Consider the following 71,120-nt stretch of genomic DNA (forward strand, 5'->3'; position numbering starts at 1 on the left):
CAGATATGTACATGTTTGGATGCCTAACCCTTAGGCGACTGATTACTTTGTATGGAGTAGTTTAACTACAGTGTATGTTGCCTTTGTACTTACATGTGGTACGACAGATAGGATTTGGTCTTCAAAAGAGAGAGGTCATCGATCGATGTTCGAAGCAATACACATCGATCGCCGCCACATTCGATAAACACAAGATATCCTGAAGGAAGATCGTTATGATTAAACCCGTTAGGGGAGAAGACATCTCGAATTCAATATTATCACAGTCGTCATCGTCAACGGTTTGCTATAGTATCAACAGCTTATTACTTAAGTACAAGGAACTGAGAAAGGGGTTTAAAGAAATTCTTTTTAGACACGTTTTGTATTTGTCTTATGCGGCTAACGATTTCGACCTAACTGGTCATCTTCGAGCGTCATTTATGAAGTGAAATGAATACAACATTTTTTAACGATGTTATAAGTAGTGGTCAGGAATGACAAATTAATGTACGAAAGAGTGAGGTTGTGTATTAGTATTTTTAAAACGCTGCGTAGAAATGGTTACAATTGATTATCGAAATCAGGGCTCCGTTCGCCTAACGTTCCGTGCGGTGCGTCCAATTTATGGCTTTCATGGACATCCTGCAGAATCCACAATCCGTTGTTTAATAAAAAATTTAAGACAACGGGGTCAGTGATTGATGAAGCAGTTCCTGTACGTCAAAGAAACGCAAGATCGTTGGAGAATATTATTGCCGTTCGGAATAGTGTGCGAGAAAACCCCAGGCAGCCCATTCTGCAGAGTGCGCAAGAGATGGGTCTTTCTGGGACGTTAACTTGGGGGATTTTGCGCCGAGACTTGGATTTTTAGTTCCCTAGTCTATGCAGACCAACCACAGTCAATTGCTGCCCTAAATACCAGTATAACTCGCTTTCTTCGTGAAATTCAGCCCAGTTTAAGCGAACATGTCCAAAATTGGTCCACCACAATGCAACGTCCACAGCGGAGTCGCGGGGGCCATTTCACTGAAATTATTTTTCATAAATAATGTCTTCGAATATCATTTAAAATATTATAAAACTTGTGGTAATATCACTTAAACAGGTTGTTTTATTTCATTTCAAAGTTCGAGCGCTCTTAATGAAAAACCCTTGGAAAAACCCTTTACTTTCAATAATATTGCGCTTATATCGCGAACCCAGTTTCTGAAACGATCAAAGTCCAGTCGTATGTTTACGTTTATCGCGTTTTTAGTCTCTCTATTCAGATAAGAACCTAATATTATGTCCGACAACTGTACGCACAGGTTAATCATACCATGATGGCAGTATAAATAAATTGTAATTTCCTAATGTAATACCCGAGCGGGCGCCACTGGTGGTGGCAGTATGATCGCAATTTGCTTCACGCGCGCGCTCTCTATTACGGGTCCCCTCTCTTTCATAGTCTAAGATTTATGTCTTAAAACATAGAGAAAAATTATAATGAAACTCTAAAGAGTCTAAAGTGTGAGAGTGAAGGAACTACGTACGTTTTTCTAAACTAGATTTACGAGAACGCATTTCGTAACTAGGCGCTCCTCCACTAACTATAGCGCCATCTCAGAACGAGGGGACCACATATCGGCACGCTAATGAACGTACGATTTTCTATTTTTACGGTTAGTTACGCCCCTTTAAAAAGCAGATGACAGCATCTCCTGAGCGAAAATTAGCAATGTCAGTTTATCCTATTTATGGTCGAGGTTCATCGGCGATTGAAGTCAGCTACAATCGTGTACCATTGGTTGCCTATCGTTCAGTAAATCTTCGGCATCACAAAAACTGAGCGTTTGCGGAATCCCAACGACAGCATGGTAACGTAAAACACCTGCACGAAACGTTTCTCCCCCTTAATCTAGGCCACTTATGTCCGAAAAGAAAGGATCAAAGCCAGCCGGAGCCTGACTAATTAAAAACTATCGCCTTAAGCTCTCCTCTTTGTCCGAATCCTTCACTATGCATTTTTCGGGTCATTGCACCTTCTTCTGCTCACCGAACTATTCGAAAACGCACTTTTTTCCTTTCTTTTGTTTACATCGCAGTCGTAAGTGTCTCCGTTTGACGTCGTGATCCGCGGGTCAGGTAAAGGGGGCGAGAGCGGAGCGACAACCCCCTGCGCGCGCGAGTTACCGAAAATAGAAATTTCCGAGGCGGGAAAAGCGTTTAAAATTCGTAGAACTCGTTTTAAGGTTTATTTTACTTTTGATCTCTATCTGTATACATAATCCGCGAACTGTTTGTGTGTGTTTGGATTCATCATCGAGTGGTTTCAGTGTCAAGTGCGGTTGCGGTAAACAAACATTGAAAATTTGAAACGTAGGTAAGTCGAGCGTGCTGAATATTGAAAAGAGTGCGGCAACAACTTTGCGAAACTCGTTTTCACCTTTTCTTTTATGTGCATAAATATTAAAACGAACGCCAGCTTATTCCAATCAAATACCTTCCTATATTGGCACTTAGCGGCGCATTACGCAATTTAGAATGTGCACACATTAGTTCATCGAAATTGAAAGCGCAAATTTTCTACTTAGAGTAATGAAAATGGTCGAGAATCAAATTTACAACAGCGAAATGACGATACCGGCGGCGAACAGGCACTTTCTGCACAGGCTGAGGGGTGAGTTTTTTTCCTTTTCGCTTTTAACGCACGCTCCCGCTACTCCCGGTTTGCAGATAAAATTCCCGCGCGCCTCGTTTTGTACTTGCTATCCTGGTCGGGGTTTATGGTTTCGTTCATTATACGAAGTGACATTAATTTGACCATCCTGGCGATGGTGAAGGATCGCAAGGTCCAGGCCGTGCAGAATAAGACTGAGGAAAGTTTCTGCTACACGATAGACCCAAACGTTACCGAATCGGAGACAGTATTGGTGAGTCTTCTTGTAGAAAAGAGAGCGATTCGCAAACAGTATTTGAGATTTTTAAAAGTTCAAGGCCGTGTAACTTCCCTAAAAGTCGCATCTTAGCCAGATAAAGCAAAACCAGGTTCGCCTCCTCCTCGCACTGTTTTGGTCAGCGCAAGCGGAGCGAGCAGGAGGGTGGGCTGAATTTAGTAAACAATCGTCATCAAGTGCAAGTAAAAGGTATCGGATGGAATCCTGATTCAAAAGCCCCTGAGCTCTTTGCAAACCTGAATGGATTCATTGACTTTTAATTTTATGCATTTCTTACGCGGCATTGAAGTCTCATAATGAATTCGTAAACGTACCTACGTTTACGGTCATTCTGGTGACCAACCTGAATAGTTGATGGGTTAATTATTCAGTAAATGCACGGTTGAATTAGTGTCAAGATTCAATGTTAACATTGCGAAATTCGCTTAGTTTTTGAAAGGCTGCCACTTCAAGGTAAGGTTCTTCTGGTAAAGGAAGATCGCTTCTAATCAACATACCTATTTCAAAGATATTTTGTAGAATGGACATCCCACGGATGTTCGTGGACATGGACATGTGCTTTTTATACATATTTAATATAAATCTAAAACCTCCGATTTCAAAGATACTAACTTTCCCAAAAATTCTCAAAAATCCCAAAATTTCAAAAATCACAAATCTCGTACGCCCAAAGTTTCAAATTCCCCTACTTTAAACAATCCCAAAATCTAATTCTCGAAATTTCTAAAATCGCGAATCTCAAATTCCTAAAATCTCACATACTCAAAATTTTCAAAAATCCCTAAATCTAATCCCAGCAATCTCATATTATTTTAAATACCAACATTTAAAAAATTTCAAAACTCCCAAAATCTAGACTTGCGCATATATCGAACGTATTAAATCTCAAATTTTCGAACTTTCTATATAAACATCTGAAATTGTTAAACTTTCGAGAATTCTAAAATCGCAAAAGTCCTTGTCTAAAATTTCCAACATTCTAAAAATTTCAAATGTTAAAAAGATCTAACAATCTAAAATTCCCGATATTTCAAAGGCCCTAAAGTTTAAAACGCACCAAAAATCAAATTCCAAAATCTCAAATTCTCAAATATCCCAAAATCTCCATTCTCAAATATCCCAAAATCTCAAATAACCAAAACTTCGTCGTAAGCCCATCCATCCCAAAATTCAACTCTAAATTTCAAAAATCCCAAATTGCTAACATCTTATATACCGAAAATTTAAAAAATCCCAAAATCTCAAATTCCAAAATGTAATTTTAAAAATTTCGAATGTTAAAAAGAGCTAAAAATCTCAAATTCCAGAAATTTTCAAAGGTCCCAAAGTTTAAAATGCACTAAAAATCAAATTCTTAATACTTAAAAATTCCCAAAATCTCAAATTCTCAAATATCCCAAAATCTCCATTCTCAAATTTCAAAATCTCAAATACCCAAAACTTCAAAATTCAGACGTCGTAAGCCCAAAATTTCAAATTCTTCTACTTTAAACAATCCCAAAAACCAGCTCTAAATTTCAAAAATCTAAAATTCCTAAAATCTTATATACCCAAAATGTAAAAATCACAAAATCTCAAATTCCAAAATATAATTCTGAAACCTCTAAATCCTAAATTCCTAAAACCACAAGACCTCAAGCCCAAACTTTCAAATTCCTTTACTTTATAAACAATCCCAAAACCTAATTCCCGAAATGTCAAAAATTCAAAATCTCGAATTCCTAAAATCTCATAGACCCAAAATTTCAGAAATCCATTATCCCAATACCCCAAAATTTGTAATTTCGTTACTTTCAAAGATCCATACAACTTATTCCCGCAAATTTAAAAAATCCCAAATTTACAAAATTTCAAAATCTAAAATTTTCAAAACTGCTGGAATAATCTAGAATTCAAAATTATTATCGATAATCCTATAACCACAAATTTGCAAAACTTCAAGAATCTCAAATTATGAAAGTTTTCAGAATTCTGAAATTCCAAAAATCTTAAAAGACTGAAATTTCCACACAAAAATTCCAAACATTAAAAAGATTAAGACTCAAATTCCCCTACGTTAAACAATCCCAAAATCTATTCTCGAAATTTCTAAAATCGCTAATCTCAAATTCCTAAAATCTCACATACTCAAAATTTTCAAAAATCCCTAAATCTAATTTCAGTAATCTCAAATTCGCATTTCAAATACCAACATTTAAAAATTTGTTTAAAGCCCAAAATCTAGACTTCCGCATATATCGAAAATCTTAAATCTCAAATTTTTGAACTTTCTAAACATCTGAAATTGTTAAAATTTTGAGAATTCTAAAATCTCAAAAGTCCTTGTCTAAAATTTCCAACATTCTAAAAATTTCAAAATAATGTTAAAAAGATCTAAAAATCTCAAATTCCCGAAATTTCAAAGGCCCTAAAGTTTAAAATGCACTAAAAATCAAATTCTCAATACTTAAAAAATCCCAAAATCTAAAATTCTCAAATACCCCAAAATCTCCATTCTCAAATATCCCAAAATCTCAAATACCCAAAACTTCAAAATTCAGGAGACGTCGTAAACCCAAAATTTCAAATTCCCTTACTTGAAATAATCCCAAAACCCAAATTTAAATTTCAAAAATCCCAAATTTCTAAAATCTTATATTCCCAACACTTAAAAAATCCCAAAATCTCAAATTTCAAAATATATTTCTGAAACCTCTAGATTCCCAAAATCACAAGACCTCAAGTCCAAAATTTCAAATTCCCTTACTTTATAAGCAATCCCAAAACCTAATTCCCGAAATTTCAAAAATTCAAAATCTCGAATTCCTAAAATCTCATAGACCCAAAATTTCAGAAATCCATTATCCCAATACCCCAAAATGTGTAATTTCGTTACTTTCAAAAATCCATACAATTTAATCCCACAAATTTCAAAAATCCCAAATTTATAAAGTTCAAAATCTAAAATTTTCAAAAATGCTAGAATAATCTAGAATTCCCAATATATACATCACAAATATTCCAAACATTAAGAAAATTAAAAATCTCAAATTCCCGAAATTTCAAAGGTCCTATACTTTTAAGATTCACATAAATTAAAATTCTAAAATTTTAAAAATCCCAAAATTTGAAATTCCAGTCTTCTCATTCCCGAAATTTCAAAAACATCAAATTCACAAAATATAAAAATCTCCATATTCCCAATATATCGAAAATTGTCAACGTTTTAAGACTTCTAAAATCTCAAAAATCCTAGTCTGAAATTTCCAATTTACTAAAATGGTCGCTCGTTTAATTTGGAAGTTTTCACTTTTTTTCTGACTACCTACCCGAATGCTTTCTTTACAAGTTGTTATATCCTTTCCTTAAGATCAACTAATTAGGCATGTCCATATAAAGCAGTTGTTTTTAACAAAACAGAGTTAGAGCTTACAATATTGATCACATAAACTATAATAATTTATGACGTGGAGCATAAACAGAACTTGCTTATGAGACTAAAGCAATAAAGGCGAAAAATGTACGTTTCTAGCATGCCTCATTACTTGTTCATAATGAAATGATATAAGAACTTGTAAAGAAAGCGTTCGGCTAGGTAGTCAGAAAAAAATGTGAAAACTTGCAAATGAAACGAGCGAACTTTTTGATACTAAAAAGGTCGCTCGTTTAATTTGCAAATTTTAACATTTTTTTTCTGATATTACCTACCCGCATTTGTTATTGTTGTTGCTGGTTTATTTAGGCTGTACTCCTTAGGGGTCCTTCGACATTCGCTGCCGTAGGGGGCTATCGACCAACCCTTCTAGTTCAATCACGGTCCATCACCCCACACATGGCAACACCGTAATATTTTATAGTGTTACTAGAACTCAATTATGAAGCGATTTCCTCCAAAATTTAAGGGTCAACTCATAAATAAATATATCGGTCAAGTTCGCGGATCAACCAATTCCATTCCATATTGGAACAAAATGGCGGACACTTTGATATGTTAAATAGTTCAATGGCTTTTCGTATTATGAAGCGATTTCCTCCAACATTTATTTGGGTTGGCGTAAGTCATAAATAAATATATCGGTCAAGTTCGTGAATCAGCCAATTCCGCCTATTGGAACAAAATGGCGGATACTATTATGTTAAATAGTCCAATGGCTGTAACTTTTTGTATTAGAAGCGATTTCCTCCAAAATTCCTATGAGTGAAAAAATATGGAAGATTTTGGAAATTTTGGTGGCCCAAACCAAACATTTTGGACTTTCAGTTTATTTGGATTCTTTTGGTAAATTTACTTGTTACACCCTGTATATTATATTATGTTTAGAATTCTAGTGAAAACATCTAAGTATTGTTAATATTTTCTGTAAAATCCTTTATAAAATCACATGTTTGTTGGAATATTTATTAAGAACTGTGTGTCTGCGCGGGGAAAGGGGCGAGGGGTCTCTAAATTTACAAAATCTTGTAAATTAGATGCAAAATTCTCATGAACAGAAACGATAAAGTAGTTCAAAAAAACCACGATTTCCGACTATTGTCATTGTTTCAAAATCATTGCATGTAGGTACAATTACCGGCCGTGAGAATTCTGTCTTACATAAAAGCACTGAATAAACACACTTATTCAATGATAAAAGTAAGCAGCAATTGAAAATTCCGATTTATTCCCATGTTTTAACTTTAATACTTACCTACATTAAAGATTTATTTTTCTATTTGCGCTCCAAATTTATTAAAATATTCCTATTTACCTCATCTAAAATTGTAAAAAATTGTATAAATTTCAATATTTAATTAATTGCTGATGTGGAGGAATACTCCAATAATTCGGAGTATATTGCAATTATTATTGGTGGGATCAGAGTGCCATTTTGTTTTTTTTTTACAATGGCCAAAAATAATCAATATTGTAGTTTTGCTTTGCAAAAATTTTATTTGCAATCAATGTAAATACAACCTTAAAGAGCAAGGGTAGTTTAAAATGTTCACTTTATCACGTTACTTTCAAGAATTTTAAATGTGACCAGTGCAATTATGCAACCAATGATAAGGATAATTTTAGAAATCGTCGTCTAACGGATAATATTTCCAAAGTCTTTAATTGTGAACAGTGCAATTACACAACAAAAAGTAGGAGTACGTCATTCTTTGACACACTTTGAATAAGCTTCTGTTACTGTATCAGTGTAGCTACGCTAAAATTAAGGCGGTTTTAAATAATAATCGACGTAAGGGAATGCCGGCGAGATGTAAATTTGAACGAGTGTGCTACAATTTGAATGATAGATTGTGATCTTGTAATTAGATAATAAAGTTAATTATACCTCATTTTTTATTTAAATAATATAAGCCATCAATTTCTAATATCGTATTTAAAGTTTTTTTTTACAGTTTAAACAATGAAATTCAATTTACAAATATCTAAAAACCACTGAATAGCTTCAGAGAATCTAATGGTTATGTGGCGTTATTAAGCCCCCCCAGGATCATGAAATTAATAAAAACGGCCTTAATTAAGCGTTTTCAACAAAAAAAATTGCGGAAGAAGCCTTAAATATTCTACAATCTTAATACAAAGTTCACATAATTTCGTCAAAACGTGAGGTTATGTTACACCATATTTCATGATTACTTTTAAGTTGGTAAGAGTATGCGTAACATTCCCACTTCAATTTCTTTAGAGGTTACTTTCTGTAGAATCATTTCCCAAATTTGTTGCCGCCTCTAAAAATATTCCGCTCGATGGATCGTCGCCATTCGTTTTGTTTTTGCCAATTGGAGCCGGGATAAAGGCTTAAAGGCACTTTTTTGTCATGAAGAACGTAAAGAGACAAAAGGAGAGCTATGTCACGGTCGTAGTCGCTGAGGCTTTAAAGATTTTTTTGGGTCAAATTTACAAATTTTCCGGTATAGGAAATTTTAGAAGTGTACCGCTTCATAATCACTGAGAACAGAACTACTTTTCGAAAAAATAAAGCGCGTTAAGATAAGAAACGAGTGTTCAGGCAGATAAGAGTCGAAACCCTACAGTGTTGCCGAATATAAAAACCGTCGTGATGGGGAATGAGGGACAGTGTTTCTGCTTCGGTTGCGTTGGGGTCGCTTCGTCAAGTAAAAATTTTGAAGCGAACCTATGCAGATCGAGTGCTGCATTTTCCATTGCGTATAGAATCCTTAGCCCAGACTTTCGAGGCAAGCCTACGTAACGTAAGTGCGGAAATTTTTAGATCGCGTAAAACGAAATTTTACACCAAGGTTTCAAGGCGAGTCACGTGAGTGGCGTACGCCATTTTTTAGATCGCGTAAATGAATCGTTAGCGGCGCAACCAAAAATTGTGCCACATTATTCGACGAATTTATTGTTGCAGGTACTTTATGCATTCAGTGTGAATTGCTCGGATTTAAATAAATCTTTACCACGAAAGCGTTGAGGTTCAACGTACAAAATATTTCATTGCGCTATATTTGAGGTTAAGGCGCACGATTTTCGTAGGTAATTGCACAAGTGCATCAAAATTACCGATATTTTTTTTGAAAGCATGTTGTCTAAAAACTGCATGAGTTTATTTTCATATTTTGACTATCAACTAAAATATCTGATCAAATTAATTCAATGCAATAATTTCGCATTATCTGACCCGCACAATTAATTAAAAGGCGAACCATATGTAACGTGAATCAGCCTTTATAAAAAAACATAAAAGATTGCGCATCTGTGACACGTTTAGACAATTTAATGTTACGTACTTTCTTTCTACGCATTTAGATGCTATAGCGTATTGACATTTTAATAGCTTCCGGAAATCGTTGGCTTCAGTGTCGGAGATAGCAATTCTACCTTATTGAAGGTGTGCGAAAGGAATAGCTGGGCGGAGTTCTGACGTGATCGCCTACGTTTATAAGAAAGTAATTCGGCAGAATTTCAGTGAATGGGTTTCTTGGGGAGCAGCATAAATCTCGGACCTTTCAGAGGTTACCGCGATTCACTTAATTACTAGACGCAAATTTGAAAAAGGCCTTAATTAATTAACAAAGAATAGGTAGGGATAATTCCGGGGAGATTTTTGAAGTAATTCGGTTTCGGGCTACGGAGAGTTAACCGTGCAGCTCAAATTATAGTAAACATTATCAAGGGAGGAGTTACCAGAGTGAATCATAGAGCCAAGTCATAAATTTCGAGTAATAACTACCAAAAAATAGAAAACCTGTAACGCTGATAAAAAGTTTCTCCTTCGGAGTGGATAAAGAAAACACTGAAAACTATGTAAGAAAAAACCGTTTTACAATAAAGAAAACCTTGATTACCTGTGACCTATAAACGCAGAAGTTGCCGGTGCATTTTTGAGAACAAAGGGCATTACTTGGTAGCTCGCTCCGCCAGGTGTGAAAAACGCGATGAGAGTAGCCTAATTTCAGATCCAGAGCGTTAAACGTCTGATATCTTATACTTTTAATTTGGGTCAATTTTTATGATTGGACTAAATTTTTAATTTTAAATTGAAATTACATTCGTTGTGTGCTGTGCTTCTATACTATACAGTTATATGATCATGATCTCTTACTGTTCAATCAAATTCAATTTACAAATAAAATGCAAGCAAAGGAAAAACAACACGCTGCATTTTTTGATGACCATTAACAGATGGAAGGTGTTCAATTTATTATACTAGGTCCCAAATACTGGTTGCGGATTTCTCCGATGATAATTAGACAATAAAGTCCCTTAATAGTTCGCAGTGCCCCTTTTAAAATATAGCAAGGTAGCATTTTAGGATTACGGTGGAACGCTGGAGTGGTCCTCGGACGCGCAGAGTTACATCATCGCGTCGTTCTACTGGATGTACGTGTGCGCTCACATAGTCGGAGGTGCGGTGACGCAGCGCTTCGGCACGAAGCGAGTCTTCGGCTTCGTCCAGCTGACGTGCGCCCTGTGCAGCTTCCTACTGCCGGTCGCGGCCGAGACCCACTTCGGTTGCGTGATAGCCATCAGATCGGTGCAGGGTTTCGCTAGCGTAAGTATAAACCCATGCGAAAACCCGCAGTGCTCAAGTGGCGTTTAAGGGGTTCGTGTGGCCGGCGATGTACTCGATCGTCGGCGTTTGGATACCGACGCAGGAGCGCAGCCGATTCCTCTCCAGTTTCCAGGGTTCGAACTTCGGCACGGGAATATCGTACGCGCTTTGCGGATTTCTGATCGCGAACTTCGGCTGGCCGGCCGTCTTCTACACCTCGGGCAGCATAGGTTTGATCTGGTGCCTGATGTGGTACTTTTTGGTGTTCGACAGTCCCGAGAAGCATCCGAGGATATCGCGCGAAGAGCAGGACTACATTCGAAAAAATACGGACAGCTGTTACGCCAGCCGAAAGAAGCAGAAGGTGCCGTGGACTTCGATGCTGCGTTCGCTCCCCATGTGGGCGATTTCGATCACGTGCTTCGGTCGCGTTTGGATCCTCTACACGTTCACCATCTACGGTCCTCAGTACTTGAAGCACATCCTCGGGTTTAGTGTCGAACAGGTTTGCTCACCCCGCCAGGTTCTCAGCCTAATAATCTTCTTTTAGAACGGTTTACTCTCGGGAGCGCCGTTCATATCCTGCTACTTTTCGACGGTTCTCTTCGGTTACCTGGCCGATCAGATAATGAATCGTAAACTGCTAACGAAGACGACGACCAGAAAGCTGTTTACGTTCATCGGGCAGATCGGTGCCGGTTTACTTTGTATTTTAATGGGGTACATCGGCTGCAACATCGCTGTCATTTTGTGTTTGTATTTCCTCGCCATCAATTTACTTTCTGCTCAGTTTTCGGGAGCGATGGCTAGCATTGTAGATGTGGCACCGAACTTTAGCGGAGTTGTGGTCGGCTACTGCCAAACCGTCTACATGATCGCTGGTGTATTCAGTCCGTTAGTTGCAGGGTACATCACACGCAACGGGGTAAGTTTTTATTCCCATGTTTCAAATGAAAAAATTAAAGAACATGTTTTCAAGAAATCAAAAAACAGAAACATATTGTACTAGATTCTCATAATACTTTCCTAATTGTATATTTAGGTATACAGTTACACAATAACCATATACATGTACCAGAAACTCGATGCAACATGGCCGCCGATCTCAATAACCAATCAAAGATTCGAAACTCTATTGTCGCCACATTTGAAGTGAATGAGTAGCTCCGTTGTTCATTTAAGCAATTCAAATTGTGCAAACGTTAGCGCTTTAAATTTTTGCAGCGACATCTAATGCATAAATCCGTAAGCGTCATTTTACAACGGTATATGTTTGTACTGTTGCTCAATAGAGGGCGTTTTCAAGCATACCTAGATGTGTTAACCATGAAATACATAAGGTTGGCAGTCTGTTGTTATGATATTAATAATATCTATGACGTACGTATTTTTTTAAAATTGATAAAACTGAAATTCACTTACAATTTTCTTGAATTCTTTTGAACCTTTCGCGAAAAATGTCAGAACTTCCGATTAATGAGTTTTAAATACAAAAGATCGTCCACAAAACAGAAAGTCTTAACAGAGATTTCTTGAATTTCTGCCTCTTGAAACTGACGAAATTCTTTTGGAACTCACTTTTATCTGTTTCTTTGAAATATCTTGACTTTTATTTAAAACCCGCTAGAATTTTTCTTGAAATTCTCAAAAATTCGACAAAAACCCTTTAGATTCCCACCAAAACTATGAAATTGAAGAAACCGCCGCAGGGTTTGAAGAAGAGTATTTGAAAAAATGCGATATTTTTAAGGTTCTGGAATCTCATGAAACTTTTTTTGAAATTTTCTTTGTTGAAAGTATTTTGTTCAATTTTTCAAGAAGTTTTCTTGGAAATTGATTTCCAATAGATCTTTTTTGAATGTCTCTTCTGCTTGTAATTATCATAAATCTGACGAAATTTTTTTGGAATTCACTTTCTTTGAACTTTTTTGAATTTTTTTGTTTTTGAAACTCCTTTGTAACTCATTCTATTATGTATTTTTGAAACTTTCCTGGATTTCGCTTGGTGCTCTCTTCGTCTTTATTTAAAAACCGCTAGAATTTTTCTTGAAATTCTCAAAAATTCGACCAAAACCCTTTAGATTCCCTCAAAAACCTCAAAACTATGAAATGAAAGAAACCGTCTCGAGGTTTTAAGAAAAGTACCTATTTGAAAAAATGGCATAATTTTGCGGTTCTGGAATCTGATGAAACCTTTTGGAATTTTTCTTTGTTGAAACGGTTTTGTTCAACTTTTCAAAAAGTTTTCTTGGAAATTGAGTTCTAATAGAGCTTTTTTGAATGTCTTTTCTGCCGTCTAATTTTCATTAATCTGACGTAATTCATTTGGAATTCACTTTCTTTGAACTATTTTGAAATTTTTAAGTTTTTTGCGATGAAACTCCTCTGTAACTCATTCTATTATATATTTTTGAAATATATAAATCTTTCCTGGATTTCGCTTTGTGCTCTCTTAACTCTTATTTAAAACCCGCTAGAGTTCCACTTGAAACTCTCAAAAATTCGACCAAAACCCTTTAGATTCCCTCAAAAACCTCCAGAACTATGAAATTGAAGATACCGCCTCGGAATTTCAAGAAAATTATTTGAGAAAATGCGATATTTTTGACGTTCTGGAGTCTCATGAAACTTTTTTGAAATTTTCTTTGTTGAAACTGTTTTGTTGAATTTTTTAAAACGTTTTCTTGGAAATTGAGTTCTAATAGAGCTTTTTTAAATGTCTCTTCTGCCGTGTAATTTTCATTAATCTGACGTAATTCTTTTGGAATTCACTTTCTTTGAACTTTTTTGAAATTTTTTGAGTTTTTTTGCGATGAAACTCCTTTGCAATTCATTCTATTATATAGTTTTGAAATATATAAAATTTTCCTAGATTTCGCTTCTTACTCTCTTAACTTTTATTTAAAAACCACTAGAGTTTCACATGAAACCCCCAAAAATTCAACAAAACCCTTTAGATTCCCTAAAAAACTTCAGAACTGTGAAATTGAAGAAATCGTCTCGGGGTTTGAAGAAAAGTATTTCAAATAATGCGATATTTTTTACGTTCTGGAGTCTCATGAAACTTTTTTGAAATTTTCTTTGTTGAAACTGTTTTGTTAAATTTTTTAAAAAGTTTTCTTGGAAATTGAGTTCCAATTGAATGTCTCTTCTGTCTTGTAATTTTCATGAATGTGACGAAATTCTTTTTGAATTCACCTTCTTTGAACTTTTTTGAAATTTTTGAGTTGAAACTCCTTTATAACTTATTCTATTATAAATTTTTGAAATACATAAAACTTTCCTGGATTTCGCTTGGTGCTCTCTTCGCCTTTATTTAAAAACCGCTAGAATGTTTTCTGAAATTCTCAAAAATTCGACCAAAATCCTATAGATTCCCTCAAAAACCTCAGAACTATGAAATCGAAGATACCGTCTCGGGGCTTGAAGAAAAGTATTTGAAAATTCCGATATTTTTGACTTTCTGGAATCTCATGAAACTTTTTTGAAATTTTTTTTGTTGAAACTGTTTTGTTGAATTTTTCAAAAAGTTTTCTTGGAAATTGAATTTTAATAAAGTTTTTTTGAATGTTTCTTCTGCCTTGTAATTATCATGAATCTGACCAAATTCTTTTGGAATTCACTTTCTTTGAGCTTTTTTGAAATTTTTTGATTTTTTTGCAATGAAACTCCTCTGTAACTGATTCTATTATATATTTTTGAAATATATAAAACTTTCCTAGATTTCGCTTGGTTCTCTCTTCGCCTTTATTTAAAAACCGCTAGAATGTTTCTTGAAATTCTCAAAAATTCGACAAAAACCCTTGATTCCCACAAAAACTTCAGAGCTATGAAATTTAAGATACCGTCTCGGGGATTCAAGAAAAGTATTTGAAAAAATCCGATATTTTGACGTTCCGGAATCTCATGAAATTTTTTTGAAATTTGCTTTGTTGAAACTATTTTGTTGAACTTTTCAAAAAGTTTTCTTGGAAATTTAGTTCTAATAGATCTTTTTTGAATGTCTCTTCTGCCTTGTAAATTTCACGAATCTGACGAAATTCTTTTGGAATTCACGTTTCTTTGAACTTTTTTGAAATTTTTTGAGATTTTTGCGATGAAACTCCTTTATAACTCATTCAATTACATAATTTTGAAATATATAAAACTATCCTGGATTTCGCTTCGTACTTTCTTAACTTTTATTAAAAACCCACTAGAGTTTCACATGAAACCCCCAAAAATTCAATAAAACCCTTTAGATTCCCTCATAAACCTCAGAACTGTGAAATTGAAGATACCGCCTCGGAATTTCAAGAAAATTATTTGAGAAAATGCGATATTTTTGACGTTCTGGAGTCTCCTGAAACTTTTTTGAAATTTTCTTTGTTGAAACTGTTTTGATGAATTTTTTTAAAACGTTTTCTTTGAAATTCAGTTCTAATAGAGCTTTTTTGAATGTCTAATATATATGCCTTGTAATTTTCATTAATGTGAAAAAATTCTTTTGGAATTCACTTTCTTTGAACTTTTTTGAAATTCTTGAGTTTTTTTACGATGAAACTCCTTTGTAACTCATTCTATTATATATTTTTGAAATATATAAAACTTTCCTGGATTTGGCTTGGTGCTCTCTTCGCCTTTATTTAAAACCCGCTCAAGCTTTCTTGAAATTCTCAAAAATTCGACAAAAACCCTTGATTCCCACGAAAACTTCGGAACTATGAAATTTAAGATACCGTCTAGGGGTTTCAAGTAAAGTATTTGATGCGATATTTTTTACGTTCTGGAAACTCATGAAACTTTTTTGAAATTCTTTTGTTGAAACTGTTTTGTCGAACTTTTGAAAAAGTTTTCTTGGAAATTGAGTTCTAATAGAGCTTTTTTGAATGTCTCTTCTGCCTTGTAATTTTCATTAATCTGACGTAATTCTTTTGGAATTCACTTTTCTTTGAACTTTTTAGAAATTTTTTGGTTTTTTGCGATGAAAGTCCTTTGTCACTCATTCTATTATATACTTTTGAAATATATAAAACTTTCCTGGATTTCGCTTTGTGCTCTCGTAACTTTTATTTAAAACCCGCTAGAGTTTCACTTGAAACCCTCAAAAATTCGATAAACCCCTTTAGATTCCCTCAAAAACCTCAGAACTATGAAATTGAAGATACCGTCTCGTGGTTTGAAGAAACATATTTAAAAAAATGCCAACGTGTCATATCTTCGACGTTCTGGAATCTCATGAGACTCTTTTGAAGTTTTCTTAGTTGCACCTGTTTTCTTGGGCCTTTCAAGAACTTTTCTTCAAAATAGATTTCGCTTGGTTCTCTCTTCACCTTGATTTAAAAACCGCTAGAATGTTTCTTGAAATTCTCAAAAATTCGACAAAAACCCTTGATTCCCACAAAAACTTCAGAACTATGAAGTTTAAGATACCGTCTCGGGATTTCAAGAAAAGTATTTGAAAAAATGTTATATTTTTGACATTCTGGAATCTAAAGAAGCTTTTTTGAAATTTTTTTTGTTGAAACTGTTTTGTTGAACTTTTCAAAAAGTTTTTTTTTTAATTGAGTTCCAATAGAGCTTTTTGGAGGTTTATTGTGCCTTGTAAATTTCATGAATCTGACAAAATTCTTTTGGAACTCAGTTATGTTTTTTTTTAATGAAACGCTATTATATATTTTTGAAATACATAAAACTTTCCTGGATTTCGCTTGATGCTCTCTTCACCTTTATTTAAAAACCGCTAGAATTTTTCGTGAAACTCTCACAAATTCTGCAAAAGCTCTTTAGATTCCCACCAAAACCTCAGAACTCAGAACTCGGGATTTGGAGAAAAGTATTTGAAAAAATGTGATATTTTTGACGTTCTGGAATTTCATGAAGCTTTTTTGAAAATGTCTTTGTTGTCACTGTTTTGTCGAACTTTTCAAAATGTTTCCTTGGAAATCTCCGAATCTCCCAAAATTCTTTTGGAATTCACTTTCTTACAACTTTTTTGAAATTTTTTGAGTTTGCGACGAAACTCCTTTGTAACTCATTCTATTATATATTTATGAAATATATAAATTTTCCTGGATTTCGTTTGTTTGTCTTAGCCTCTATTTAAAATCCGCTAGAATTTTACTTGAAACCCTCAAACATTCGACAAAAACCCTTTAGATTCCCTCAAAAACCTATGAAATTGAAGATACTGCCTCGGAGTTTGAAGAAAAATGTTTGAGAAAATGTGATATTTTTGACGTTCTGGAATCTCATGAAGCTTTTTTTGATACTTTCTTTGTTAAAACTGTTTTTTTTAACTTTTCAAAATTTTCCTTCGAAATTGAGTTCCAATAGAGCTTTTTTGAATGTCTCTTCTGCCGTGTAATTTTCATGAATCTGACGTAATTCTTTTGGAATTCACTTTCTTTGAAATTTTTTGAGTTTTTTTGCTATGAAACTCCTTTGTAACTCATTCTATTATATATTGCTGAAATATATAAAACGTTCCTGTATTTCGCTTGGGGCTCTCTTAACTTTTATTTAAAACCCGTTGGAATTAGTTTTACAAGAAACCCTCAAAAATTCTACCAAACCCCTTTAGATTCCCTCAAAAACCTCAGAACTATGAAATTGAAGACACCGCCTCTGACGAAATTTTTGTTTGAATTCACTTTCTTTGAACTTTTTTGAAATTTTGAAAGTCATATTTTCGACGTTCTGGAATCTCTGGAAAGTGCTTTCTTGAACTTTTCAAAACGCTTTTTTGGAAATTGATTTTTCATAGAGCTTCTTGAAATTCTCCTTTACTCTCTTTGCTGACAGAATGTTTTTTGGAACTCACTTTTATCTATACCTATTTTTTTGAATGACCTCTTTTGTGAGTAAACTCCTTTGCAACTCATTGCGTTATACAGGGTGAATCAGACCGCCCGACCACCCGTTTCATAACTCAACGTTACTAATACTGTTGTTCTCTACCGAATGACCCAAAAATTGAATCCCCGAATCCCCCCTTAGGGTTGGGGGGGGGGGGGAATTTCAAACGAGAACCCACATTTTTTATTCCATATCTCGATTCTACCCAAAAAAATGTGCAGATTTTCTTTGAAACATTTTTTCTGCGAGTCTGTGATTACAGCGCCACCTGTTACCACGACAAAAAAATGTTTCGAATAAAATCTTCATACTTTTTTTTATTAGAATCGACATATGGAATAAATCAAATGCCAGAGGCTTTGTGAATAGCACAGCCACTCGCGTGAGTGCGACGACTTCTGAATGTCTACCGAAATTAACCGATTTATGAGTAAAGTGCATGGAACTAATAAACTCACTTATATTTCCGTTTCCTAGTATTCTGATTGCAGAACATCTCATTTGCATAACAAAAACTTTAAATTAACAGGAAATTAATTTAAATATGCAAATGCGCGATGAATTTATTTGCTGTTGTCTGTTTTAGCAAAAACATTTTTATTAGGCCAAACCATTGAGAAAAAACACGAACATTAAAAATAAGTATAATGTATTTTAATATTAACTTTCCTTGTAAATTTTAGTGTTTTTTTTTCACTTAATTTATTTATACTTTTGTTGCTAATTGGGCATTTAATTTTCCACTTACGCCGAACTCCCCTGAATCCATGGATGTTGATTACTTGACACTGCCTTTATTTTAGCACACCATCTCGGCATATCAAACGACCTTCAACATAGCGGCAGCAATTGGAATGAGCACATACTTGATGTACCAATTCTTTGGTACATCAGAGGTGAGTGCACTACTAACTAACCGGGCAATCTCTGAAGATAATCCTCCGTTTCAGATTCAGCACTGGAACTATAGGAACGACGAGGGCGCATGCAAAGAGAACGACGTCATGCTGCAAGGGAAGAAGAGAGCCGTGCGCATTGTGAGCAAAAAGGACGGCGTCGGCGAGGAAGTGTAACAACCCCAGGAATCTTAATAATTGCACTGTGATTTTAACTTTAATTATGTACAGATGTTGTTCACACTCCGTAAATACGTGTCAAGGAGTTAAATTTTGATCCAAGGCCGCTACATCTGTACTATTGTGTCATCTTGATTGATGAACAGTATATTAAAACATATGATAATTAGTTTTTTTTTAATATCGCAAAGATATTGCCAGAATAAACAGTCGAAGGCCTTCTCCCTCGCACACGCACTTCAATCTCTTCACTTTTGTTTCGATTACTATATGGTATGAGTGTGGTCTTGCTCTTGCAACACCCTGTATATCTTAACTTCAATTTTTTCCTGATTACATTGATGTATCACAACCAATATTTTTTAAATTTTAGCCATGAACCATTAATAAAAACCTTATTTTTTTATAGTTTTAAGTAGTAGGCTTGGAATTCATGGAGATTTTGTTTTCTTTATTGTATCCATGGTAACTACGGCAGCAGCTACCAATAAATGGCTACCGGTAAAAATATGATATTATATGAAAAATATAAGTTGTGAAAATCAATGTAATCAGAGAAAAAAAATTGCAAAATAATTGACGTTTAAATATACAGGATGTTAAATTTAAAAAATACCAACATGCCAAATCTCAGAAACGGTGGTCGCAACATTTTTTTCCTACACCACTGTAGTACCGGGTGACCCAATAAGACTGTTCCTCGGCCATATCTCGGGAACCGTTCGTCGTATGACTGAGGGGTAAAAAAAATTATTGGGTAAATCGGTTATGGAGAATCGCTGGAAAATATGTTTAAGTTCTAAAAATGACCACCAGAGGGCGTAACTGCTATCTTCAAACTTAAAATTGCATTTTCTTTAAATTTGGTATAATAAAGTAAACATTCTTTTTTCACATTTTTAAAGAGAACCAGTTTTTCTATCATTAAAACAAAAACTCAGTTATTTCAAAAACAAAGATGGCGTGGGGCGTTCAATTGTTTTTGCAATAACCTGTTTTAACTTATTAACCATTTGACCGATTGTAATTTGGTATCGTTGAAAAGAGCATTCCCTGGGCAACAAGAATCAACCAAAATATAGTTAATTTAGTTGAATCCTTCTCCGCCAGGGGACAGATTTGACACTATAATCCAAAATCCTAAAAAAATCAAATGGAATGATATGACTTTCTTTATGAAAAAGTAGCCAAATAACACCCAAAGAGGCCAGTGAAAACCGTTTTTCAAAATCTCGTTCCTAACCTTGGAAAATTAAACAAGTGAAACACGATACATTATAAAATAATAACCATTCTGCTGTGTTTACATTCAGAAAGTGCAGTTTTTTGAATTTGAAATCTTTTCTAAAATGCCGATTTCTAACCAAGAGGCATTTAATATGCTGGCGGCGATGGTTCGTGGTCGATTCGGATAACTCAAATAGAAGAAGTGGTCGGCGATGGTTGCATTTTGAAAATACTCAAAATATATCGCCAGTATATTAAATGCTTCTTGGTTAAAGCGGCATTTTAGAAAAGATTACAAATTCAAAAAACTGCACTTTCTGAATGTAAACACAGCAGAATAATTTACAAATTATGGCTGTTATTATTTTATAATGCATCGTGTTTCATTTGTTTAATTTTCCAAGGCCTACCTAAAAGTGTAGGGTGCTTTTCCAAACAATCTTTCGCGCCATCGACAAATACCGGAAATACGTCAAATAAGATACAATTTAAATATTTTAATTAATTAATTTCATTTTCTAAATATTTGAGGTTAGGAACGAGATTTTGAAAACTGTTTTCACTGGCTTCTTTGGATGTTATTTGGCTACTTTTTCATAAAGAAAAAGTAATATCATTCCATTTGATTTTTTTAGGATTTTGGGTCATAGTGTCAAAACTAGCCCCCTGGCGGAGAAGGATTCAACTAAACTAACTATATTTTAACTATATTTTGGTTGATTCTCATTGCCCAAGGAATGCTCTTTTTAACCATACCAAATTTATTACAATCAGTCAAACGGTTAAGAAGTTAAAACAATTGGTAGCTATCCATCTTATAACGACTCAAAACGGGGTGATATTTACTAAATGGATTGATACAGACACTAAACCTTCCCCATACTTCTTTTCTAATACCTACCTGAAATAATTAAAAGAAGTATGGGGAATAGGTTTAGTGTCTTTATCAATCCACTAAGTTAAAACAAGTTATTGCAATAACAATTGAACGCCTCACACCATCTTTGTTTTTGAATTAACTGAGTTTTTGTTTTTACGAAAATGATAGATAAATTGGTTCTCTTTAAAAATGTTTAGTTTATTATGCCAAATTTAAAGAAAATGCAATTTTAAGTTTGAAGATAGCAGTTACGCCCTCTGTTGGTCATTTTTAGAACTTGAAAATATTTTCCAGCGATTCTTCATGACCGATGTACCCAATAATTTTGTTTACCCCTAAGTCATATGACGAACGGTCCTCGAGATATGGCCGAGGAACAGTCTTATTGGGTCCCGGTACAAATATCTAAAATAGTCAGTTTATAACTTTTTTCTGTCTTACATGGGCAGTACAATATGATAACATCCCGAAAAGTCAATTTTTTACGTGCACTTAAAGTGGGAGTTTGTCAGACAAGTGCAAACAAAGAACTGTAATTATCCAACGGAAAAACTACAAGCAAGGGCTTGGGTCTTACGTTGTGTATACTGACGGATCTTTTATGTGTTGGGACGTGAGACATAGGTAATAGGGAAGCGAATTTAATAAAATGCGGAATTATGTGCGTAAGAAAAGAGAAGAACAAATAAATCTATTACGCACAAAACAAGGCGATAACAGGAAAACCTTTTATGAACAAAAAACCTGGCATAACCTACACAAATACAAGAAGAAATCAACTGTAGCAGATTGCAAATATTTAATCGTACAATTATAGGTGTCGAGCCACTTGACAAGAACGAGACACGAGAGGCGTCATAAATACAAGTCGAAAACATGATAATAAATCAAATCAAGTACAAAACACATCTACGGTTCAATTTAGATAATACAACTCGTAAAATGATAAGTTATATACAAACATTATCATGATCATTTCACTTCCGGCGTTATTGGATGTGGATAGCAACTTTGTTATTTTAAATGGAACACCCTATATTTTATTTTCAATATACGTCATTTCCCTACACCTAGCATCAAAGGTTTTCAAGTACAATACTCCTGTAGTGTACTTAACCCCAAGGTTCTACACTAACTTCACACTACAAGAACAGGGAAATAAAGTGAACCCGGCAACGTATAAAAATGGCCAATGGAATGACTATTCGCTCCAAAACTAAACAAGATCCCGCTTAAATTTGAAAAGTGGCACGTGTTCAAACATCAGGCCTTAGGTTAATTATAAACAACGCCATGACCTGAAGTGCACTAGAGAAGGAACATAAAATAAAACACTGAAATTGTGAAAAGTAGTTTAATTATGTTGTACAGGGTGGCCAAATAAGAATGCGAGGTACTGTATCTGAGAACCTATCCATCGTAGAGGCTTGCGGTAAAAAAAGTTAATACTAAAACGGCCACAAGAAAAACCTGGAAAATATTTTTAAGCTACTGAAATGGCCGCTAGGAGGCGTAACTGCAATCTGGAATCTAAAGTCACTAATATAGAAAGTACCGCAATCATCCGCCATTTTTGGGCAAATTTGCTGCCAACTTAAAAAAATTGACAAATAAAATCTGAATAGCTGTAATTTTTCATAACCTAACTTCATAGTACTGTCATGTTTTATAAAAAATCTAGAGTAAAAAATAAAAGGAGAGAACCTTGCATTAAAAGGGGACTTGACGGAAATGGACAAAAAGGAAGTGATAAAAGTGCGAAAAGAGTGGGGAGAAACGCGTCATTATTGGCAGTGGTGTAATAAAACAAAACTGACATCGTCTCTTCTGTTTTATGATAAGTCAAGTCGACATAACTGACCAGCGCAAAGGAACTGATATTTTGACGACTTCCGTCGCGTGTTATGCTATTTCCCACCATCGTTATATTCTCTCCTGTTATTTTTTACTCGTAGTAAAAAATAGACGGCTGTGATAAAAATATATGCAGATATCTCCAAACAGGTGGAACAATCCCTAACATTAAAGTTACTAGAATCTGGTAACTTCCGCCATTTTTGGGTAAAAATCATGCTTTCTCTCTCTAACACACGAGCCCAATGGATTGCGGTACTTTCTAAATTTAGTGACTGTACTGGAATCTAAAAAAGTGATGTTTCTATGAATTCCGCTGCATTAACCTAACAAAAAAATGCCCGGTCTTTCAAGCCGACGATAATCTAAACCTTTTTTGTTTGACAATTTTTGCTGTATCTCTAAAAATGAAGTGGTGGGTGGTATTCAAAGGTTTCCGTAAAGAACACCTTGTATCTTTGAAACGGCTGAGCCGATTAAAACAAACTCGGGTTAGTTCAAAAGAGCTATTCTTCAGGTACAAATATTATACTATTTTGGCGCTATATATATTATTATAGTTTCAAAGCGCGACAGAGAAAAAATTAGGTACGAGTAACGCCTGAAGCCACGCACAATCGCCCGTCAGTCAGAGAATTTTTTTTTAAATGATTTAGTCCAAGGTTGTACGGAGTAAATTCAAACTAATTCGACAAATGACGTTGGGAATTATAATTTGGGGAAGTTTCTCTGATTGAACAACACGTAATCGAGTCTCATGTCCTGAAAAAGGTCATCGCATTTTTCTTGTATTTGTATGATCAACTCATTACCGTGCTTTTAAGGGTAAAAACAAAGCTTGTGACATATAAATAGTGAAAAACTGCAATAAAGGATAAAATCTTCCATCATTCTCTCTGACGTAAGGTGTGTTGCCTAACCATGGGACTCTAATAAGCCCTTCACACCATCAATTTCTAATAGAAACTAATTAATAAAATCCTTAAGTAATATTTATTACGAGTAATATTTACATATACATTTAGTTACCTACACTTTACAAAAGCTATCACTTTACAAAAAAACAAAGATCACAGAACAAAATTTGATTTGTTTGTATTATTCTCGAGGTGATTATATGAGCTTAGGCCGACGAAAATACAAAATGGTCCCTGAACATCACTGCCTCCATCCCCTCACACATAAAACAGTCTTACTCGTGACGTGGAAATTAGCAAACCGTCATCGAAAAACTTAGTTTCAATTACGACATTACCGCTGAAAGTAGACAAATTAAACTAAATTCGCCCCCTTAAAACTTGATTATACTTTAAAATTGACGCCGGCATCATTTGCGATTCGGGTGCCGCCTCCATTATCGACTGCCACGTATTCGTGGACTCGGGCATAACGAAGCCAAAATCGAAATACCACTCCTCGAGCACGCGCCCCTTAAACAGCACTTTCTGCAAGCGAAACGCAATGAGTATGTACAAACCGAGCACTGAACGTGAGTACCTGTTCAAGTCTGAATTTTTCGATGCACTCCTTCGAACTAAAATTAAACTCTCTCGAAACCGCCCTGCATTTTAGTATCGTTTTCGGTACGTGAGCTTCGTGCTCGATGTCCGGTTGGCTGAGGTCGTCGGAGCCCTGCCAGAACACTTTGCCACCGTCGGCGTCTCGCAGGCAGATCCAATTGCTGAAAACAGGCACTCGATTTTAAAGTATCGGAATCTTGCGATCTACTTACACCTGAAAACCCTTCAAAATTTGCTCGGCCTTATTCTGATAGTCTGTGTTCACGTGTATCATCCTGGAAATGTGTAAAATTCGTTGATTTAAATCATAAAACTGATAAAACGCAAACCAAATTTGTGGACGGACTAAAATCGATTAATTGAGGTTATCGGTAATTCGGCATCTAAAATCTAAATCTAAACGTGACTCTCTTCATGGAGCATGCGTGATACCAACATGTAATTTTTAAAAAAAGTCGCTTTGATTTAATTGGTGCATTTAAGGCTGGGATTGCCTGAAAAGAGAAGTACCCATAGTAAAGGACAAAGTTTTTTTCGTTAGAATGTGCTGGTACCTAATAATGAATAGCGTAACTACAGCAGTTTTCTATACAAATATTTAAATAAATTACTCTCTTTAAGTGGGCCCCAAACAACACAGAGGGTGCTTTAAAAAAAATGCAATTTGATTTGCATAATCACACGACAAGAAGATACAAAGCACAAACGCAAGGTCGTTCACGGCTCCTTATAAACTGCTAGGTTAACAAAATTATAATTAGCTCTCTACCGCACATAACTTGAGGAGAATAATGAACCGATTGTAACGTAACGTATGAAGTAAAAATCGCGTAATTATTGGCATGGGGCACTTTCAAAATTAAGGTCGTAAAATTGGTTCACAAGTGGCGACAGGGGCTTTTTGTTTGGAAGGGCCCTCAGTAAAACTCTTGATTCCTTCACTTAACGGTAAAACGCCGACAATTCTAAGAAAACCCTTTGGAAATTCAATTCTTTTTCATTGTTACCATTGAATAAAGAGGTTTTTATTCAATGTCATTACGAAGTGTGTTGTTATACTTATAACGATCCTAGTGCCTATTCAAATAACAGGTAACGAAGACTTTGTAACTAACGAAATGTTATTACATGAAGATTTCGTTGTAACAAAATCGACCAATTCGTAGAAGAGAGCAACATTCCCCATTGCAATATCGCCTTCGTTGTTAATGGACTTCGAAACAACACGTAAGTTCCTTTGTTTACATTATCCTTCGTAACTTTACCATATTCTAGTAGCCGCCGTGCCTACGTCAACCATATTCAATAGAAATTCATTTCCTTTGTGCTTTTTATAATAAACACGTTTATTTTTGTGTCTGTATTCTTTCATTCCCAGCATTTTGACTTTTAGGACTTGGAAAAAGTTCAACCATATTTTCGTTTTTTTTGTATTTTTCTCTGAAACGGTAGGGAAATTTCGAATTAGAACAAGCAAAAGCTTTTATAGAGAATGCATTTTTGTCAAAAAGTAAGTATAGTAAAAGTTTTTCTTCTTGTAAGTCAATCCGGGGACATACGGTATACCGATTTTTTTTTAAATTTTTTAGCCGTTTACACCTAAATATACATTTGTTCCCCATGTCTTACATTCGAGGGATGTTTTTTTTGTAAATTAGTAATTGACAGGCTGATTCGAATTCGAGGGCCACCATGGGTATCTCGGGAACTGTAAAGAGTTACGTAGGTGGTAAATTTGGCAAAGTTGTGTACTTTGATGCTTAACAAAAACAGTTTTGAAACTGAAATTCTGACTACTTTCGGAGATATCCGGAAAAAACGAGATTTTGAAAATCGTATTTGTTTTTTACTGAAGTTAATAGTTATTTACAAAGATACCTACTTTTAAATTTAAAGTTTGACGTTTCGTCTCCGGTTAACTATCGTCAACTTTGTTTCTTACGGAAGTAATTTTTACTTTTTGTGTAATTTGATAGAGAATTTTTTTCTGATTTCAAAAATGTACACATTAATTTTTTTAATGCTTGTAAAATATCTTTTTTGCCTTTGTCTTAAGTAACGTACGTAAGTAGTTTCTTGCGTTTTTACGAATTAACGTTATTTCTTATTAAAAATAGATGATGTTACCATCAAGGGTAACTTTGTCAAATGTAAACTACCTATCTCTTACAGTTCCCGAGATCCCCATGGTGGCCTTTGAATTTGAATCACCCTGTATAGGTCAATTATTACACATTACACTAAACTGACTAAACTAATACTAATATGTAATAGGTACTACCATTGAATAAAGAGCTTTATTCAATGGTACTATTGAAGTTCAAAAAATTTAATTTTCAACAAGGTATGGATTATAAATTACGGTATTTTAATCTGCAAAGTGCAATAAGCAAAGATAAAGAATAAGGAAGACGGTCAAACAAATCGCATTACAAATAAACACCCACACAAGGTCGCAACTTGCCAGACATCAACAACAATATACAACGGCCCTTTGTTCTAAAAATAACGTAAAATTTTGATATTTGTTGTAAAGGAATGTTACCTATCCCCATTTCTATTATTTATTTCATAAAACGATAGGTAGAGGAGGTACCTTTTGCAATGAATAGGAAAGAGAAACCAAATAAATTTCGAAGCAAGTACCTAGTTGACAAAATAAAAATATACCAGTGAACGATCTTTTTCTTGCTGTCAGCAAATTCTATTACAAGCAGACCTTTATCGTATTTTTTACCGACTTCTCGCTCGCTCTTGGTGGCACCCTCTGTGAGAAAGAAGCTACACTGTTTACCGCGATATTAGTCACAGCTGCGTAGTTTATTTCCATTTCTCCAGTTTACATGCTCATTTTTCAGAACTTCATTCACCACTTTTTTTATGAAAACTTTTGAGCTTGACATAAATTGCCAAAATATAGATAAGTATTCACGCTACCGATCCCATACACTCGTATTGCTTAAAATGCTCCCTAATTTTTGCAATTAATTCCTAAACTATGAACTCTTTTGACACATGTTTTCTAGATTTTTTAAACATATATTAATGGACAAAATATCAGTTTATATTGTATGGAAACTATGCTCTGTACATCTATCTATCTAATGCATATTTTTCTGATCATATACACCCCTTGCTTATGGAATGGTGAATGAAGTTCAGAGGCAATGCACGCCCTATTGAATTACATGTGCATCACCAGTTGCCTATATTCTCTAAATCCAAACCTTAAATGATAAGAATGCAACCAATAATAAATAACATCGACCGCTTGGTTTTACATGTGGGCTACTTCTCCAAAAAGCCCACCTAAACTGTGCAACTTTGCTTCCAAGAGCACGATAGAATACATTTTCAAATGAACATTGTTTATCTTTCAATCCGATGGTTAAAATTAGTTGTCCGTAGTTTCGCAACGGTTGATAAATCCCGACTTTGACTAAAGCTAGGAATTAACAATCTGAGCGGTTCCACCCTGTATAGGTAGGTATACCGTGCGTCCCAGGTGAACGCACCTAAGCAAACAGAGTTAATAAATTTTTTCGCGAAGGATCCAAGAGGCCTTTGTATTGGAAGGTAGCGTTCAAGTGTTCAACGTACGTTGCCACGAACTTATAAATTAAGGACTGCTAATGCTGATTTGACAAATGACACCTACATGGGGGCAGCCATGATGTACACTTACTTGGCGCGAAATTCAAATGAACTGATAAACAAGCATTGACCTCACGTTTTCTAAATAAATTACTGTGACATGTCATTTTCTAAGGCTGCAATAGTCTCAACACTTGAGCACTAGGAAAAATTCCCTAGAAAATAACTAAAACGTGCATATCATGCCGGCGCCCATGCTAGGGCCATTTCTACCTCTATGCAACTGTTTGATCAGCAGTCCATCTTAATTTATTAGTTCGTGGTTATTGCGCTTGCCTGATACTAAAAAAAAATTGAAGTAGTACCTACGTTGACGCTAATTGCAAAGGCCTCGTGGATCCTTCCCAAAAAATACATTGCCGTTTCCCTCTGGAACACACTGCCTATACAACCTACAATAATGCACACATTTTTGAGAGCTACCAACCGGATGACTTTTCAGAAAGGAAAAGCTGTGTGGGACGTCCATAGAGTTAGAAGACTTCTAACTCAATGGAGCCGTCTTAGTGAGCACGGCCGCTTCTTACGTTCCGCCATACTAACCGAAATGTGTGGACACATGAATCATGGGTCCCGCGCTAGCTGTTGATTCGTGATCTTTGTTTTAATGATTTCGTCAGTGACCTCTATAATCTATAAGTAGGTACGCATTTTCAGCAAAATGGAAGCAATTTTAGAACATATTTTGTCCGCCATATTAGATCCGGCATTTTTAATCTTGAATTTTGTTTTCATCAATTTCACAAGTAACGACCTTCCGATATATACGTATTTTTAGAAGAATCTACGAATTTTGACATTTTTATCGGCCATATTGGGTCCGCCATTTTAATTCCTACAATTTTGACATCAAATTGGTAATTAGCTATATTTAAAAGTTGTATATACTGCGGGCCCGTGTGGAGCAGTTCAGGTGAAGCTGCACTGCGGTATCAAGGGGCCCTGGTTCGAATCCGGGTTTTAGCATAGATATTTGTAAAAGTACAGTGAGTTGGGTTCGTAGAGCAGCCTTGATTGAAACCCCGCCCACTCAAAAATAAATAAAATAAATAAAATAAATAAAATAAATAAAATAAATAAAATAAATAAAATAAATAAAATAAATAAAATAAATAAAATAAATAAAATAAATAAAATAAATAAAATAAATAAAATAAATAAAATAAATAAAATAAATAAAATAAATAAAATAAATAAAATAAATAAAATAAATAAAATAAATAAAATAAATAAAATAAAGGTCTACAGCACACACGGTGAGGAATATATCAGGGATTGGTCTGCGCAATTCAAACCTTGAGGGCAAATTTTATGTGTGTGGTTACCTTTACATTCATACCGCCTATGCTCAGAGACTTCCTAATCCAAGTCCTGTGCTGGCCAAGTTCCAGGTTTATACACTACTCGCCATTCAACTAAAATCCTCAATTGCTTTTTTTTTGGGATCCAGAGACTCCTTCTACTGGCGCTTTTACTTTCTCGCTTGCAACATGGTAGCAAAAAAACTATAGCGAAGTATTTCTACGAGTTTCCCTTGAGAAAACTTACTAATTGCGGTGCTCCATCTTGAAGTCCTTGGTACTTGAAAACGTCTACAGAATAGAGAATCGAGCGCGGAATACCCTCTTAACCTTGATTTTTCGGAACCGGATTTTCCCAAAACGGCAGGGGTTCAATGGAAACGCGTTTTGGACATTGAATTCTGAGGAAGGTACATTAAAGGTTTTGGGATTTATTCAATATGTTTCCGGTTTTTGTTTGCACAAACCGGCTCTGAATGGAATAAAATGATGCTATGTAGGTTCATTGTAATTTAAAGCAGGTCCAAATTTGGAAAACCCCTCTTTAGAAGTCATTCTATAAATTTAAGGAATCAGACAAGATGATCCCCTCCGTAGGGATCTCGTTTTCAGTTACGCCATTTAAGGCTGCAATTGATGTCAAATCTCAACTGCAGTTTGGAAATTTCCGCACGAGGGGCAAGTTACCCATCCCAGGGGCGAGATCCTTCTAATAAAAAACTGTTTGCTTTAGAATTTATGTGCGATATGAGTTCCCATTCACTGTTTTAAACTTTCGATTTCAAATTTAAGCCGGATCTGGTTTGCATTTCGACCAAATATCCATTTCGGTTACCATTTTTAAATGTTGCTCTGTTAATTTTGTTTTCTTGTACTGTAGTGCGAAGTTAGCGTAAAACCTGTACTTTTTGGACACAATAACCGCGCCGGGCAATAAAACGTCTAAACGCATCCTAACCAACATTATATGAATACCTAGTCCCACTCTCGGATATTTTCTGACCTTAGTACCTTTGTCTTCCCAATCAGATCTTGATTTCTCACACCTTTCGACTACTCGTCCCTCCCGTTTCTAATTAGTGCAATACCTTGTAGTGTACTTAACCCCCAGGTTCTACGCTAACTAACCAGAACACGGAAATAAACCCGGAAACGTTTAAAATGGCCACCCGAATGACTATTCCCTCCAAAACTAAACAAGATCCCGCTTAAATTTGAAAAATGGCACGTGATCAAAAATCTAAGGCAGGGCCCCCTTTCGTTAGTTATAGACAACGCTTTGACCTGAAGCACAGTAGGGAAGGAACGTAAAATAAAACTCAAATTGTAAAAAGTTTGTTTAATAATGATTGAAATTATTAAGATTGTGAAAGCTCGGAAATTTAAGTCGAAATAAATTACATTGCAAAAATAAACTTTGAAAATGGTAGTTCACCGAATAACAATAGAAATAGGCTGGGTAAAAAGAACTTACCAATAAAAAACCAGCCGTCAAATTAATATCAAATTGTGTTGTAAAATTAGTTGTTTGTAATGATGTGAATGCGTAACATAAAATTATAACATCACATCACATCATCTTTGGTGCAATAAAGTCATTTTGTTAAAAGCAAGATGGAAAATTTCATGACCTTGTAGGCAAATTTAATTAAAAACAAGATACGTGGAAATTATTGAATCGCCACTCATTTAACTGAAGAGCTTTGATTACCGTAATCCCGCTCCTGCAAGATAGGTAACTCGTCACTGGTTTCGGGGTTTCGAGCCTACAGTCGAATGTCGAAGACAATCACGGAATTATGTGTCGTAGCTCAATTTTGACTACAGTTTTTTTACCACCCCCGGGCCTGCTTGATTCACGGAGAAAATTGTTAGTTACAAACAACAAGTCTGTACATACATCAAACGAATCGGTAATTTCGACATATTAAAATAAAATGATCAAAACTTATATGAATGATACTTCAGGGGCAAGGCCATGTAATCAACATCAATATCAGCAAGCTTTACACCAAAAACGTAAACAATTACAAACAAAAGGATAACGGTATTAAACATGTCATTCTGCATTGCGATTAAACCAAGTAAATTTCAAAAACAAAGATTGAAACACACAAAAAATATATAAAATGTGACACACAAAACACAAATACGATATAAAGAAATGCAAAAATTACTACCTGCATTAAATAACACAAAATAACAACAAACATTTATAGAACGACGCGTTCACGACTGCGATTCAGGACAAGACGCCAAACGTCACCCCCGTTTGTGCTTTCAAGATGGCGCAGGCCGCTTTTTCCCACCTAGAAATTGCATGGTTGCCAACTCTACAAAATGTAGGTATGTATCGTCGTAAGTTGTATATACAGGGTGGAACCTCTCAACCTCCAGCAATATAATTTTTGGAAGCGTTGGAAGGTTGTGTATTTACACACGTTCTGTGATAGTGAGTTGAGGGGAGCTAATTAGTATTAGTTCCTAGTCGTTCGAAACTCGAGTTCTGTTACTAAGTTGCTTCCTAATCTTTAATCTAAATTCAAATGAAAATAGAAGTGTTACATTTTAGTTATTCCTTCAAAGAAATTATCCTTAGCACCCCAGCTGTATGTAACTATTTGTCCTGTCCCTGTATATATTCCCACTTTTTAATGTGCTGCGCATTAGCGAATTAGCAACAGTCGAAAAATACTACAAGATATGTCATTCAACCATAAACAATGAGCATGTCTGTTAAAAAGCAACATGCCATTTTCGTCGTACTTATATTTGTACAGCGCTGTGAAAGCTTTTGTCGTTAACATCACCTTCGCCAAAGATGAGTCATCTCCTTTGTCGTTAAATCAATCAACAGCCTTCGTTAACGCTACCGAAAAAAGACAGCAATCGCCAGCTGGCGGCTTCGTTTGTTTATTGAACTAACTTTAATTCCTTTCCTAATTATTCCAATTTCTAGTACATGCGCCGTATCGATCACCAAATCAAGATTTTGAATCAATTTACTTACCTAATTTGTATTTTTAGTCAATGAACACGTGATTCATTATAATGTGGATATTCTCCCGTCCCGTTTTTAATTTTTCAGTAATAGCGCAAAATTTTACGCTAGGTCGTGGCGCAACATCAACAGTCCCTACTTTGGGCTGTAATGTAAACACTATACCTTACATGCTATAGTTATGTAACAATTATTATCAGATGCACAAACGCCACATAAAATTATTTCGCATACTTGCGATTCGCTCCTGATCTCTCTTGCCATAAACAGTAAACGAAAACCTGTAAGCGAATCCTCAAGTTTCACATTTTTGCACGCCCAATAAATCAGTTCTACCATCAGCCCATTTTTAGCGACATTTTCCCGGCCAATAGGTACCGAAAAGTGGTAAGTTTCTGGACGCATCTCCCTACGAAAAACAAAGGCGGCGGCACAAAAGAGTTGTAACGAATATAACCTTAGTCCCACTTTAATTTGGTATTCTCTTCTTTTTATAAAGTAAACTGAATTCGAGTTTGTAACATGCGCTTTTAATAGGAGTCACGTTGAATTTTAGGTACTCGTAACATAGAATGTCAGTGCGCTATCTGTGGTCGAACTTCGGCACTTTTAGTTAGTCACCAGTGGCGTGTGCATCACCGGATACCACAATCAAAATTGGGCTTGCGCGAAATGATAAAACACAAAATCGATTGCACTTTTCAAGGTAGCTACACATTATACGAAAACTGTGATGTGGCGTACCCACCTACGTTCGTTACGCATTTTTTTAAGCTTATCGTGATATATTTTTTTTATTTTCATAAAGCTCGCATCGCACGATGACTTCGGGACAAGGTAAAATAAAAACGCAACAGTTAGCGTACTGACGGCTTTCCTCCGTAGAAAACGATTATAAAGCGAAATTAATTGCATCTGTTAAAAAAGAAGTAAAACAAGTAATGGAAGAGTCCGTAACGAAAAAGTTTGTACACGAGGAATCGGGGTCGGTGACGTCATTATGTGGCGCTGTCGAAGCTTGTTTATCGCAAGGTATCAAATGTTTATTTTGCTCGCTTCATTTGTTTTTCATGTCAGTTTAACGTTGCGGAAAATTTTAGGATTGCGTAGACGAGCGCTAGGATTATTTAAAACTTCGTCAACAACTGCCCTTTTGCACAAGATAGCCAAACATAGTCCCGAAGCTGCTTTAGTTTCTAAGAAAGTGATAGAATTAGAAAACTTAGATCCGAACCGAAGGTCCTCCAGTAGTAGCGATAGTACGACAAAGCCGACTTTGATGAAGAATTTGTCACTCCAAAACGTAAACTTACTTCCCAAGTACTTGTGGATTAGATTGGCACTTTTTGAAAAGCAGCTTTCGCGTATAATAGATTACTTGGTGACCAATGCGGGTAGGTACTACGATAAGGATGCCTTGGTTGCAGATCCAGACTATGGAAGCATTTTGAGTTCCTTACTCGTCGGACCCTGTGCTTTGGATTATTCAAGAACAAAAACCGCCGATCACTTCTGGACTGATCCACCCGCCGACGAACTGGTACGGTCACCTCCAAAGCTCACTCATTTTTCTAGCATCATTTCAGCTGCAACGGCATCGCATATCAAGCAGCCACTCCACGCCTCCACCCGTAAGACGTCCAATCCCGAACTTTCGACGGTCACTAAACACAAGCTCAGACGAATCAAGTAACCGTTGCCAAACTCAACACTTAGCCAAGGATTACGTGGAAAGCCTACACCAAAATTCACGCGCCACTTTACTATTCGGTAAAAATAATGTTCTAGTAACACCACCTAAGGCGGGCCAAACGGAGCCGATGCCAGGCTACCTCAGCCTGCATCAGAGCGCCAACTGTCTCACCATCAAATGGACGCCCAACCAGCTAATGAACGGCTTCACGGAGAGCGACGTGCCCGATAAAAACATCTACTGGGATTACGCCATTCAGGTCAGGCTCGACGAAGTCGTCTACGTTCACTGTCACCAAGACGTCGAAACAGGCGGGACCGTCATCTTGGTGGGCCAGGACGGCGTGCAACGGCCTCCCATACACTTCCCACGAGGTAAACCCACCCCAAAACCGCCCGTCTCTCTAACGATTGACGCCTAGGTGGTCACATGCTCGCATTTCTCAACTGTCTCGAGACCGGGTTGCTCCCTCGCGGCCGTCTAGACCCGCCCCTCTGGTCGCAGCAGTCCTGCTCGGCGAGGCATCACAAGCGCAAACGCCCCCTACCGTCGCTGGTCGAAAACGAAGACGAGCCGAAGGATTTCGTCTTTCGCATCGTCGACAGCAGCAATCACAAGGAGATTTGTAAGTTGCCTAGTCGTCGCGAACGATCAGTCGTAACAGTTCTTTTCATAAGCAGTAAAGCGGCACGATCTAATGAACAGAAACGGTCACGTGACGACCAAAGTTCGCGCGCAACTCGGCAGCTCGAGCACGAGCTCGGAAAGCTCGACGAAGAGCTTTAGCATAGAGCAGAGCTGCACGATCAACGACGGTTCTAATATTTGCATACAGGCGGTGTGCGACTCTATGAAGCGGCAGATAATATCGCGCGCGTTTTACGGCTGGCTCGCCTACTGTCGCCATCTGTCGACGGTGCGGACGCACTTGAGCGGTTTAGTACACGGCACGATTGTGTCCGGCGAGAACGCCAAAGACGGACTGTCCGAGGCGAAGTGGGCCGAGCTTTTCGTCGAAGGCGTGCTGAGCGACGCGGAAGAGGTCTACAAGCTGACTTACTACGGAGGAGTTGCGCACGCGTTGCGAAAGGAGGTGTGGCCTTACCTGTTGGGCCATTACAAGTTCGGCAGCTCGGCGGCGCAGAGGGAGGAGCTGTCGGAGCTGACCAAGCAGGCGTAAGGAGCGCGCGATTTTATTGGTCGTACCGGTGATTGGTCGTTTTGCAGGTACGAGACTACTATGTCGGAATGGCTAGCGGTTGAGGCGATCGTGAAGCAACGCGACAAGGAAACGCAGGCGAACGCCATAGCGAAGTTGAGCAGCGAGAGCACCAGCGGCGAACAGGTTCCTCCCCAAATTCAGCGCGACCTCAGTAATGATGTGAGTGCATTTTGTAATCGTTACTTTATCTTCCGATAAATGGCGTACAATATTGCACTTTAGTAAAGTCACTAGATATAGAAAGTACCGCAATCATCCGCCATTTTTGGGCAAATTTGCTGCCAACTTAAAAAAATTGACAAATAAAATCTGAATAGCTGTAATTTTTTATAACCTAACTTCATAGTACTGTCATGTTTTATAAAAATATTATACAGATATCTCCAAACAGGTGGAACAATCCCTAACATTAAAGTTACTAGAATCTGGTAACTTCCGCCATTTTTGGGCAAAAATCATGCGTTCTCTCTCTAACACACGAGTCCAATGGATTGCGGTACTTTCTATATTTAGTGACTTTACACTTTAGTTAGTTACAGCGGTAGATACACTTCGTGGACACTAGACGTCTATTTTGGTTTTTAGACTGCGCGAAGGCACTTCATTTATATATGACATCACAAACCTGAGCAAAATCCTTTTTCATACGCGGTATATTCAGAAAGTAAACTTAGGCGTTTTTTCTTGTGATCCTCGGTGGGTCAATATCCAAAATCCAAAAAAATGTAGAAATAGACCTCGGATTTCCCAGCCGGGCGGTGTACTCAATTAATATCGAACGTATAAAAGTTAAAACTTCTTTATTTAATTACCAGACTCCCTGACGTCCGAAAAATCGGGGACGAATCTTAAAATTCGTGTTAATTAAGCGCGCTTCCAACAATACCACATTACGCAAACCTAATCAGATGAGGTTTTCTGCAATACATGTGATTAGCGACCGCTTTTTATGCTCATTCAACTGGCCGGGCTGAAATTTACAAATTCAGTAGCCCGATAACGCCCATTGTTACACAATATCAAAAGGTGTGCGGTCGTGAAATAAACTGCACGACCTTGCAGCTTTAATTGGGAAACTAAAATCGTTCGTCACCTTATCGCGGAAGATAAAGCCCAGTCACCTTTTTGAACTACGGACGTGCTGGACCTACTCGTGTTCATGTTTCATATGAAGCGGTACATTTGTAAATTTTCTTTTGTTGAACAAAATTATAATTTACTCCGAAACGCAAATTAGCACAAAATGTATACAAAAAAGAGCTTACAAAGCGTGTTTGGACATATTACCCCGTACGCAGACGGTCGGCAATTAAAATAAGAAATCTTAAAATTACTTACAGTATTTTTTTCTTAAAAATCCAAATAGTACAATCTTTGCGATACTTAACTCGTACAAAAACACGCGCTGACAACTTCAGGAACCTTCACTTGATCTTGATAACACTGAATTAGATGAATAAGATGAACAAATTGTCGGTGGCTATTCAGACGGTAACTTTTTAACTTTTAATAAAAAGGTCTCGCGGCGCTACACTGCTTCCTTTTTCAACTCGATAAAACTTTTTACGCAATAGAAACCCGCGGTAAACTTCTCACAAAACTTTAGTGAAGTTGCTTTTGCACTTATAAAAAAGTGACGCACTGCTTCTTCAATTAAACAAATAGGGCTGACTGCCCGTTATTTAGCGTACAAATTCACACGTTCCTCAACCGTTGCAACCGGCCATAAAATAATCCTCTTCTTTGTGAAATTTCAAATTTTCAAATTGCCAATCAGTGACGACACGCGCCAAACATCCCCACGAAATATGAAACGCGCGCAATTCTTCAAAATACCCGCGCCTTTGTTATCTTTTAACAGCGATAACACACGTGAGTTACTTAGGTTTCGCCTGATAAAGCTCCTTATCGCAAACGACCAGATGTGTCTCTAACCCAATCTTGCGACGATTTTCAGTCTCTCTTGCTGAGGTCGGCGCTAGATTTGGAGAACGGTGGTCCCAGGAATTCTACAGAGCAATCGGTTGGCGGCTACTGGCGATTGCTAAAACAAACAAAAGACAAAACAAAGACGCACTGCAATTTCTCTAAGCGGGAACAATAAATTATCGGGTTCGGTAGCGGTTTCAACGGGAAAGCAGATGCAGGAAAGCAAGACAATATACCCCCACTCCTCATAATTAATGAAACGGAAAGTAGCAAGAAGCTTATCTTGTAATTAAAGAAGCGGTAGGAACTACTGCGCAAGAAACGGGACAAGCTATAGATACGGTGCGATAAATTTAATGTAAAATAAAATTACTTCTTTAATTAATTACGTTTTTCCCAGATGCGACTGGTGTCAAAAATAAATTTTTTTAAGGGCGCACCTAACGGATGTAATTTCGACTTAATCGGAGGCAGTTACTGTAACTCAATCAACTAATTACGGTTAATTATAATTATTCAAATAGTCGGAACGAAATCTCCAAATTTGGCACTTAGGATGTGAGATTGTCACGTTCATATTTTCCTGAAACGGCATGACATTGCCGGTTTATTGCTGGTAAAATCGATTAATCGGTAATTGATGAATCTAAAATTGAAACAGATTGATTTTCTCTATTCTTCCCTGGCAAGAGAGCTTTCCGTGTCTCTAGAAACAATTAAATGTTCCTACGGGGACAGTTGCAAACGTCAAATTACATACCTACGGCTTCTAATTTTCCTTAACGGGCGGCTTTACAAATTAACCCATTAATTAGTGGTGGTGGTTCCTGGCTCAGTCAAGGTCGCTCGCCACCTGGTGGTAACCTTGGAAAGTAGGTTAAGGTCACGTCATCACGTGGCGGTGACCTGGGGAATTAGGTTAAGGTGAAAGTCGAGTGCCACGTGGGCGACGGTGGTCATTTTATTTTCAATGTCATCTGAGGTCATTGACCTCATTAATTTTCAATATCATCTGAAGGTTATTGTTCCCATTAAATTTTAAAGTTATTCTAAGTCATTAACCCCATTAATTTTCATCCGAGGTCATTGACCCACTATTTAGTTATCAAATTAGATTTTGAAGGTCATCCGTGCTTCCGTGGTCGTTGACTTGGTACCATGAATTTTCAAGGTCATACGAGGTCGTTGGCCCCGTTTTGTTGGTATGATAAATTACTTGATCAAGGTCATCCGAGGTCATTGCCCAAATGTCAAATTACATTTTTAAAGGCATACGAAGTTATTGACCTTATGGTGCTAATTACATCTTCGAGGTCTCCCCAGGTCAGTGACCCCAATTGTGGTGTCAGAATCAATTTTCAATATCATCCAAGGTCATCGTGTTATAAAATTTCAATGGCATACAAGGTTAATGACTGCATTTTTATGTGGTCGAATGACATTTTCGAAGTCATCTAAGGTCGTGTTTTAAGGTCATAGATCAATACCGTCCTTTTGTGGTGTCCAATTACATTCTCCAGGTAATCCAAGGTCAATGAACCCATTTTTTTGTATCAAATAGCATTTTCAAGAGTATACTAGGTCAAAGGCACCATGTTTTGTGGTGTCAAATTACATATTAGAGGTAATCAAAAGTAAAGGCTTCTTTATGTGGTGTTTAATTATACCCTCACGGCCATCCAAGATCAATGAACCCATTTTTTCCGTGTCAAATTAAATTTTCAAGGTCATCTGAAGTCAATGACCTCGTTTTTATGCAGTCTCTAATTACATTCTCAAATTCAGCCAAAGTGTGGTGTAATTTCATTCTCAAGGTCATCTGAGGACAATTCTTTGTGGTGCAAATTACATTTTAAAGGTCATAGAAGTTCAATGACCTCATATTTTGTGGTGGTCAATTACATTCTTGAGGTTATTCAAGGTCAATGTCCCAATTTTTGTGGTGTCTACCTTATATTTCTAACTCCTACTTCAATCTTAATAACGAAGCGCCCAACTTAAAACGCTTTTTTCAAGGCGGAAAACAGGTTTTTATCTGTCTTCCATTTCCTACTTTGTTTTCTAATGTCATTGTTAGCTTGCTTCTTAATTTCTTCCTGTGACTTCTTTTTCTCTGTTTTCATTTTCCCAGTAATTCTTGCGAACTTTGTCTCCTTTAGTTTCCATAGTGTCTCGTTTATTTTTTGCACCAACCCAGAAAAAAACCTGGCATAACACAAATAAATCAACTACTACAACACAATTCAAGGGAGAAATATACCAATTATCGTACAATAAAAATCAGGTCAAATGTAGTTAAACAAATCAATAAAAACGTGATACAAAAAAACGTAATAAATACAAATGGAAAACAAGACAAATCAATTTAGTACAAAAACACATCAAACACGTGATCTACGGGTTAATTTAGACCAAACTCGTAAAATGATCAATCGTATGTACAGTACCTAATGACCGGTTTACATTCTGAAAGTTATTCCATTGAAATTCCAAAGCATATATGTACTATACATAGGATTTCCCCAGAAAGTTTTTCGCTTAATAATCTGCCTTTATTCCCGTCAACACAATGACCATAAATTGACGCAAAACATAACATTATTTTTAAATGTTCAATCTTAGGGTTGGCAGCCCTACAATTTGAACTGAAAGTAAAATATTTCTTTTTCAGCCTTCAGATACACGAATTCACTGAAATTTACGAGATCAGTTGAAAATTTATAATTTACATTTGACTCAGTTAGAAGACTTTCGTTGTGTAATATTAAACTGCAAACTGCTGTACTAACTTCTGCTGACCGAATTTCTACAGGAATTTAATTTACAATATCAAACACGTCGAAAATAATTAGATCGAATCGTTCGAGAATCTCTATTTCTATCACCCACACGATGCCTACACAACCCTCTCAACCTTGGAGGCAATGGAAGTCGACTCTTTGGAATTGAACCCAGCTCGTAGCGGAAGGAGGTCTTTCCTGTTTTCAACCCTGAATAGTAGCCAGTTTGGTGTAACGGCAACGAACGCTAACAGGTGGCGAGGTCTAATTCCTTCAACGAGTTTATTTTGTGACAGACACTTTACATCGTTTATTTTCATGAATAATAACAGTTTCTTGCTGCACCCCGAACTGTTCTTCTTCGTATCGAAAGAGTTACCGTTTCTATACACCTGATCTCTCTGACGGCCCAAAACCGAGCGCGTGAAATCTCTCTTCTCTGGATTAATCCCCCAAGAAGACACACTGTTTAGGACAGACGATTTTGGTAATGTTGCACTGACTTTCTGCCTTTTATTACTGGATGATTTTGACCTGGTCTCTCGCCCGGTTATAATTCCGACCCAATCACGTATTGCGCTTTCTTCTTTGCAGGTTTTTGAGGATATTAGCGACTACGAATTCGACTCGAACGAAGATCTGACCGACAACGAGGATAAGCCGAAAAAGCTAAAGAAGACAAAACAAAACACCGTCATCTACGAGGGAAGCGACGAAGAAAAGTCGAAACAGAATGAAACCGATGCCTTACCTGATACTTTACCTCAACAAAATAATTGCGAAGAAGAAACCGTAGATTTAGCGAACTTAAGACTGACAAATCCAGTATTAGAGGAAGCGAGCACCAGTACAACGCACACCAGCCGAATAATGGCGGAAGAGGACGAGGTCGATCTGCGAAAATTCGTCGGAAACGTCATCGTGACGAATCCCAGCGTTGATATGTCGAACTTTCCGCCGGAAGTTCAACGGAAATGTAGCCTGGGCGCGCTCACCGAGGAGGGCGGGTCGTCCCTGGATACGTTGGACTGCATCGAAACGCACGGTCTGGCGTCGCCGGCTCGAAGCGCTTGCGTTTCGCCCGCCAGCTCCAACGGCGGAGTGTACTCGGTAAGTGGCGTGCCACGCGACTTTGATTCATTTGAACGGTTTTCAGACCGAGCTTCTGGAGACGTTCGGTCTAAATCTCCACAGGATCGAGAAGGACGTGCAGAGATGCGATAGGAATTATTGGTACTTTACGTGCGAGAATTTGGATAAGTTGCGGAACGTCATGTGCACGTAAGTAACAATAGCGATCTTCTTGGGTGATACGACTAGTTTCAAGCAATTGCACCAAATTACGCAATCCCTCGGAAAACGAAAAAAACTATGAGTGAGAGTTACTCATTCGAGATAAGACAATCGATGCTTTCATTTTACTGGGAGGGGGGGGGGGGCAGACCCCCCGGTACTACATTTGTTCCCAAAATGATGAGGAGTTTTACTTCTCTCATGATAATTTTTTAAAAGGACCTTCGATTTTTCCCTCATAGCGAGGGAATGTTACATTCCCTAGTCAATATCGTGACTGTGGTGAGTGTTAAAGGACAGCGTAGCAAAGGACACAAGCAGCTGCTTCAGAGATGCGGCGAGTTCAACGTGAAATTCAACTTCGCGTATTTAAAAAAATTTCCACTATCGTTCGTATTTATCGTAATAGTTCCCAATTAGCATTCCTTAACACGAAACCTTAATTCACATTTAAAGCGTTCAGTCAACGACTGCAGTTCTTCATTATCCCCATACATTTTCAAAGCCGCCCGAACTCTATGGCCCATATGAATAAAAGGAAGCAAATGCTTATACTTACAAAATTCAAAGTAAATACTCGTAAGTACTCCTTCACACTGGGTGACTGAGCAGCGGTGCTGAGCAGCAGGACAGGACGCAGTGCAGCGCTGCTAAACCATGCTAAACAGACCAGTATGAAAGGGCAGTTACGAGTATTTACTTTGAATTTTGCAAGTATAAGAATTTGCTTCCTTTTATTCATACGGGCCATTGACCCATTTTTTGTAGGGTCAAAATACATTTTCCAGGTGATCCGAGACAATTGACACCAACAATTTTCAAGGTCACGCGAGGTCGTCGACTCCCTATCGGTGTGGTCTCAAATTACAAGTCCAGAGTCATCCTAGGTAATTGACACCAAAACATTGTCAAGGTCATCCAAGTTCAATGGCCACTTTCTGGTGTTGAAATCCGAGGTTATTGACCCCATTTTTGGGTTGTCAAATAACAATTTCAAGGTCTTCCGTCCGTCATTGGCTCCATAAATTATCAAGGTCAAGCGAGGTCGTTGACCCCGGGTTTTTTTGCGCCGTCAAATTACATTTTCAAGGTCATCTGAGGTCATTGCCCCAATAAATTTTTCAAGCCGTCCGCGATCATAGGCCCAATAATTTTTCAAGGTCATCCGAGGTCTTTGTCCCAATAATTTTTCAAGGTCATCCGTATGCATTGACCCTAATTGTTGCAGATCAAGATGACGTGCCACGTGACTGTGGCCTTGGAAATTTGGTCAAAGTGAAAGTCGTGTGCCACGTGGGCCCTTTCTTGTACTGTCAGATTACTGTTTCAAGATCATCCAAGGTCGTTTTCTTACATTCTCATGGACGCCCTAGATCATTGGTCCCATTTTTTGTGTTTGTGTTGTCTTTTGTTAGTGCGGCGACCTTAGAAAGTAGGGCTGGGCAATGTCCAAAGAACAGTCGCTCCGCTTTCTCTCCTGGCAGTAAACTTCAAAGTATCGATCAAAGGTCACTACACGTTTCCTTTAATGAAATGACCGTTGATCGATACCATGAAGGTTACTACCAGAGGAGAACGGGGCGCCAGTGTTCTTTGGACTTTCTAAAATGACAGTAAGGTTGCCAACAAAGGACAACACACCAAAAAATGGGTTAATGTCCTAGGATGACCTTGAGAATATCGGACAGCAACCTAGGAAATATTATGGGTCAATGACCTCGGATGAGCTTGGCAATGTAATTAGGCACCACAAAAAATAGTGCCAATGTCCTCGGATAGTACTTAAAAAATATTGGTTAATGACCTCTAATGACCTTGGAAGGGTAATTCCACAAAAGAGATCGATGACCTCGGGTTAAAAACCTTGACCTTGGAAATGTAATTTGACACCACAAAAATGATCCAATGGACTTGGTTAACCTTGAAAATTTTATGGGGACTTTGGATAGCCTCGAACATGATACCAATGACCTTGCGTACGCTTAAAAATGTAATTTAACACCACATAAATTGAGGTTATTGAAATTGTAAATTTAATTTGACAGCCGAAAAAATGAAATGTTTGCCCTTTGAGCTTTACCGTGGTCTACTTTTACCGCCCACGTGGCACGCGACTTTCATCTTGACCTAATTTCCAAGGCCACCGCCCACGCGACACCCCACGTTCACCTTTACCAAATTTCCAAAGTCACCATCGGCGCCATGACCTACTTTCCAAGGTCACCGCCAGTCATGTCTACCTACTACCCTTCAATGGATACCTTAATGGTAACTACCAGGGGGAGTGGAAAGTGAATGCCCTTGAATGGATGTCCTATGCGGTCAATAACCACGGATGACCTTAAACATGTAATTTGAAACTACAACAAATAGGGTCAATGCTCTCGGATGACCTTGAAAAATTAGTGGGGTCAATGACCTCGGAAGAGTTGACACCACAATTGAGGTCATTGACCTTAGATGACATTGAAGATGTTAGTTGACACCACAATTGGGGTCATTGACCTGGGATGATAATTTAACACCATTGACCTTGAAATGATAATGCTCTTAATAATGTAATTTAACACCACATCTATTGAGGTCATTGACCTTGTAAAATGTAATTTGACACCCCGCAAAACGTAATATAACTACAGCTTGCTCTTTGAGTTTTACCGCGACCTACTTTCCAAGGTCACCGGTCACGTGGCAAGTAACTTTCATCTTGATCTAATTTCTAAGGTCACCACCAGGTGGCGAGCAACCTTGAACGGTCCAGGCATACACCTACTACAGTGGAGGAGAATCTGATCGTTCCAAAAAATATTAAAAATCGGAAAAATACGAAAAATTAGTAGTAGCAAAGAAAATATTGGAGAAGCGAAGGATCTTTTTGAATTACAAGAATTTAAAAAGAACCTTCAAGAATGTGAAGCTTTCTAAGAAACAGAAGATTCGTAGGAATCCGAAAACATAGCAGAATTCCTAGAGCATATCATTTCGATACTAACGAGGACACTAAGAATCCTATGGAATCGGAAAAATCGAAAAAAACCGAATCGTGCCTGAATAATATAAAGGATTACAAGAAATGGAAGAATCCAAAGAACCTTAAAAATCTCTAGGCTCTGAACAACTCGAGGAACCAAAAAAAGAATTAGTAAATAGCTTCTACTATCGTTCGTATTTATCGTAATAGTTTCCAATTAGCATTCCTTGACACGAAACCTTAATTCACATTTAAAGCGTTCGCGTTATTTACACGTACTTAACTTTGCTACTGTAGGCGCCCGAAATTTTTTCCCAAGTAATATTTACAGCTGGTTGGTTTCATCCTGAAGTTCCGAGTAACACATAAAATCTACCCTGCGGTCAATTACAAGGAGATCACCTACATTCGTTTGCGGCTCCACGCTAGTGATTTTAAAACACGTCTTTAGCCAAATTACAGGTGGCTAATTTCACTTCACTCGCGGCTTATCGTGAAAATTGGCACAAATTCAAAAACTACCCCACGGTGACCGAATTAACTTCGTTGACAGCTTAACTGCGCCTACGGTTCAACGGTGACGGTTCGACACCAACTTCTCACTACTTTACTTTTTTAAGTATTACGCAACCTTTATCCACCAATGAAAACTAATTTTTCTGTCCAATCAGAACGCTTAATTCTACTCAACGATGCGTGAAGTGAAATTCCGCTAAATCAACAAATCTCATGCTACGTAGCAGGATAGATAACCGCGACTGCAAAATAAACAAAATCCCCCTGTAATCAGAACTACTTACGCCATGTCCACGACTCGTTGGCGTCGGTAGCTTTTGCACGCACTTAAGAAGGAAGAAAGATACTTCTTGTTCTTGCAGTATTGCCACGACTAAGGTAAAATGTGCTAATACTAAAATGTGATTGTAGGTACGTGTGGGAGCACCTGGACATCGGCTACATGCAGGGCATGTGCGATCTGGTCGCGCCATTATTGGTGATCTTCAACGACGAGAGCCTGACGTACGCGTGCTTCTGCCACCTCATGGAGCGTATGGTCGAGAATTTTCCGAACGGCAACGCGATGGACTGCCACTTTGCGAACATGCGATCGCTAATACAAATCTTAGACTCGGAGATGTACGAGCTGATGCACTCGCACGGCGACTACACGCACTTCTACTTTTGCTACCGATGGTTCCTATTAGACTTCAAGCGCGAGTTGGTGTACAATGACGTGTTCTCATTTTGGGAGGTGATATGGGCCGCCCAGCAGATCGCTTCGAGCCACTTCGTTCTCTTCCTGGCGCTGGCGCTGCTCGAAATTTACCGTGATATTATTTTGTCGAACAGTATGGATTTTACGGATATAATTAAATTTTTCAATGGTAAGCATGTTATGTGTGTGCACTAGTGACTAGTCGCGTCTTTCAGAAATGGCGGAGAGACACGAAGCCCAGGCGGTACTGCGGATAGCTAGGGAACTGGTGCTGCAGCTGCAAATTCTAATTGAGAACAAGTAAATTGTCGAGGCATCGAGGTTTATATTTCATGTGCCAAAGGTTCTCCCCCACCAATTCATATTGGCGGTGTAGACACGCCCTCGCTCACACGATGGCTCTACACTCTCTATGTTATGTGATAAGAAATTTATAAACATTTCAATGTGCATTTAGTAAACTAAATATAAACAATGTAAAATTTTCTTAGACATCTGTACGATGCACAATACTATTATATAGAATGATTAAAGCTAACCTATTTTTGTGCAAATTATATGTATTTTGTAAATTAACTGTTTCCTTTGCGATGCGGATGCGACAACAGTGTATCAGGCGGCGTTGCCAATTTGGTTGGTACCTAAATAGATAGACGATGATGTACTTTATATTAGTTTCCCAGAATATATTCTATTTTTTAGACTTTATAAATGTTATATCTATATTTATCTTTTTTAAAGTATAAACGTTTCTATTATTCTATGTGCCTTTGAAATGTTTCTGTTAAATCGATTATTGTGAACGTATATAGGTTGATTTGTCTGTAATGGGTTGTGTGCTGATAACGACTATCGAGGCAGGGATTAACTATCGGGTACTTTTTTACTCATTAATTACACCCCTTTTTTCAAAACGTATGTACCTACCTATATATGCAGTATTTACAACATATCAGATTTAATTCTGGCACTGAAAACAAATATATAATATAATGTTGACTTGTTGTTTTTTAATCATTACTTCTACTCTTTATTACGTTCGTTGATAATCGTATCCTTGATAATGTAGGCTGTAGTGTACATGTACTTAACCCCAGGGTCTCCGCTAACTTCACACAACAAGAACACGGAAATAAAGTCAATCCGGCAACGTTTAAAAATGGCCACCCGAATGACTATTCCCTTCCTTCCCTCCAAAGTTTGTTTAATAATGATCGCAATTATTATTGATTGTAAAAGCTCGGAAATTTAAGTCCAAAATAAATTACATTGCAAAAATAAACTTGGAAAATGGTAGTTCACCGAATAAAAATATAAATAGGCTGGGAAAAAAAGAACTTACCAATAAAAAAACCAGCCGTCAAATTAATATCAAATTGTGTTGTAAAATTAATTGTTTGTAATGATGTGAATGCGTAACATAAAATTATAACATCACAAAAAGTAGCAGGTAAACTTCAAAAGGGAACATATAGGTTAAAAACAGGGAATTATTGATCAGGTAAGCAGGTACCGAGATTCTAAGAAAGGGTGAAATACACAGTATGTGACTCATCTTTGGGCCTTTTGTTAAAAGCAAGATGGAAAATTACATGGCCTTGTAGGCAAATTTAACTAAAAACAAGATATGGGGAAATTATTGAAACGCCACTCATTTATCGCACAGATTCTAAACTGAAAAGCTTTGATTAGCGTAATCCCACTCCTGCAAGATAGGTAATCCGCCCCTGGTTTCGGGGGTTTGAGCCTACAGTTGAATGCCGAAGACAATCACGGAATTAGGTGTTGTAGCTCAATTTTGACTACAGTTTTTACTACCCCCGTGACTGCTTCATTTACGGAGAAAATGGTTAGTTACAAACAAGTCAGTACATACATCAAACGAATCGGTAATTTCCACAAACTCAAATAAAATGATCAAAACTTATATGAATGTAACTTCAGGGACAAGACCAAGTAATCAACATCAATAAACATAAATTAAGCAAACATTACACCAAAAACGTAAACGATTACAAACAATAGGATAACGGTATTAAAGATGTCATTCTGCATTACGGTTAAACCAAGTAAATTTCAACACACAAAAAATATAAAATGCGGCATACAAAAAACACAAATACGATACAAAGAAATGCAAAAATTACTACCTGCATTAAATAACACAAAATAACAACAAACATTTATGGAGCGAGGCGTTCACGGCCGCCATTCGAGACAAGATGACAAACGCAATTCCCGTCCGTGCTTTTCTAGATGGCGCAGGCAGCTTTTCCCCATCTAGAAATTGCATGGTTGCCAACTCTCAAAAATGTGTGCATCGTCGTAAGTTGTATATACAGGGTGGAACCTCTCAAGGTTCAGACCGGTTTTGTGAAAACAAACAATAGATGCTGCATATCCCATACCATAAATTGCAGAAGTAACCGATAAATTACGTCGATTGGCTTGCGCCTGCCTACTGCACTTTGAGACTCGATGGACAGTGCCCTAACGTATAAAGACGTTTACAATGTTTCTGACGAAATGCGCTCCGTGGGTTGCCGAGGATGCATAGTATGCCGGAGTAAAAAAAGTCAATTCTAAATTGGAAGGATTCAGTAGGTAATATTGCTCTTAGTAGGTGTATAGGGCCGAAACTGGGACAGTTCAAGGTCGCAAGCTACATAGTGATGACCTTGTTAAGTAGGTCAAGGTGACTTGCCACGTGACTGTTACCTTGAAATGTGGGAGTAGAAACTAGTTCGAGGTGATAGTCGAATGTGGTGTCAAATAACATTTTCAATGTCATCTAAGGCCAATGACCTCAATTGCGGTGTCAGAATTCATTTTCAATGTCATACAAAGTCAATGACTGCAGTTCTTCATTATCCCCATACATTTTCAAGGCCGCCCGAACTTATTGACCCATTTCTTGTGGTGTCAAATTAAGAAACAATATTTTCCAGGTGATCCGAGGCCATTGATACCAACAATTTCATCCGAGGTGATTGACTCCATTACCTTTCAAGGTTATCCGAGACCGTTGACCCCATAAATTTTCAAGGTTATCCGAAGTTATCTACCCATTTTTTGTATTGTCAAATTACATTATCAAGGTCATCCTTGTTCAATGGCCACTAATCTGGTGTTGAAATCCGAAGTCATTGACATTTCTGTGTTTTAATTTCAATTTCAAGGACTTCCGTTGTCATTGGCTCCATAAATTTTCAAGGTCAAGCGAGGTCGTTGACCCCGGTTTTTTGCGGTCTCAAATTACATTTCCAAGGTCATACGGGGTCATTGCCCCAATAATTTTTCAAGGCCATCCGAAGGGATTGACCCCGAATTTTAAGGGCGTGCATTCAAGAGCATTAATTTTCCGCTCTCCACTGGTAGTAACCTTCAAGGTATCGATCGAAGGGTAATAGGTACACAAGGCCAATCTTGGGTCAGTTTAAGGCATTGAGTTAGAAAAGTAATGGAGGGAATCAAATGCTTGGCCAGACGTAGACCACGGGAACCAAACGTGGCCTCTAACTGTGATTAAAGTACCACACCCGAGACCACACCACTTCCGTTATCATTAGCGTCTCACTTCAGTGGCGTAGAGATATAATTTTCTTTCCACTAATAGGAATAATAACAAAAAAAAACGTATAGAAGGAGTAAAATATATGCTCGTGGTAAAGTAAACAAAATAGACAAGGATGGGAAAGTATGCAGATTTAATATAATCATTGATTACAAATCTAAATATACATCGATGTGTTCCATTTATAATTAAGGCCAGTTTACTATAGCCACTACAACTTGACAACTCCCATTAAATTCATTGTGTTGATCAATAGCTACAATTGATTGGTTGGTCTCAGGTTCATTACAAGTTTTGATAGTACTTACTGCATATTTGACGAGATCTTTGATGAACATTTTCCGGTGCAACCTTTGGTCGAAATCACAGTCAATGAAGCGTTGTGAGCACAAAAGTAAATTTCGAGAGCTGTTCTTGAGATATATTTACAAATGTTAGGTAACCATTTTGCTCGAAGTACTGGTTCGTTTGGAAAACTAAGAAACATAAACTAGGTACCTACAACCTCGCCTACAACATGATAAATGACATGTCTTACCGATGAAAGGAAGTGCCCTGTTTCTTCCCTTTATGAGAAATTTTGCATGATACGCAGCTAATCATTCTCAATTCACAAAATTGCGTGTGATAAAAACACTATGCGGCAGCATAGAGTAAATAATTATTTACTCTATGGCGGCAGTTAGTTATAAACGAGAGCACAAACCGATCCGAAATTATTAGGTACTTTAAAATGGCAAATTTAATAAAATTTGAATTTGGTGGAAAACTGACAGTGACAGGACCCGCGTTTTCATATGTCAAATAATGTCGGCCAAAATGTACCTTCACGGGAACCTATCCACGCGAGTGGCCTCTATCTGTGGCAACTTCCGTCTACAAAAATTCTTACCCCCCCTACCATTATATTCCCTCCATTAGTTTTCTAACTCAATGGTTTAAGGTCGCAAGCCACCTGGCGATGACCTTGGCAAGTAGGTCTAGGTGACGTGCCACGTGATTGTGACCTTGGAAATTTGGTCAACGTGAACGTTGCGTGTCACGTGGACGTTGACCTTGGAAAGCAGTTCAAAGTATAGTCGAATGAAAATTAAATCTAGGCGAAAGACGCGTGCCACGTGGGCAAATTGCCACAATTGATGTAGTGATAAAATACATTTTTAGGCGCATACGAGGTCATTGGACTCATGTTCGAGGCCATCCAAGGTTAATGATTCAAAATGTGGTGTCAAGTATCATTTTCAATGTCATCTAAGGTGAATGACCTCAATTGTGGAATTTATTTTCAATGTCATCCAAAGTTAATGACCTATTTTTGAGTTGTCAAATTACAATTTCAATGGAATACAAAGTCAATGACTGAAGTTCTTCATTACCCCCATAAATTTTCAAGGCCACCAGAACTCATTGAACCATTTTTTGTGGTGTGAAATTACATTTTCCAGATGATCCGAGCCCATTGACAATTTTCAAGGTCATGTGAGGTCGTTGACATCCTTTTGTTGTGGTGTCATATTACATTTCCAAAGTCTTCCGAAGTCATTGACCCCATTAATTTTCAAGGTTGTTCGAAGTTATTATCTACTCCTTTTTTTTGTATAGTCAAGTTACATTTCCAAGGTCATCCTAGGTCATTGGCGCCCTAACATCCAAGTTTAATGCAAACTATTCTGGTGTTGAAAACCGAGGTCATTGACCCCATTTTTGTGTTGTCAAAATAGAATTTCAAGGACTTCCGTAGTCATTGGGTCCGTAAAATTTGAAGGTCATGCGAGGTCGTTGACCCCGGTTTTTTTGCGGTGTCAAATTACACTTCCTAGGTCATCCCAGGTCATTAACGTCATATCATTTTCGATTTTTTTTTCAATAGCCACTATTTTGATGTTAAAATCCGAAGTCATTGAAATTTTTGTGTTGACAAATTACAATTTCAAGGTCTTCCGCGGCCATTGGCTCCATACATTTTTAAGGTCTAGCGAGGTCGTTGACCCCGGTTTTCAAGGTCATCTGAGGTCATTGCCCCAATAAATTTTAAGTCATCCGTGGCCATTGGCCCAATAATTTTTTAAGGTCATCCGAGGTCTTTGTCCCAATAATTTTTCAAGGTCATCCGAAGGCATTGACCCTAATTGTTGTAGTTTCAAATTACATGTTTAAGGTCAAATTTTAAGAACAGTCGCTCCATTTGTCTCCTGGCAGTAAACTTCAAAGTATCGATCAAAGGTCAGTTCACGTTTCCTTTAATGAAATGACCGTTGATCGATACCATGAAGGTTACTACCAGGGGAGAGCGGGGCGCCAGTGTTCTTTGGACTTTCTAAAATGGCAGTAAGGTTGCCAACAAAGGAAAACACACAAAAAAATAGGTTAATGTCCTAGGATGATCTTGAGAATGTCGGACAGCGACCTAGGAAATGTTATGGGTCAATGAGCTTGGGACACCACAAAAAATAGTGCCAATGTCCTCGGATGCTCTTTAAAAAGTATGGGGTTAATGACCTCTAATGACTTTGGAAGAGTAATTCTGCAAAAGAGATCGATGACCTCGGGTTAAAAACCTTGACCTTGGAAATTTAATTTGACACAAAAAAATGGTCCAATGGACTTGGTTAACCTTGAAAATTTATGGGGACTGGATGACCTCGAACATGATACCAATGACCTTGTGTACGCTTAAAAATGTAATTTAACACCACATAAATTGAGGTTATTGAAATTGTAAATTTAATTTGACACCCGAAAAAATGAAATGCGATCACTAAAGCTTGCCCTTTGAGCTTTACCGTGGTCTACTTTCACTGCTCACGTGGCACGCGGCTTTCATCTTGACCTAATTTCCAAGGCCATCGCCCACGTGGCACGCGACTTTCACCTTGACCAAATTTCCTGTCGCAGTCAGGTGGCACGTCGCCTTGACCTACTTCCCAAGGTCATCGCCAGGTGGCTTGTGACATTGAACTCACCCAGGATTGGTCTTGTGTACCTACTACCCTTCAATCGATACCTTGAAGGTTACTTGTACCACGGGAGAGCGGAAAGTGAATGCCCCTGAATGGATCTCCTATGCGGTCAATAATCACGGATGACCTTAAACATGTAATTTGAAACTACAACAAATAGGGTAAATGCCCTCGGATGACCTTGAAAAATTATTGGGCAGTCCTCGAATGACCTTCAAAAATTATTGGGACAGTGATCTAGCATGACCTTGAAAATGTATGGAGTCAATGACCACGGAAGACCTTGAAATTGTAATTTTACAACACAAAAATGGGGTGAATAACCTCGGATTTCAAAACCAAAATAGTGGCGATTGAACTTGGATGACATTGAAAATGAGTTGACACCGCAATTGAGGTCACTGATGTCGGATGAAGTTGAAAATTTAATTTGACACCTCAAAAACCCCGGGATCAACGACCTCGCATGACCTTGAAAATTTATGGGTTCAATGACCACGAAAGACCTTGAAATTGTAATTGAACAACACAAAAATGGTGTCAATGACCTCGGATCAGTTGACAGCACAATTGAGATCATTGACTTTAGATGCCATGGAATATGTTAGTTGACACCACAATTGGAGTCATTGACCTGGGATTACAATTTAACACCATGGCGAAAATGACCTTGTAATGACAATGATCTTAATAATGTAATTTAACACCACATCTATTGAAGTCATTGACCTTGTAACTGTAATTTGACACTCTCAAATATGTAATATGATAACTACAGCTTGCTCTTTGAGTTTTACCGAGACCTACTGCCTACTTTCCAAGGTCACTGGCCACGTGACATATAACTTTCATCTTGACCTAATTTCTAACGTCACCACCAGGTGGCGAGCGGTCCAGGCTGTAGAATTTTGAGTAACGCAATGTTAAAATGTAATGTCTTAATTTAATTTTTAATACACGGTACAGTACAACACAATAATCTTCCTCCATCTTCTTTTCATCAACTACTTACTACTTAACTACGCATGTCAACTCGCCATAGGCGTACGTATGTTTCAACACAGGCACACACCTACTACAGTATAGAAGAATCTGATCGTTTTGACCTGGAGATTTGCGCATGCGCGAAGTTCAAGGTCATTCGATTCGGTTGTGTTTCTCGGCCGAAACAGGCCGTTTATCCGAAACAGGTTATTGGCACCGTAATTTTGACTCGCCCTATACTTACAGTTGGCAACTGAAATTGTGTATACTATGAGTCGTTCCTTTTAAGTGCCGGGATGAGAGACACAATCGGGGAAGGTGTGCGTAATAAAGACAAGAACAAACGCAGTATCTGAATGAAAAGTGACAGCGAAATTTCGGACGAGCCGGTTGAATGCATTACTGTGGGTCTAACAGCGTGAACAAAAGAGAATCGCTTGGTTACCGGATCCACGACCTTAAGATACATTCCGGATTGGAGGAGGTCCAGCTAATTAAGAATACGTATACCTAGAAAGACGTGCCAGAGGGGCATCAAACTAAACCTCGCTGTCTCAACCCCCCCCCCCTTCCTCCACCCTGAATTATTTCCTGCGATGCTGCTTTTGAAAGTAAAACGTGCATAACTTTTACATGCAATAATCAACTGGTCTCAGATTTTGCCTTTAGTACATTTTTTGAAAATGGGGGGGGGGGCTGTGGGTGGACACACGTTCTACTCTTCATGGTATTCTAATGGAAGATCTCACCGAAATGAATTGGTTTGCACCAACTATAACGTTCCTGCACGACTCCTTTTTGAGATCAGTGTGTGGGCTGGGGTGGGAGGAGGGGTTAGAAATTAATTTTTACCTTTCATGATATTCTAATGAAAGGTCTCAATAAAAGGAACGGTTTTCTACTAACTACATCCCTTCTTTCTGACTCCTGATCAAGAGAGAGAGTTGATAGGGGGGGGGGGGGGAGGAGCTCATTTTATCCTTCATGGTACTTTAATGAAAGGTCTCAATGAAAGGAACTAGTTTCTACCAATAACAGCCCTCTTCCTGGGCCCCTTATTGTGATCGGATATAAGTAATTCCTGATATCTCAAGAATTGATCGCCGGAGGAGGGTACTCACAAAGGGCGATTGGGACATCTAGAAGAAATATATCTATTGGTGATGTCAAAACTTTCACTGCAAATATCCACAGAAGGGAGTATCGGAGGAAGGAACCCTCAAAGGGCAGAAAGAACGTCTAAACGAGACCGGTATGTAAAAATTTAGTTGTGAATATCTAGAAAATGTTGGAGGAAGGTCTCTACAAAGGGAAAATGGGAAAATATTAGCGTAGATAGACCGAAAAAACCTCAAAATGTTTATACGTTCTTCAGTTATTCGTTTATATCTTCAAATCGGTCCATTTTTATCATGTTATGGTGATTAGTAAATTAAAGAGGACAAAGGCGATAAAGGCAGATAAACCTTGACCTAACGTTATGCGTACTCTGATAGCCAAATCTTCGTTCAAAGCAAAATCTACAGAACGGTTTACATACAAGCGACAATGCTCCCTTGCGAAAGAAAAATCAAAAACGAAGAGTTGAGCGAATTAGTCAAGAGGACTCTAACAAGCCCCGTAATTGATGAGTACCTCTTATTTGGACCGGAAAGTACGTGCTTGCCGAGCTACTACGGAAGTGGAGCGGACGCCGTCGGCAATTTCCAAATTCGAAACGGCGACGTAATTGTGGCTTCCTTCCCGAAATCAGGTGACAACCGTGTCTACCCTAATTTGGCCTCGATCATTTGCATTTAAGGTACAACTTGGTTGCAAGAGATGGTGTGGCTGCTGAAGAACCATCTCGATTACGATGCTGCGCAAGTTGAGATCTACAAACGTTTTGCGAAGCTGGAGTAAGTCGGAATTCGTCACTCCTTAAATGTACTCTTTTTAGATTGCCCGGTATCGGCGACCCTAACCAACCAAGTCGTGACAACTCAGTTGAGGAGCTAAATCGTCTTTCCGGTCCGAGGTTGATTAAAACCCATTTGCCGTACTCTTTGCTTCCGAGGCGAACTAGGGACGGCAGTGAGATTCCTAAGGTAGGTAGGTCCAATGCAGTGGTACCCCTAGTGTCCGTTTGCACTAGATAATTTATATCATGAGAAATCCAAAAGATGCCTTCATATCGTACTATCACTTTGGCCGCGCTGCCTTAGGGTGGCGCGCCAGCAAAGAAGAGCTCGCAAAACTATTCATGGGAGGCACGAGTAAGATTTGTGTCCGCCCGACCGTTCTGTACGCGGTTCTTGTTTCAGTATTGTACGGGCCGTACTGGAAGAGCGCGTTGGGATATTGGAATTTAAGGCACTCGCCGAACGTTCTAATTTTGAAGTACGAAGAGATGGTAAAGGATCTTCGGGCCGTGATTCGGAGAACGTGCGAGTTTTTGGAAAGGGAGCCACTCACGCACGAGCAGATGGAGAAGCTGTGCGGGCATCTAAGTTTCAACAGCATGAAGGATAATAGTGCGGTCAATTATTCGACGATGTTGAGTCAGCGGAAGAATTTTGCAGTGAATCCAGCTCCTTTTATGAGGTGCGGAAAGGTGGGGCAGTATCGGTGGGAAATGAGTTCGCAGATGATAGCCGAATTTGACGAATGGATTGAAAGGAGTATTGAGGGTACCGACTTCAGTAAAAAATACGCTTGTTTTGGCAAAGACGATTGATTTAAATTTACGTAAAATACAGCGTTTTGTTGCAAATAAAATTCCCTCTTAGGTTTTTGTTAGTAGTATGTAAATAAATGTACATAAAATCAATGAGTCAGTTGCGCCGCTTCGCCTTACATTCCAAGAAATAGAAGGAATGCAATGGCTGGACTGCCCAATTTGGAGATTTCATTCCGACCATTTAGATAAGTATAATTAACCGTAATAACATAAATGGATTACTGTAACAACCGCCGATTAAGTCGAGATTACATCCGTTACATGCGCTCTTAAAAAAGGTGATGTTTGACGTCGGTCCCATATGTTTCCGATGTCGGGGAAAGGAGTAATTAATGAAAACAGATTTTTTGAACGTATCGTAGGTATCAGCGTACGAGATGGGAATTGTTTACTGGTTACACAACTTGCTGCCCGAATACCGTCCGCAGTACCGGTTACAGAACCGTAACTGAGTTTATTCAGGCCGTTAAAAACTACAGTCCCGGTTCACCGTTCCGTTAAGTAGTGGTTATAGAGAAGGAAAAGTACAGGAGGTATAAAGTATTATGATCGTAAAGTGAGGCAAATTTTATCTCTGTTTTCCACCAATCATTATATAAGACGATAAAGGGAACTTTCACGAGATGGTTCGTTTCTCTTTATCGTCATGTATAATAAAAAAATTTATTTTACAGCAGAAGTCATATAAATCATTGTAAAGCTTCGGACAATTCTGATTTTAATTTACGCGTCAAAAATAGCAAAGTTATGTTCTGTCGTCGCGGACGTTTCCACAGAAACAGCATTGCCATATATTTTGAAGGTCATTTTATATCGTGCTCAGCGTCCCATTTGAAATAAGAATGACAGATGTCATTAGAATGCATAATCACCTTTATCACTTTATCTACCCTTGCTGTTAAGGGGCGCTTAGCCTACTATTAAAATGTAAATTTAACTTCTGCTGTAAAATAAAGTCAATTTATCAGCATTTTCCACCATAAGCTATGCATCACTCTATTTATTTGTTCTGTCTTAAATAATACTCCATTTTTAACAATTTGATGTAGTAGGCATTGACAAAGAAACAAAAAAGCAGGAAAAACAAATGAGGCAAAAAAGTAAAAAAAAGGCAAAGAAAATTAAAAACGAGAGAAATGGTAGAAAGAAAAGAACTTTCAAAAGAAGAAGATAAAAAGAAGACAGAAGTGGAGGAAAAGGCAACAAGTTCAGAACAACCGCAAAGGTGAGAGCGAACAAAGAATGCGCAGAAAATGAAAAAAATGGCAAAAAAACAAAAAGGAACAAAAGAGGAAAGAAACAGAAACTGCAGGAAAGGCAGAAGTAAAACTGCAAAAAATCCAAAGAGACGAAATGAGAAAAGAAAGGCAGGATAACGGCCTGAAAGGCAGAAGACGCTGTAGACGCAAAAGAAGCAAAATTGGTACAGTAAGCGGAAGAAGGTCGAAAAGGCAGAAAATGCAGAGGCAGAAAAGAGGAAAAAGTAGACAAAGAAGGAAAGCAGTTAAGCCAAGAGAGCCAGTAAAAGCAGAAAGCAGACGTAGCAGAGCGAGAAAGAAAAAATAAAAAAAGTGGAAGCTGAAGAAACAGCAAAAATTGAAGAGACAGCCAAATTACTGAAAAAGTAAGAGCCACAGAAAAGACAAAGAAAGCAGAAAAATAGAAGATGAGAAAGATGCTGAGAAGGCAGGAGAGGTAGAAAATGCAACAAAAATGGACAAGATAAAGAATATGAATAGAGGTATGGTTCAAAAAGAAAACAAAGAAGAACCAAATGACCAAAAAAAAAAGAAAAATAAATGCAAAAAATCGGAAGGGAAAGAAAATATGAGAGAAGTAAATGAGCACGATAATTTCGAAAATTACTAGAAAAGGCAAAAGAGACAGGAAAAATAAATGACGCAAAAAAACAAAAATTATTAAAAACTTAGCCTACTATTAAAATGTCAATTTAACATCTGCTTTAAAATATTATATTAAAATATTTATAATATGTCAATTTATATACAATTGCCACCAAGCTATCCGAAAATTTGCTTCAACCAGCAACATTGCATTTGATTGGGTATTATGGATTCCCTCCTTTCATAGTCTAAGCTAAGCTAGTTGTGAACAACTGAACCGTACCGATTCTTACCGAAACCATACCGCGATTTTTCACGAAACCGTACCGATTTTAATACCAGTCATCTGCCGCCGCTCCGTACCGATATGGCCGTTAGGTTTACCGAACCAGTTTCCACCCAAAACCGAGGGCAGTGGGTTTAGGAAATACCCCTAGCCGGAACTGGATTTCTCGCAATTCCCCCGAACAGCACACCCTCAATAGACTTCATTGAATAATTGATCAAAAAGTGTCGAACAAAAGCACAGCGCTAAACAAAATTCATGTTCACAGAGTTATAGAGCGAACTGTGGAAAACGCTAAACACATTTTGCATTACATCAACAATATACAAAGGTTAACAATTCGAAGTAACCCTTGAATTGAATAATTGGAATCTGACGTTAACTTAATACAAAAATTGATGAGCTAAAAAAAAGCCAGCTCAAGTAAATTTAAACGCACCTCCAATCCCTTCCCGTTTGTGAAAGAAGTCTTTTGCCAAAAAGTACATAAACTGCATCGTTAATTAGCCCGACCTCCTCCAATCCGGAATGTATCTGAAGGTCCTGGATACGGTAATCTTAGACTGAAGTTGTATTTCGAGACGAATGCCGCTAAGGATGTTTACACTTCGGCATCTACCTCTGCGGGGGCGAAAAGGTTAATGACACTCAGAAAAGTCAGATTCGTGCACAAAGAATTGAAGCCGCTAATCAATCCAAAAGAGTTTAATTAAACAAGTGGAAACTAAGTACATTACTTTTAATGGACAATTGCACAAATTAGAGCAAGTTGAACTTAACTCAATGGATGCAGAAAGCAAAGTGACCTGCATGATCCGCTAAAAAGCTACCTTGGCAAAGCTAATTCCACACAACATTTCCTTCCTATACTTAGATAATTTCCAGCGGTGTCTCGATATACGCCAATGGTACTTGTCGTCTGAACGGTGTCTCTATATAAGGCAAACGTTTGAAATGTGAAATCAGACATCTCAGTCTGCAACCACTCAATCTGCACAGTCCGACGAGGCTACAGTATGCTGGAGGCGAGGCTAAACAGAGGGCATTGGAAGTCACAGTGCAGTAACCATCGAAATTTCGCTGTGACTTTAAAATCCTGAAAACCGAAATTTCTCACTTAGTCCATCATGCTCCCGGTCTTAGTTATGAAGAACTCCTTACAACAGATTTTCTTTCTCGTACCGACCTCCATTTCAACCTGAAACCTGCAATTTATTCCTTGACAACTTCCTAGTTCCGCGGGTTATTCCCGTTTTTCAGCAATGCACTCCTTGCTCCGTTATATCACACCGCTAACCGCCGTCGAAGGAGCTGAATTACACGAATTACCATTAAATAAGCATGACATCGGACTCCGAGATCCCACACCGATAGCAACGATACCCTCCCCCAAAATCCGCGAATGCAAGCTCTCGTTCGTATCCTAGGTCCGTGGAGGTCACCGATTGCCATGGTCCGAAAGAGAGATGGCAAGATGCGTTTCTGTATTGATTTCCGGAAAAAGAATGGTCACTATTAAAGATGCCTATCCGTTACCGTTCATAAGTGGGATACTGGATCGCCTTCGTCTAGCTCGCTGTATCTCCAGCATCGACCTGAAATTCGCAAATACCGCTAACCGCTTTCACCATAGCCGGCCCAGGATTTTTGAGTTACATTCCGCGCCAGCCACACTCCAGCGTCTTTTGGACTCTTAAAAAACGTGAAGTTTGACATCGGTCCTATATTTTTCCGATGTCGGGAAAAGGCGTGATTAATTAAAAGCAGTTTTCATTTATTCGAACGTTTCGAAAGTATCAGCGTACAAGATGGGCATTCCAGTTTCAGGAGTCTTCTCATTAACATTTATTCTATTTAAGATATGTTTTGCTTGAGCGATGATCGACTTCCACATGAATACTTGCTATTGGCATTCTCACATGTACTTTTCGTGTTAAACAAAATTATGTTAATGAAGGCTGGAAGTAGAGCCACATCATTTTGATGTTTCCTATGTACATGCAATTTATTATTTTACAAGTTGTGTTATCTCAATTGATTGTACATGTATATTAATTTATCATGTTTTCTACTGCATTTATGACGTCTTGTGTGTTTTGTTTTTATGAATTTGTTTAATTGCATTTGATTCGATTATCTGAGATTTATCATACAATTTGAGATGTTTTATTTATGCGTACTTTCTCTTGCATTTCGTTGCTGTGGGTGATTTATTTCATGTATTTGTGTGGCCTATGCCGGGGTTTTTGTCCCGTAGAAGGTTTCTCTGGTATGGTCTTGTTGTGTGCGTAATATATTTATTTGTTCTTGTCATTTCTTACGCACAAAAGTTTTGTCTTTTATTTAATTCCCTTCCCGATTATGTCTCACGTCCCAACACGTACAAGAACCGATTACACAACGTAGGAGTTTATTCATACCACCCATATCGAGCCGACTGCCATCCAAATTGAAAAGTGCCGCGAAACATCCATCGTTTCGACTTGAAAGGTAGGTGGCTCTGCTCGTAGTTTTTCCCAGACCTGCCAACGTAAGTATAGGGTGAGTCAAAGTTTTCAGTGTCGGCTTGATAGACCCCTAGGATCATTACACTATTTACATTTGTAAGTGCTGTATTAAATTTTGATCTTGCCGTAAACCGTACTGTATGTAAATCATCTTTTTACTTTTGCATCTTCGCAAGCTACGTTTTGTACCGAAATTTTTGAGTTTGTAGTGTACTTAACCCCCATGTCCTACGCTAACTTCACACTACAAGAACACGGAAATAAAGTCAATTCGGCAACGTTTAAAAATGGCCACCCGAATGACTATTCCCTCCAAAGCTAAACAAGATCCTGCTTAAATTTGAAAAGTGGCACGTGATCAAACATCTAAGGCAGGACCCCCTTACGTTAGTTGTAGACAACGCTTTGACCTGAAGCACAGTAGGGAAGGAACCTAAAATAAAACACTCAAATTGTGAAAAGTTTGTTTAGGTAATAACGATCGCAATTATTATTGATTGTAAAAGCTCGGAAATTTAAGTCGAAATAAATTACATTGCAAAAATAAACTTTGAAAATGGTAGTTCACCGAATAAAAATAGAAATAGGCTGGGAAAAAAGAACTTACCAATAAAAAACCCAGCCGTCAAATTAATATCAAATTGTGTTGTAAAATTAATTGTTTGTAATGATCTGAATGCGTAACATAAAATCATAACATCACAAAAAGTAGCAAGTAAACTTCAAGTGGTAACATATAGGTTAAAAACAAATTTTGGGAATAATGGACCAGGTAAGCAGGTACCAAAATTCTAAGAAAGGGTGAAATATTCAGGATGTGACTCATCTTTGGTGCAATAAAATCCTTTTGTTAAAAGCAAGTTGGAAAATTAAATAGCCTTGCAGGCAAATTTAACTAAAATCAAGATATGTGGAAATTACTAAATCGCCACTCATTTATCACACATAGATTAGATTCTAAACTGAAGAACTTTGATTAGCGTAATCCCGCTCCGGCAAGATAGGTAACCCGCCCCTGGTTTCGGGGTTTCGAACCTACAGTTGAATATCGAAGACAATCACGGAATTGGGTGTCGTAACTTAATTTTGACTACAGTTTTTACTACCCCCGTGACTGCTTCATTCACGGAGAAAAATGTTAGTAACAGACAACAAGTCAGTACATACATCAAACGAACCGGTAATTTCCACATTTTAAAATAAAATTATCAAAACTTACATGAATGTTATCTCAGGCACAAGACCAAGTAATCAACATCAATAAACATAAATTAAGCAAGCATCACACCAAAAACGTAAACAATTGCAAACAATAGCATAACGGTATCACATATCTGATGCTGCATTGCGGTTAAACCAAGTAAATTTCAAAAACAAAGATTGAAACACACAAAAAATATAAAAGGCGGCATATAAAACACAAATACGATATAAATAAATGCAAAAATTACTACCTGCATTAAATAACACAAAATAACAACAAACATTTATGGAGCGACGCGTTCACGGCCGCCATTCAAGACAAGATGCTAGCTAAACGTAACCCCCGTTCGTGCTTTTTATATGGCGCAAGCAGCTTTTTCCCCACCTAGAAATTGCATGGTTGCTAACTCTCAAAAATGTATGTATCGTCGCAAGTTGTATATACAGGGTGGAATCTTTCAAGTTTTGCCGTTAAACTTATTTTTGCAACCGTACCGTATTAGGTTAGTGTTAGTGATCAATCCACTAGGTGGCGTCACTTATGTACACAAATCATACACAAATTCAAACTTGCCGCTACAAAATGGCGGACATCCGGAAATTCAAATCTCCCGCACAAATTCAAGTTTACCTCCACAGCTTAAAATAATTGCGGCAAAAAGATTTCATTTTTTATTGGAGGTAATGAAACTTTACGGCTTTAACCTGGAAGGTAAACTTTTGGTGACCGAAAAAAACCCGAAATTGTTGGACTTTCCCCAAAACAGATTTTCATGCGTACTAGTAAAACGACAAATGCGATAAAGGCAGATAACCTTGCCCTAACGTGTGCAATTCTCTACGGAACGCTTCACAAATGAGCGATAATGTTCTCCTGGAAAAGAAAAATCGAAAACGAAGAGTTGAGCGAATTGGTCGAGAGGAAACTAACAAGTCCCGTAGTTGATGAATACCTGCTATTTGGACCGGACGGTACGTGTTTGCCGAGCTACTATGAAAGTGGAGCGGATACCGTCGACAATTTCCAAATTCGAAACGATGACGTAATTGTGGCTTCCTTCCCTAAATCAGGTGACGACCGTGTCCACCCTAATTTGGCCTTTACTGACGTCGATCATTTGCATAAGGTACAACTTGGTTGCAAGAGATGGTGTGGCTGCTGAAGAACGATCTTGATTACGATGGAGCGAAAGTTGAGATCTACAAACGTTCTGCGAACCTGGAGTAAGTCAGAATTCGTCATCCTTCATCGCACATTCGTTTTAGATTGCCCGGAATTGGCGACCATAGTCAACAAAATCGTCACGACTCAGTTAAGAAATTAAATCGTCTTGCCGATCCAAGAGTGATTAAAACCCATTTGCCGTTCTCTTTGCTACCGAGACGAACTAGAGAAGGTGGTGACATTCCTAAGGTAGGTAGATCCAATGCAGTTGTACCCCTAGTGTCCGTTTGCACTAGATAATTTATATCATGAGAAATCCAAAAGATGTCTTCATTTCGTACTATCACTACAGTCGCGCTGCACTAGGGTGGCGCGCGAGCAAAGAAGAGCTCGCGAAAGTATTCATGGGAGGCCCGAGTAAGATTTGCGTTCTCCAGACTGATCTGTACGCGGGTTTTGTTTCAGTATTTTACGGGCCGTACTGGAAGAGCGTGTTGGGATATTGGAATTTAAGGCACTCGCCGAACGTTCTAATCTTAAAATACGAAGAGATGATAAAGGATCTTCGGGCTGTGATTCGGAGAACGTGCGAGTTTTTGGAAATGGAGCCACTCACGCACGAGCAAATGGAGAAGCTGTGTAGGCATCTCAGTTTCAACAGCATGAAAGATAATGGTGCGGTCAACCGTGCGGAGACGTTGAGCGCCAGGAAGAGTATTGCAGTGAATCCAGCTCTTTTTATGAGATGCGGAAAGATTGGGCAGTGTAGGTGGGAAATGAGTCCGCAGATGATAGCCGAGTTTGATGAATGGATTAAAAGGAGCATTGAGGGTACAGATTTAAGTGAAAAATACGCTTGCTCTGGCAAAGACGATTGATTTCAATTTATATAAAATAGAGCGTTGTTCAAAATTCACGGACTCTTATTCACTCACAAATCAGGCCTGTATTCTGCTTCTTTTTCACACGAAACAATACGGTTATCGCAACCCATTCTTGTACATCCGTAAAAACCCGCGGATTCTGTAACCGGTCCGTGCAATTCCAAATCGAGCCAATGAGAAACTACGCACAGAAGTTCACCGGTCCGTGCATTCCCACCATATCCAAGTTCTGGGGGTGGGACCAAACCATTCGATATCGAAGCAGCAAGCAAAGAACGCCTAGGGGAGGGATGTTCAATTAAAAAAAACTCGAAAAATGGAAACAAAGGTACAAAAAGTAAAAATGGGAAAATGCGAAAGAAGAGAAAAAGATAATATGAGATGAGAAAGATGCTGAGAAGGCAGGAGAGGCAGAGAAGCAAGAAGAAACGAATGGTGACGAAAGTTCCAAACCGAAAAGAAACAAGTATAAATTGCGCACAACCCTTGTGCAGATAAAGTGCATTTTTGAAAACCAAAACAATTTAGTGAATGGTTGCGTTAATAAGGTAATAGCATGCTATGTTTATGGGCTTGTTAGATGATTATAAGGAGACTTCACCAATAGATAATTCATTTTGCCTTGATGGATACTTTCCTCCGAGAAAATCGTGGTCGAGACGTCCCAATCGCCCTTTGTACCATCCTCCGACAATCTGTTCTTGAGATATAAGGAATTATTTATATCCAAGCACGATGAGGAGCCCGAGGAAGAGGACTATGGTTGGTAGAAATTAATTTCTTTCATTGACACCTTTCATTAGAGTACCATGAAGGATAAACCCAGTTTCAACCCCCCCCCCCCCCCAACCCCTTTTCATAAGGAGCCAGAAAATAGGGGGATAGTAGCTAAAAAAATCGTTTGTTGAGACCTTAAATTGGAATTCCATAAAAAAGATAAAATTAATTTCTACCTCCTCCCTCCGCCCCGCGGCCACCTACTAATTCATGGGGGGATGCTTCTTGAGACAGCGAAATTTGATGGCCCTCTGGCACACCTTCAATGTATAAGCTACATATTGCGAAAAAGTCCAGGACTCTACTAGGACCATTCCCTTAAAGTAGTTCAAAACCGCAGAAGTGGGTCCGGACGGACGGACAGACGACAAAACGCAAACAATAGCACATTTTTTTAATTGTTAAAAAATGCGCTAAAAAAGTTAAAACAAACGAAAAATGCGAAAAAGGCAGGAAAAGACAAAAATAACGAAAAATTAGACAGGCCAGGAGAGTAAAAAAGCAAGAAAGAAAAAAGCAGAGAGGGAAGAGAATGCTGAAAAGCGAAAAGGGCAAATAACGAAGAGAAGCCCATAATGAAGTGAAGAATGGACAAAACAAGCAGAACAGGTAGGAAGGTGAGAAGAGGCTGAAAACAGAACATATACAGAAAGCAACAAACGTAAAAAAGGCAGAAAATGTATCTAACAAAAATGGAAAAGATAAAGAATGTAGATATGTATGGTTTAAACAGTAGACGAAGAAGACCCAAATGACCAAAAAAGAAAAAGAGATGAAAAGTCAGAAAGGGTCAGAAAATATGAGTGAAGTAAATGAGGACGAGTTAGAAAATGTAGGCATTTGTAATAGGCGTTAACAAAGAGGCAAAAAATGGCAGGAAAACAAATGAGTCAAATAAAGTAAAAAAAAATACAAAAAAATTAAAAACGGGAAAATGTAAAAAATCACAAAATTCAAAAAAAAAGAGGAATGGTAGAAAGGACATACCTTTCCAAAGAGGAAGATAGGAAAAAAGACATAAGTGGAGGAAAAAGCAACAAATTCAGAAGAGACGCAAAGATGAGAGCGAACAGAGAATGCAGATAATGACAAAATGGCAAAAAAGGGACAAAAGAGGAAAGAAACTGAAACTACAGGAAATGCAGAAGTAAAACGGTAAAAAATGCAAACAAGCGAAATGAGAAAAGAAAGGCAGGATAACGGCCTGAAAGGCAGAAGACGTTGTAAACGCAAAAGAAGCAAAATTGGTAGGTACAGTAAGCGGAAGAAAAGTTCGAAAATCCAGAGGCAAAAAAGAGGAAAAAGTAGACAAAGAAGGAAAGCAGTTAATCCAAGAGAGTCAGTAAAAGCAGAAAGCAGACGTAGCAGAGCGAGAAAGAAAAAATAAAAAAAGCGAAAGCTAAAGAAAAAGCAAAGATTGAAGAGACAGCAAATTCCGTAATGACAAAAAATAAGAGCCACAGAAAACACAAAGAAAGCAGAAAAATAGAAGATGAGAAAGATGCTGAGAAGGCAGTAGAGGCAGAAAATGCAACAAAAATGGACAAGATAAAGAATATAGATAGAGGTATGGTTCTAAGAAGACAAAGAAGAACCAAATGACCAAAAAAAGGAAAAAGAAATGCAAAAAATCAATAGATCGGAAGGAACAGAAAATATTAGAGAAGTCAATGACGATAATTTAGAAAATGTAAAAGTGGCCGGAAAAATAAATGAAGCTAAAAAGTATAAAACGATAAAACAGATGAAAAACAGGAAAATGTAAAAAAAAAGTACAAAATGCGACAAAAGGAGAAGCAGAAAGGACGGAAAATGCAAAAGAGGAAGATAGGAAAAAGACAGAAGTGGAGGAAAAAGCAACAAATCCAAGAGAGACAGAATTGTGCGAGCGAACAGCGAATGCAGAAAACGAAAAAATTGCAAAAGACACTGAAAACGTACAAGGGACGAAAGGGGCAAAACTGAAACTATAGGAAGTGCAAAAAAGGCGAAAAGGCAAACAAGGTAAACCAGTATAAATTGTGCACAACTCTTGTGCAGATAAAGCGCATTTTTTTAACAGAAATAGCTTTTGTTTTGACATCACCAATGGATATATTCCTTGCACGATAAGAGGTCGTGAAGGTGGGATATGGTTGGTAGAAATTAATTCCTTTCGTTGAGGCCTTTCATTAGAGTACCATGAAGGTTAAAACTAGTTCCACTCCCCCCTGCCCCTGTCCCTCTTCCCCGTACTTTGATAAGAGGACAGAAAGAAGGGCAATAGTTGGTAAAAAACGGTACCTACCTTTCGTTGAGACCTTTCATTAGGGTACCATGAAGGATAAAACTTATTCCACCCCCCCCCCTCCGCGCCACCCCGTACTTTGATAAGAGGACGGAAAGAAGGGCAGTAGTTGGTAAAAAACGGTTACATTCGTTGAGACCTTTAATTAGAATACAATGAGAGATAAAATTAATTTGAAGAGACAGCAGCAAATGGCATAATGACTGAAAAAATAAAAACGATGGGAAAGGCAAAAAAAAGCAGAAAAGGTAGAAGACGAAAAACGACAGAACGGGTTATCGGGAAGTAACACAAAGGAGAAATGGAAGACGAAAAAGACCGAACAGGTAAATGAAGGAGAATGGGCAGTAAAAACAATCGGTACAAAAGCAGAGAAGAGACACTGATGCATAAAGCAGAAATACTAACACCCGACCCGTTGGAAATACATTCGCTTATCCAAAACGCGTTTTTCTTTTTTCGACCCCTCCCCCTCGCCCCCCCCCTGCCCCCATAAATGTTTTTACGGTGTTTCCACGTGTACTCGAGATGAAATACGTCACTCTCGATTCCTCGTCCCTCTCCCGCTTCCGCCACCCCCCCACGATCGACCTCCGACCCGGCACCTCGGAAGCGCCTTCGAACTACGAGGCCATGGCGCGCTGGAAGGGTTTTGACGTCCCGCGCACCATTCTCCACCCCCACCTTCCGGAAACGCGATTTCCCGTGGTAAAATCCGTGTTGCCACCAAAAAGCGCACTTTTTCTCGAAAAATGCCCACGCGCTCCGCTTTGCGTCGCGCGCCACCAAACGGGCCAACCGCGCGCAACGTAAAATTTGTTCGTATCTCCCCTCCTACGTCCGCTGCGAATTTGTATATTAGCGACTTTACCTATAAACGGCCTAATGAACGCACTTTGTACGCTCCCCCTACTTTCAGGGGTGGGGAGTCGAAACGGATAAAATCCGAAAAGTGTCCACCTCTAACGGCGACGGATTCCGAAACTAACGGCCCAGTAGGTCCAATAACTTCCCACTCAGGTTCCAAAAAGTGTTTTTTTCGCGTTTTTTCGCCTCTTGCGGCCATGTGTCAAAGAAAAAGAGGTTCATTTTGTACCCTCAAGACCAGAAACCCTTGATTTAACAACCCAGGGTTTTCGAATGAGGGCAATGTCCTACTTTACAGTGAGGCGCCCTACAGTGTTGCCAGGTTTATTTGTACAAGATTCTCGTTCATATACATATTCATGTAGGTATGTAGATGTAATGTAGACACTAGCTATCTATCCTAAATTAGGTGGCGTTACTAGAATCAGACTCCAGTGCAGCACGCTGGAGCAAGTACCTGGCCATAGGGCCATAGGTTGCCTCGCATCCTAGGCGGTGATGCTTCCGTAGCTTCTTGAAGTTGCCCCTGGGCCCTGAGCCCTGTCTGTAGCAGTGCGCTGGTGTTGTTGCGGGGGTCCGCTGCTTTTAAAGCTTTTTTGTTATTTATTGTTCTAATTTACTAATCATAAATCAAGTACCTAATTGGTTGCAATGCAAATCGACAAGGATAAGACAAGAATGCTACCTTCGCCAGTAAGTGTATTTACAAATTCCGCTTGGTGAGGTAAATAGGCCTATGTTTAGAAACACGCACACTTGCCCCATTATCTATCTGTGTCTAACACACGGCTCTGCTTTTCGTTTTCCACTACTTTTTGTTTGTTTATTTTCCGCAACCGTCGAATGATGGTTTGAATGCCATAAAAAATGTAATTTGCAATAAAAAAAAGTCAAAAAATCAAGTTAGATTGATGACATTTCAATTTGTTTACGATTTATTTGTTTTTTTAAATCAAAACTGAGGTGAGTCTCCAATTTTCTACATTTTAACGCCTAGTTCTTGATTATAACCTCACATTTTTCATTTTCTCGCGGAATAGATGCATCAGCAAACCAACGCGCATTTTTACAAGGAAATCGGAACCCCCCAGCCGAGGCAATACGAGCAAGTCGGCGGCGGCGACAGCGTCGAGGCGGGCGTCGATAAAACGAAGCTAATAGTCAACTACATACCGCAATACACGGCCGAGGGCGAGCTCACCAGTATATTTGGGAACGTCGGCCCCCTCGAGAACGTGCGCATCATGAGAGATCATCGTACCGGCTACAGTTACGGATTCGGCTTCGTCAAATACATGAACGCCGAGGATGCGGCGAGAGCCATCGAGATTTTAAACGGTTTCAAGCTACGGTAAGCGGTTATCTTACTCGTACCCATCTCACGCGATTCTTGCAGGAATAAGCGTTTGAAGGTGTCCTACTCGCGACCGCCCGGTCAGGATATGAAGTACTCGAACTTGTACATAACGAACTTGCCGAAGAACGTCACCGAAGAGGATATGGACAACTTGTTTGGCGAGTTCGGCGAGATCATACAGAGAACAGTACTGAAGGATAAAATTACGGGCATGCCGCGAGGTGTCGGTTTCGTCAGGTGAGATTCTAATTTTCAGATCCGCGAAACGTATGAAATTAGGGCCCTGGAGGGGCCGATCCAACTTTAATTGTGACCTGGGCAATTCCAGCAAAAGTTCCATTGGATAGTTAACACCGGGAGCATATCGTAGGCATATTTTTATTGCTGATTTAAAAGCGGAACGTTTCTTTGTATGTAAAAAAGTTATCGAACCTAACCTCATTATTTTTAATGGAACACCCTGTATATTAGATATGATTAAGTACAGGACACATTAAAATGTACGTAAATTGATCTTTGGCATGTACATTAAAAATATGAAAAGGGCAGGGCCGTACTCAAGCATCGGCTACCATAAATTTAACAAGAAAAGTACAGGTATAAGCAGTAAATATTCAAGTAAAAGTAATTATTTCAAACAGAACCACATACTTAATTGAAGAAAAATTAATTAAAGGGCCCCCCTTCTAGCATTGCTAAGACACAAGGGTCGAACTAAATGAGGAAGCAACACTTTTTAAAACAGAACAAACAAAATAAACATTGAGGACGCTACCCTGCCCTCGGATCTAGTGACCCAAGCTAATTTTTGCCATGCTTCGAAAAATCCTTGTTTTTGGCCATCTGCCATCTATTATTTTATAAAATTTAAGCGAGTTCGATCTTGACTTTGTAACGGGAGCCCGCTAACGCCATTAAAATTTTTTGATTTTTATATTTTTGAGCGCATAGTATTCGAATGCGGCTTTGGCTAGTTGAGCATGTGTTAATTAGAGGCGAATCAGATCAGTTTGGTTATCAACTGGGGTCATTGACCTTGAAAGTAAAATTTGACGCTGCAACCAATAGGGTGGTCATCGACCTCTGATGAACTTAAAAAAGGAACGTGACACCGCAAAAATGTGGTCGTTGACCTAGGATCACCTTGGAAATGAATATCGACACAGGACAAAATGCCATTGACTTCGCATGACCTTAAGAGGTAATAAGTTTGTTACGACAAATAGGGTCTCTGATGACCTTGAGAAGGGAATATGACATCGCAAAGAAATTAGATCACTGAACCTTGAAAATAAAACATGACAACATAAAAAAAGGCTTCGTTGACCTTGAAAACAACACTAAGACCCGAAAAGAATTGCCGCCCCGTGTGGCGGAATTGATTTGAATCTCGACTGCGATCTTACTAAGGATCTGTGGTTCGAATCCGGGTTTGGGCATCGATATTTGTAAATGAATAGTGGGTTTAGTTGGTAGAGCAACCTTGGCTAAAAACCCCGCCCACTCAAAAATGAAGGCCAAAAATAAATAGACACCACAACAATGATGTCATTCGCCTCGAAAATGAAGATGCGACAAAAATGAGGTCATTGACTTTTGATGAAGTGATTTAAAAAAGATTTGAAATGATCCAAAACAAATTCAAATGATTTTTTGTAAATAAATTAAACCTTTTTTGAATTTTTTAAATGTTATATTTTTGAAAAGATTTTTAGATAAAATATACAGGGTGTCAGGCGTTAATGATTGTTAAATAATTTGCAGGTAAGCATCAAGCACATGTCATTCAAAATAAGGATCCGGGGTCAGCCAAAGAAATCATACCTAACTTCATTTTTTCAATGGAACACCCTGTATATTTTAATCTACAAGATAGCATTTTAAATTCTTTTTTCAAAAATATAACATATAATTCAAGAAATGTTTCCATTGATTCAAAAAATTGAATTGTATGCATCTTTTGAATCTTTTGAACCTAATCTTATTTTTTAAATGGAAGACCCCGTATATTTTAATCTAAAAGATGGCATATTAAATCCTTTTTTCAAAAATATAACAAGTAATTTAAGAAATGTTTACATTGATTCAATAAAGATTTTAAAAAAATTCAAAAATCTGAATGTTTTGCTTTTTTTTGAGTAATTTGAAGCTTATCTTATTTTTTAAATTGAACATCTTTTTAATCTAAAAGATAGCATATTAAATTTTCTTTACAAAAAATCAAGAAATGTTTGTATTGTTTCAAAAAAAGATTTTAAAATGCTTTTTTAACAATCATTTGAACCTAATCTTATTTTTTAAATGGAACACCCTGTATATTTTAATCTAAAAGATAGCATCTTAAAG

At 38.0% G+C, this 71,120-nt stretch overlaps 6 protein-coding genes across 8 annotated transcripts in view; 5 read left to right on the forward strand and 1 right to left on the reverse strand.

Moving 5' to 3' along the window:
* Positions 1-2,027: 2,027 nt before the first annotated feature.
* LOC116162085 (sialin-like) lies at positions 2,028-18,985 on the forward strand. Of its 2 annotated transcripts, XM_031475619.1 has the most exons (8): positions 2,028-2,344; positions 2,556-2,641; positions 2,698-2,894; positions 10,667-10,906; positions 10,956-11,411; positions 11,457-11,831; positions 18,547-18,639; positions 18,694-18,985. In XM_031475619.1, the coding sequence occupies exons 2-8, from the start codon at positions 2,560-2,562 to the stop codon at positions 18,814-18,816; spliced, it is 1,566 nt and encodes a 521-aa protein (XP_031331479.1). In that variant the 5' UTR covers positions 2,028-2,344; positions 2,556-2,559; the 3' UTR covers positions 18,817-18,985. The 2 variants fall into 2 exon arrangements, with proteins under 2 accessions (XP_031331479.1, XP_031331478.1); XM_031475618.1 differs by lacking the exon at positions 2,028-2,344 and having other exon boundaries at positions 2,353-2,641.
* A 4,801-nt stretch (positions 18,986-23,786) lies between these two features.
* Positions 23,787-24,696, reverse strand: LOC116161690 (retinal rod rhodopsin-sensitive cGMP 3',5'-cyclic phosphodiesterase subunit delta). The gene is made up of 4 exons (XM_031475131.1): positions 24,513-24,696; positions 24,278-24,461; positions 24,089-24,225; positions 23,787-24,037 (listed from the first exon to the last, which is right to left on the reverse strand). The coding sequence occupies exons 1-4, from the start codon at positions 24,572-24,574 to the stop codon at positions 23,956-23,958; spliced, it is 465 nt and encodes a 154-aa protein (XP_031330991.1). The 5' UTR covers positions 24,575-24,696; the 3' UTR covers positions 23,787-23,955.
* Positions 24,697-32,924: 8,228 nt separating this feature from the next.
* On the forward strand, positions 32,925-46,121 carry LOC116161258 (small G protein signaling modulator 1-like). 2 transcript variants are annotated; one of them, XM_031474554.1, is made up of 11 exons: positions 32,925-33,093; positions 33,142-33,288; positions 33,357-33,796; positions 33,843-34,323; positions 34,371-34,574; positions 34,627-35,125; positions 35,177-35,330; positions 40,475-40,990; positions 41,037-41,161; positions 45,072-45,529; positions 45,576-46,121. In XM_031474554.1, exons 1-11 carry the CDS (start codon positions 33,078-33,080, stop codon positions 45,662-45,664), a joined length of 3,129 nt encoding a protein of 1,042 aa, XP_031330414.1. In that variant the 5' UTR covers positions 32,925-33,077; the 3' UTR covers positions 45,665-46,121. The 2 variants fall into 2 exon arrangements, with proteins under 2 accessions (XP_031330414.1, XP_031330415.1); XM_031474555.1 differs by having other exon boundaries at positions 32,926-33,093; positions 34,630-35,125.
* An 8,260-nt stretch (positions 46,122-54,381) lies between these two features.
* On the forward strand, positions 54,382-55,687 carry LOC116161695 (sulfotransferase family cytosolic 1B member 1-like). The gene is made up of 5 exons (XM_031475136.1): positions 54,382-54,631; positions 54,680-54,776; positions 54,818-54,965; positions 55,013-55,133; positions 55,182-55,687. Exons 1-5 carry the CDS (start codon positions 54,427-54,429, stop codon positions 55,592-55,594), a joined length of 984 nt encoding a protein of 327 aa, XP_031330996.1. The 5' UTR covers positions 54,382-54,426; the 3' UTR covers positions 55,595-55,687.
* Positions 55,688-62,704: 7,017 nt separating this feature from the next.
* Positions 62,705-63,480, forward strand: LOC116161481 (sulfotransferase family cytosolic 1B member 1-like; the record flags this gene model as incomplete). Its single annotated transcript, XM_031474835.1, has 3 exons — positions 62,705-62,851; positions 62,899-63,019; positions 63,068-63,480. Coding segments are annotated over 3 exons (681 nt in total), but the record flags the coding sequence as incomplete, so codon positions are not given.
* Positions 63,481-68,220: 4,740 nt separating this feature from the next.
* Positions 68,221-71,120, forward strand: part of LOC116162121 (sex-lethal homolog) — a 6,660-nt gene continuing 3,760 nt past the window's right edge. The window contains exons 1-3 of the mRNA XM_031475654.1: positions 68,221-68,380; positions 68,458-68,768; positions 68,814-69,011. Of these exons, the coding sequence (XP_031331514.1) occupies positions 68,458-68,768; positions 68,814-69,011 (509 nt within the window). The 5' untranslated portion in view covers positions 68,221-68,380. The remainder of the gene's footprint in view (positions 68,381-68,457; positions 68,769-68,813; positions 69,012-71,120) is intronic.

The sequence above is a fragment of the Photinus pyralis genome, unplaced genomic scaffold (assembly GCF_008802855.1).
Source record: "Photinus pyralis isolate 1611_PpyrPB1 unplaced genomic scaffold, Ppyr1.3 Ppyr1.4_LG10, whole genome shotgun sequence".
NCBI lineage: Eukaryota > Metazoa > Arthropoda > Insecta > Coleoptera > Lampyridae > Photinus > Photinus pyralis.

Excerpts from the sequence above, each read along its gene's own strand:
- LOC116161695 (XM_031475136.1), top strand. The coding sequence starts at position 54,427 with ATGCTCCCTTGCGAAAGAAAAATCAAAAACGAAGAGTTGAGCGAATTA. Across the intron at positions 54,632-54,679 it reads GGCTTCCTTCCCGAAATCAG|GTACAACTTGGTTGCAAGAG; the intron begins GTGACAACCGTG and ends TTTGCATTTAAG. Across the intron at positions 54,777-54,817 it reads AAACGTTTTGCGAAGCTGGA|ATTGCCCGGTATCGGCGACC; the intron begins GTAAGTCGGAAT and ends TACTCTTTTTAG.
- LOC116162085 (XM_031475619.1), top strand. The coding sequence starts at position 2,560 with ATGAAAATGGTCGAGAATCAAATTTACAACAGCGAAATGACGATACCG. Across the intron at positions 2,895-10,666 it reads CCGAATCGGAGACAGTATTG|GATTACGGTGGAACGCTGGA; the intron begins GTGAGTCTTCTT and ends GTAGCATTTTAG. Across the intron at positions 18,640-18,693 it reads AATTCTTTGGTACATCAGAG|ATTCAGCACTGGAACTATAG; the intron begins GTGAGTGCACTA and ends CCTCCGTTTCAG.
- LOC116161690 (XM_031475131.1), bottom strand. The coding sequence starts at position 24,574 with ATGATACACGTGAACACAGACTATCAGAATAAGGCCGAGCAAATTTTG. Across the intron at positions 24,226-24,277 it reads AAAAATTCAGACTTGAACAG|AAAGTGCTGTTTAAGGGGCG; the intron begins GTACTCACGTTC and ends TTTCGCTTGCAG. Across the intron at positions 24,038-24,088 it reads ATGCCGGCGTCAATTTTAAA|CGGTAATGTCGTAATTGAAA; the intron begins GTATAATCAAGT and ends GTCTACTTTCAG.
- LOC116161258 (XM_031474554.1), top strand. Across the intron at positions 34,324-34,370 it reads TCCCATACACTTCCCACGAG|GTGGTCACATGCTCGCATTT; the intron begins GTAAACCCACCC and ends ATTGACGCCTAG. Across the intron at positions 35,126-35,176 it reads TCGGAGCTGACCAAGCAGGC|GTACGAGACTACTATGTCGG; the intron begins GTAAGGAGCGCG and ends GTCGTTTTGCAG.